The following is a 67,606-nucleotide window of genomic DNA, read 5'->3' on the forward strand; positions in this document are numbered from 1 at the left end:
AAGTTCATATGGTATCCCGGCCTAAGGGGGAAGGCTGCAAGGGAATGATGAAGCAGACCGTCCCCTTGGTCACCCTGTCACAGTCAATGGGAGCTCGAGAGCTGCCCACACTGTCTCACTGGCTAATGAGGGCGGTCCGTCTTGGTTACTCGATCCAGTATGCCAGAGACTCTCCCAAGTTTCGGGGCATCATCTCTCCCTCTGTCAGAGGCAGGGACAACTCCGTACTTCGGGTAGAGGTCACCACCCTTCTGGCAAAACAGGCATTGAGTTCGTCCCTTAAAACCAAGATGTTCAGTGGGTCACGACAAGCACTTCATCGTTCCCAAGAGACGGCAGGTTGCGCCCCATAGGTCTACGTACCCTGAACAAAGTACCTTCACAAGCTGCCGTTCAGGGTGCTCACGCAGAGGCGCATCCTGACATCTACCAGGTGTCAGGTTTGGTTTGTGGCAATCGACCTGAAGGACGCTTACTTTCATGTCTCGATCCCCCTCAACACCGGCCGTTCCCACGGTTCGCGTTCAAGGGGCGGGCATATCAGTACAGAGTCCTCCCTTTCGGTCTGTCCCAGTTTACCAAGTCGTTCTCAACACAACGTGGAGAGACAAACAGAAAGGGAAATAAAGTTATAAATAATTTGGCAATGACGGTGATAGGTAATGGTAAAATATACTAATATTAAGACCAAGAACAAATGTGAGGTGAAGCAAGTGTCAGAGGATACAAACTAGCCGCCGGCAGCGATGCGATAATTAATGCTAAACTTACATCACATGTCAGCAGTTTGAAGTTGATGAGGAAGTTGCACCTGCCTTTGCATTTCCTGTATGTAGCCATATTGGGGAGAAGTGATGTGGCAAGCCAGGTGGGAAGGTAGAGAGTTTTTTTGACCTGCATGAAACAGAAGTAAAGAACAGCATTTGGGGCGAATCTTCTTTTCGTCGCAACAAGTATGTAGTAGCGTCAAATATCGTTTCCCACTAGAAATGGCTTAAACTGAAGGAAATCCATGACAATCTTCTTTAAAACTACCAAATCATGCTCTCATATGCTGGCCCATGCTTTCTTTAATGTTTGTTTTGCCCCGCTGGGCAATGCGTTAATGTTTTGTATACACAAATTAGGTTACCTGGATTTTGATCTTAGTACAGTCAAATCAGAGGAAGAGAGACAGGAGAGAGTGATGTAAACAAAGAGGAGGAGAGACAGGAGAGAGTGATGTAAACAAAGAGGAGGAGAGACAGGAGAGAGTGATGAATACAATGAGGAAGAGAGAAAGGAGAGAGTGATGAATACAATGAGGAAGAGAGACAGGAGAGAGTGATGAAGACAATGAGGAAGAGAGACAGGAGAGAGTGATGTAATCAAAGAGGAAGAGAGACAGGTGAGAGTGATGAAGACAAAGAGGAGGAGAGACAGGAGAGAGTGATGAAGACAATGAGGAAGAGAGACAGGAGAGAGTGATGTAATCAAAGAGGAAGAGAGACAGGTGAGAGTGATGTAATCAAAGAGGAGGAGAGACAGGAGAGAGTGATGAAAACAAAAAGGAAGAGAGACAGGAGAGAGTGATGAAGACAATGAGGAAGAGAGACAGGAGAGAGTGATGAAGACAATGAGGAAGAGAGACAGGAGAGAGTGATGTAATCAAAGAGGAGGAGAGACAGGAGAGAGTGATGTAAACAAAGAGGAGGAGAGACAGGAGAGAGTGATGAAGACAAAGAGGAAGAGAGACAGGAGAGAGTGATGAAGACAAAGAGGAGGAGAGACAGGAGAGAGTGATGAAGACAAAGAGGAGGAGAGACAGGAGAGAGTGATGAAGACAATGAGGAAGAGAGACAGGAGAGAGTGATGAAGACAATGAGGAAGAGAGACAGGAGAGAGTGATGAAGACAATGAGGAAGAGAGACAGGAGAGAGTGATGTAATCAAAGAGGAGGAGAGACAGGAGAGAGTGATGTAATCAAAGAGGAAGAGAGACAGGAGAGAGTGATGAAGACAATGAGGAAGAGAGACAGGAGAGAGTGATGAAGACAATGAGGAAGAGAGACAGGAGAGAGTGATGTAATCAAAGAGGAGGAGAGACAGGAGAGAGTGATGAATACAATGAGGAAGAGAGACAGGAGAGAGTGATGAAGACAATGAGGAAGAGAGACAGGAGAGAGTGATGTAATCAAAGAGGAGGAGAGACAGGAGAGAGTGATGTAAACAAAGAGGAGGAGAGACAGGAGAGAGTGATGAAGACAATGAGGAAGAGAGACAGGAGAGAGTGATGAAGACAAAGAGGAGGAGAGACAGGAGAGAGTGATGAAGACAAAGAGGAGGAGAGACAGGAGAGAGTGATGTAATCAAAGAGGAAGAGAGACAGGAGAGAGTGATGAATACAATGAGGAAGAGAGACAGGAGAGAGTGATGTAATCAAAGAGGAAGAGAGACAGGAGAGAGTGATGAAGACAATGAGGAAGAGAGACAGGAGAGAGTGATGAAGACAAAGAGGAGGAGAGACAGGAGAGAGTGATGAAGACAATGAGGAAGAGAGACAGGAGAGTATGATGTAATCAAAGAGGAAGAGAGAGAGGTGAGAGTGATGAAGACAAAGAGGAAGAGAGAGAGGTGAGAGTGATGAAGACAAAGAGGAGGAGAGACAGGAGAGAGTGATGAAGACAATGAGGAAGAGAGACAGGAGAGAGTGATGAATACAATGAGGAAGAGAGACAGGAGAGAGTGATGAATACAATGAGGAAGAGAGACAGGAGAGAGTGATGAATACAATGAGGAAGAGAGACAGGAGATAGTGATGTAATCAAAGAGGAGGAGAGACAGGAGAGAGTGATGAAAACAAAGAGGAGGAGAGACAGGAGAGAGTGATGTAATCAAAGAGGAGGAGAGACAGGAGAGAGTGATGTAAACAAAGAGGAGGAGAGACAGGAGAGAGTGATGAAGACAATGAGGAAGAGAGACAGGAGAGAGTGATGAATACAATGAGGAAGAGAGACAGGAGAGAGTGATGAAGACAAAGAGGAGGAGAGACAGGAGAGAGTGATGAATACAATGAGGAAGAGAGACAGGAGAGAGTGATGAATACAATGAGGAAGAGAGACAGGAGAGAGTGATGAATACAATGAGGAAGAGAGACAGGAGAGAGTGATGAATACAATGAGGAAGAGAGACAGGAGAGAGTGATGAAGACAATGAGGAAGAGAGACAGGAGAGAGTGATGTAATCAAAGAGGAAGAGAGACAGGAGAGAGTGATGAAGACAATGAGGAAGAGAGACAGGAGAGAGTGATGAAGACAAAGAGGAGGAGAGACAGGAGAGAGTGATGAAGACAATGAGGAAGAGAGACAGGAGAGTATGATGTAATCAAAGAGGAAGAGAGAGAGGTGAGAGTGATGAAGACAAAGAGGAAGAGAGAGAGGTGAGAGTGATGAAGACAAAGAGGAGGAGAGACAGGAGAGAGTGATGAAGACAATGAGGAAGAGAGACAGGAGAGAGTGATGAATACAATGAGGAAGAGAGACAGGAGAGAGTGATGAATACAATGAGGAAGAGAGACAGGAGAGAGTGATGAATACAATGAGGAAGAGAGACAGGAGATAGTGATGTAATCAAAGAGGAGGAGAGACAGGAGAGAGTGATGAAAACAAAGAGGAGGAGAGACAGGAGAGAGTGATGTAATCAAAGAGGAGGAGAGACAGGAGAGAGTGATGTAAACAAAGAGGAGGAGAGACAGGAGAGAGTGATGAAGACAATGAGGAAGAGAGACAGGAGAGAGTGATGAATACAATGAGGAAGAGAGACAGGAGAGAGTGATGAAGACAAAGAGGAGGAGAGACAGGAGAGAGTGATGAATACAATGAGGAAGAGAGACAGGAGAGAGTGATGAATACAATGAGGAAGAGAGACAGGAGAGAGTGATGAATACAATGAGGAAGAGAGACAGGAGAGAGTGATGAATACAATGAGGAAGAGAGACAGGAGAGAGTGATGTAAACAAAGAGGAGGAGAGACAGGAGAGAGTGATGAAGACAATGAGGAAGAGAGACAGGAGAGAGTGATGAATACAATGAGGAAGAGAGACAGGAGAGAGTGATGAATACAATGAGGAAGAGAGACAGGAGAGAGTGATGTAATCAAAGAGGAGGAGAGACAGGAGAGAGTGATGAATACAATGAGGAAGAGAGACAGGAGAGAGTGATGTAATCAAAGAGGAGGAGAGACAGGAGAGAGTGATGTAAACAAAGAGGAGGAGAGACAGGAGAGAGTGATGAAGACAATGAGGAAGAGAGACAGGAGAGAGTGATGAAGACAATGAGGAAGAGAGACAGGAGAGAGTGATGAATACAATGAGGAAGAGAGACAGGAGAGAGTGATGAATACAATGAGGAAGAGAGACAGGAGAGAGTGATGAATACAATGAGGAAGAGAGACAGGAGAGAGTGATGAATACAATGAGGAAGAGAGACAGGAGAGAGTGATGTAATCAAAGAGGAAGAGAGAAAGGTGAGAGTGATGAAGACAAAGAGGAGGAGAGACAGGAGAGAGTGATGAAGACAAAGAGGAGGAGAGACAGGAGAGAGTGATGAAGACAATGAGGGAGAGAGACAGGAGAGAGTGATGTAATCAAAGAGGAAGAGAGACAGGTGAGAGTGATGAAGACAAAGAGGAGGAGAGACAGGAGAGAGTGATGAAGACAATGAGGAAGAGAGACAGGAGAGAGTGATGAATACAATGAGGAAGAGAGACAGGAGAGAGTGATGAATACAATGAGGAAGAGAGACAGGAGAGAGTGATGAATACAATGAGGAAGAGAGACAGGAGAGAGTGATGAATACAATGAGGAAGAGAGACAGGAGAGAGTGATGAAGACAATGAGGAAGAGAGACAGGAGAGAGTGATGAATACAATGAGGAAGAGATACAGGAGAGAGTGATGAAGACAAAGAGGAGGAGAGACAGGAGAGAGTGATGAAGACAAAGATGAAGAGAGACAGGAGAGAGTGATGAATACAATGAGGAAGAGAAACAGGAGAGAGTGATGAAGACAATGAGGAAGAGAGACAGGAGAGAGTGATGTAATCAAAGAGGAAGAGAGACAGGTGAGAGTGATGAAGACAAAGAGGAGGAGAGACAGGAGAGAGTGATGAAGACAATGAGGAAGAGAGACAGGAGAGAGTGATGAATACAATGAGGAAGAGAGACAGGAGAGAGTGATGAATACAATGAGGAAGAGAGACAGGAGAGAGTGATGAATACAATGAGGAAGAGAGACAGGAGAGAGTGATGAAGACAAAGAGGAAGAGAGACAGGAGAGAGTGATGAATACAATGAGGAAGAGAGACAGGAGAGAGTGATGAAGACAATGAGGAAGAGAGACAGGAGAGAGTGATGAAGACAAAGATGAAGAGAGACAGGAGAGAGTGATGAATACAATGAGGAAGAGAGACAGGAGAGAGTGATGTAATCAAAGAGGAGGAGAGACAGGAGAGAGTGATGAAAACAAAAAGGAAGAGAGACAGGAGAGAGTGATGAAGACAATGAGGAAGAGAGACAGGAGAGAGTGATGAAGACAATGAGGAAGAGAGACAGGAGAGAGTGATGTAATCAAAGAGGAGGAGAGACAGGAGAGAGTGATGTAAACAAAGAGGAGGAGAGACAGGAGAGAGTGATGAAGACAAAGAGGAAGAGAGACAGGAGAGAGTGATGAAGACAAAGAGGAGGAGAGACAGGAGAGAGTGATGAAGACAAAGAGGAGGAGAGACAGGAGAGAGTGATGAAGACAATGAGGAAGAGAGACAGGAGAGAGTGATGAAGACAATGAGGAAGAGAGACAGGAGAGAGTGATGAAGACAATGAGGAAGAGAGACAGGAGAGAGTGATGTAATCAAAGAGGAGGAGAGACAGGAGAGAGTGATGTAATCAAAGAGGAAGAGAGACAGGAGAGAGTGATGAAGACAATGAGGAAGAGAGACAGGAGAGAGTGATGAAGACAATGAGGAAGAGAGACAGGAGAGAGTGATGTAATCAAAGAGGAAGAGAGACAGGAGAGAGTGATGAAGACAATGAGGAAGAGAGACAGGAGAGAGTGATGAAGACAATGAGGAAGAGAGACAGGAGAGAGTGATGTAATCAAAGAGGAGGAGAGACAGGAGAGAGTGATGTAATCAAAGAGGAAGAGAGACAGGAGAGAGTGATGAAGACAATGAGGAAGAGAGACAGGAGAGAGTGATGAAGACAATGAGGAAGAGAGACAGGAGAGAGTGATGTAATCAAAGAGGAGGAGAGACAGGAGAGAGTGATGAATACAATGAGGAAGAGAGACAGGAGAGAGTGATGAAGACAATGAGGAAGAGAGACAGGAGAGAGTGATGTAATCAAAGAGGAGGAGAGACAGGAGAGAGTGATGTAAACAAAGAGGAGGAGAGACAGGAGAGAGTGATGAAGACAATGAGGAAGAGAGACAGGAGAGAGTGATGAAGACAAAGAGGAGGAGAGACAGGAGAGAGTGATGAAGACAAAGAGGAGGAGAGACAGGAGAGAGTGATGTAATCAAAGAGGAAGAGAGACAGGAGAGAGTGATGAAGACAATGAGGAAGAGAGACAGGAGAGAGTGATGTAATCAAAGAGGAAGAGAGACAGGAGAGAGTGATGAAGACAATGAGGAAGAGAGACAGGAGAGAGTGATGAAGACAAAGAGGAGGAGAGACAGGAGAGAGTGATGAAGACAATGAGGAAGAGAGACAGGAGAGTATGATGTAATCAAAGAGGAAGAGAGAGAGGTGAGAGTGATGAAGACAAAGAGGAAGAGAGAGAGGTGAGAGTGATGAAGACAAAGAGGAGGAGAGACAGGAGAGAGTGATGAAGACAATGAGGAAGAGAGACAGGAGAGAGTGATGAATACAATGAGGAAGAGAGACAGGAGAGAGTGATGAATACAATGAGGAAGAGAGACAGGAGAGAGTGATGAATACAATGAGGAAGAGAGACAGGAGATAGTGATGTAATCAAAGAGGAGGAGAGACAGGAGAGAGTGATGAAAACAAAGAGGAGGAGAGACAGGAGAGAGTGATGTAATCAAAGAGGAGGAGAGACAGGAGAGAGTGATGTAAACAAAGAGGAGGAGAGACAGGAGAGAGTGATGAAGACAATGAGGAAGAGAGACAGGAGAGAGTGATGAATACAATGAGGAAGAGAGACAGGAGAGAGTGATGAAGACAAAGAGGAGGAGAGACAGGAGAGAGTGATGAATACAATGAGGAAGAGAGACAGGAGAGAGTGATGAATACAATGAGGAAGAGAGACAGGAGAGAGTGATGAATACAATGAGGAAGAGAGACAGGAGAGAGTGATGAATACAATGAGGAAGAGAGACAGGAGAGAGTGATGTAAACAAAGAGGAGGAGAGACAGGAGAGAGTGATGAAGACAATGAGGAAGAGAGACAGGAGAGAGTGATGAATACAATGAGGAAGAGAGACAGGAGAGAGTGATGAATACAATGAGGAAGAGAGACAGGAGAGAGTGATGTAATCAAAGAGGAGGAGAGACAGGAGAGAGTGATGAATACAATGAGGAAGAGAGACAGGAGAGAGTGATGTAATCAAAGAGGAGGAGAGACAGGAGAGAGTGATGTAAACAAAGAGGAGGAGAGACAGGAGAGAGTGATGAAGACAATGAGGAAGAGAGACAGGAGAGAGTGATGAAGACAATGAGGAAGAGAGACAGGAGAGAGTGATGAATACAATGAGGAAGAGAGACAGGAGAGAGTGATGAATACAATGAGGAAGAGAGACAGGAGAGAGTGATGAATACAATGAGGAAGAGAGACAGGAGAGAGTGATGAATACAATGAGGAAGAGAGACAGGAGAGAGTGATGTAATCAAAGAGGAAGAGAGAAAGGTGAGAGTGATGAAGACAAAGAGGAGGAGAGACAGGAGAGAGTGATGAAGACAAAGAGGAGGAGAGACAGGAGAGAGTGATGAAGACAATGAGGGAGAGAGACAGGAGAGAGTGATGTAATCAAAGAGGAAGAGAGACAGGTGAGAGTGATGAAGACAAAGAGGAGGAGAGACAGGAGAGAGTGATGAAGACAATGAGGAAGAGAGACAGGAGAGAGTGATGAATACAATGAGGAAGAGAGACAGGAGAGAGTGATGAATACAATGAGGAAGAGAGACAGGAGAGAGTGATGAATACAATGAGGAAGAGAGACAGGAGAGAGTGATGAAGACAATGAGGAAGAGAGACAGGAGAGAGTGATGAATACAATGAGGAAGAGATACAGGAGAGAGTGATGAAGACAAAGAGGAGGAGAGACAGGAGAGAGTGATGAAGACAAAGATGAAGAGAGACAGGAGAGAGTGATGAATACAATGAGGAAGAGAAACAGGAGAGAGTGATGAAGACAATGAGGAAGAGAGACAGGAGAGAGTGATGTAATCAAAGAGGAAGAGAGACAGGTGAGAGTGATGAAGACAAAGAGGAGGAGAGACAGGAGAGAGTGATGAAGACAATGAGGAAGAGAGACAGGAGAGAGTGATGAATACAATGAGGAAGAGAGACAGGAGAGAGTGATGAATACAATGAGGAAGAGAGACAGGAGAGAGTGATGAATACAATGAGGAAGAGAGACAGGAGAGAGTGATGAAGACAAAGAGGAAGAGAGACAGGAGAGAGTGATGAATACAATGAGGAAGAGAGACAGGAGAGAGTGATGAAGACAATGAGGAAGAGAGACAGGAGAGAGTGATGAAGACAAAGATGAAGAGAGACAGGAGAGAGTGATGAATACAATGAGGAAGAGAGACAGGAGAGAGTGATGTAATCAAAGAGGAGGAGAGACAGGAGAGAGTGATGAAAACAAAAAGGAAGAGAGACAGGAGAGAGTGATGAAGACAATGAGGAAGAGAGACAGGAGAGAGTGATGAAGACAATGAGGAAGAGAGACAGGAGAGAGTGATGTAATCAAAGAGGAGGAGAGACAGGAGAGAGTGATGTAAACAAAGAGGAGGAGAGACAGGAGAGAGTGATGAAGACAAAGAGGAAGAGAGACAGGAGAGAGTGATGAAGACAAAGAGGAGGAGAGACAGGAGAGAGTGATGAAGACAAAGAGGAGGAGAGACAGGAGAGAGTGATGAAGACAATGAGGAAGAGAGACAGGAGAGAGTGATGAAGACAATGAGGAAGAGAGACAGGAGAGAGTGATGAAGACAATGAGGAAGAGAGACAGGAGAGAGTGATGTAATCAAAGAGGAGGAGAGACAGGAGAGAGTGATGTAATCAAAGAGGAAGAGAGACAGGAGAGAGTGATGAAGACAATGAGGAAGAGAGACAGGAGAGAGTGATGAAGACAATGAGGAAGAGAGACAGGAGAGAGTGATGTAATCAAAGAGGAGGAGAGACAGGAGAGAGTGATGAATACAATGAGGAAGAGAGACAGGAGAGAGTGATGAAGACAATGAGGAAGAGAGACAGGAGAGAGTGATGTAATCAAAGAGGAGGAGAGACAGGAGAGAGTGATGTAAACAAAGAGGAGGAGAGACAGGAGAGAGTGATGAAGACAATGAGGAAGAGAGACAGGAGAGAGTGATGAAGACAAAGAGGAGGAGAGACAGGAGAGAGTGATGAAGACAAAGAGGAGGAGAGACAGGAGAGAGTGATGTAATCAAAGAGGAAGAGAGACAGGAGAGAGTGATGAAGACAATGAGGAAGAGAGACAGGAGAGAGTGATGTAATCAAAGAGGAAGAGAGACAGGAGAGAGTGATGAAGACAATGAGGAAGAGAGACAGGAGAGAGTGATGAAGACAAAGAGGAGGAGAGACAGGAGAGAGTGATGAAGACAATGAGGAAGAGAGACAGGAGAGTATGATGTAATCAAAGAGGAAGAGAGACAGGAGAGAGTGATGAATACAATGAGGAAGAGAGACAGGAGAGAGTGATGAAGACAAAGAGGAGGAGAGACAGGAGAGAGTGATGAAGACAATGAGGAAGAGAGACAGGAGAGTATGATGTAATCAAAGAGGAAGAGAGACAGGAGAGAGTGATGAAGACAATGAGGAAGAGAGACAGGAGAGAGTGATGAAGACAAAGAGGAGGAGAGACAGGAGAGAGTGATGAAGACAATGAGGAAGAGAGACAGGAGAGTATGATGTAATCAATGAGGAAGAGAGACAGGTGAGAGTGATGAAGACAAAGAGGAGGAGAGACAGGAGAGAGTGATGAAGACAATGAGGAAGAGAGACAGGAGAGAGTGATGAATACAATGAGGAAGAGAGACAGGAGAGAGTGATGAATACAATGAGGAAGAGAGACAGGAGAGAGTGATGAATACAATGAGGAAGAGAGACAGGAGAGAGTGATGAAGACAAAGAGGAGGAGAGACAGGAGAGAGTGATGAAGACAAAGATGAAGAGAGACAGGAGAGAGTGATGAATACAATGAGGAAGAGAGACAGGAGAGAGTGATGTAATCAAAGAGGAAGAGAGACAGGTGAGAGTGATGAAGACAAAGAGGAGGAGAGACAGGAGAGAGTGATGAAGACAATGAGGAAGAGAGACAGGAGAGAGTGATGAATACAATGAGGAAGAGAGACAGAAGAGAGTGATGAATACAATGAGGAAGAGAGACAGGAGAGAGTGATGAATACAATGAGGAAGAGAGACAGGAGAGAGTGATGAAGACAATGAGGAAGAGAGACAGGAGAGAGTGATGTAATCAAAGAGGAAGAGAGACAGGTGAGAGTGATGAAGACAAAGAGGAGGAGAGACAGGAGAGAGTGATGAAGACAATGAGGAAGAGAGACAGGAGAGAGTGATGAATACAATGAGGAAGAGAGACAGAAGAGAGTGATGAATACAATGAGGAAGAGAGACAGGAGAGAGTGATGAATACAATGAGGAAGAGAGACAGGAGAGAGTGATGAAGACAAAGAGGAGGAGAGACAGGAGAGAGTGATGAAGACAAAGATGAAGAGAGACACGAGAGAGTGATGAATACAATGAGGAAGAGAGACAGGAGAGAGTGATGTAATCAAAGAGGAGGAGAGACAGGAGAGAGTGATGAAAACAAAAAGGAAGAGAGACAGGAGAGAGTGATGAAGACAATGAGGAAGAGAGACAGGAGAGAGTGATGAAGACAATGAGGAAGAGAGACAGGAGAGAGTGATGAAGACAAAGAGGAGGAGAGACAGGAGAGAGTGATGAAAACAAAGAGGAGGAGAGACAGGAGAGAGTGATGTAATCAAAGAGGAGGAGAGACAGGAGAGAGTGATGTAAACAAAGAGGAGGAGAGACAGGAGAGAGTGATGAAGACAATGAGGAAGAGAGACAGGAGATAGTGATGTAATCAAAGAGGAGGAGAGACAGGAGAGAGTGATGAAAACAAAGAGGAGGAGAGACAGGAGAGAGTGATGTAATCAAAGAGGAGGAGAGACAGGAGAGAGTGATGTAAACAAAGAGGAGGAGAGACAGGAGAGAGTGATGAAGACAATGAGGAAGAGAGACAGGAGAGAGTGATGAATACAATGAGGAAGAGAGACAGGAGAGAGTGATGAAGACAAAGAGGAGGAGAGACAGGAGAGAGTGATGAATACAATGAGGAAGAGAGACAGGAGAGAGTGATGAATACAATGAGGAAGAGAGACAGGAGAGAGTGATGAAAACAATGAGGAAGAGAGACAGGAGAGAGTGATGAATACAATGAGGAAGAGAGACAGGAGAGAGTGATGAATACAATGAGGAAGAGAGACAGGAGAGAGTGATGAATACAATGAGGAAGAGAGACAGGAGAGAGTGATGAATACAATGAGGAAGAGAGACAGGAGAGAGTGATGAAGACAATGAGGAAGAGAGACAGGTGAGAGTGATGAAGACAAAGAGGAGGAGAGACAGGAGAGAGTGATGTAATCAAAGAGGAAGAGAGACAGGAGAGAGTGATGAAGACAAAGAGGAGGAGAGACAGGAGAGAGTGATGTAATCAAAGAGGAAGAGAGACAGGAGAGAGTGATGTAATCAAAGAGGAAGAGAGACAGGAGAGAGTGATGTAATCAAAGAGGAGGAGAGACAGGAGAGAGTGATGGATGACAGGGCGGGTCTTCATACTGATATAAGTCACAGTGTTGATGTTACAGACAGACAGATGCAGATTTAATCAGACATGGAGAAGCTTCACAGGTGTCTTCTGCTTTTACTGGGTAAAGGTCAACATCAGCGTTTCATGTTCTGTCTTTAAACTCATATTTTACAACATCTCAATTTATTATCATATTATTTCAATTTTGACACTCTTCTGGTGTTGTTAAGTTATTTCTTTACTCTGTGTTCAAATTTTGTATTATTTAGTTAAATATTGTGAAATGTTGATATATAATATTGCAGAATATTGTTAAAATAAGTTGTTTTGATGTTTTTACACAGGACTTTTATCAGTTCAGGAGAAGGCCAAAGGAACAGAAGGTAAGAAACTTAAACACATTGAACAGAGTAATAAACAGTATTTTGAAGGTTTCTGTAATAGATAACTTGTGTTTTATTCCTGAAACATTGTCAGAGAACTCCGCACGATTGGGTGTAAGCAGTCAGTCATCAGATTTCGACAGTTTTTTCTCCTCATATGCTGTTGATGGTCGGCTTGATTCCTATACCCATACAAATGGAGACACAGACCCGTGGTGGAGAGTCGACCTGTTAAACGTGTACAAGGTCAACAGAGTGCTCATCACTAACAAAAACAGTGATTATTATTATACTCGGATAAATGGGGCTGTGATTCGTGTTGGAAATAATTCTCAAGACTTTTACAGCAACCCCATGTGAGGCTTTTCTTTGACTTTTGATCATTGATTCAGAAGAAATAGAAACAAATATCAACTGTCTATTATCTTCTGTAGATGTGCTGTGATTTCTACCATTCCATCCGGTGCCACTGAGACCTTCTATTGTGGTGGTATGAAGGGACGTTATGTACACATTCATATTCCTGGAGATGGCAAGATTCTGACCGTCAGAGAGATTGAAGTCTATGGGTTCATAGCAGGTAAATGACTCTTGTACAGCACATCAAGCTAAAGCGTTATGTCATGTCAAATCATGTGTTTAAAAGCTCACAACAGTAATCCACTCTGATGCTTTAGATATTAAAATATCATGAAAGGTTTGAATCTGTCATTTAAACATGAAGAAACACTGGACGTGTGTAATCTCAGCAGCTTGTTTTACCTCCTCTCAGCATGCGTTTAGTTTCTCAGTCGAGGGGAAAGTATGTCAGCCCGTTTAAGCCAGGTTTGGGATTTTTATATATTTAAAAGTCAAAATTATGACTTTGTATCTCACAATAATGAGACAGTTATTCAAAAAAAATCTAGACCCTGTTGGAAATGGGCTTCCATAGGAAAGAGAGCGATTCAGTATGTGTAGTGCATTTCTCGATTTAATATCACGTATTGCATTAAGCTGTTTCCTTACAATGGGCTAAATGGGGGAGAAAACGCTTGGTGTAAGATGATTCACAGAATAAGAGCTTGTGTTTGACAGCAGCTAGTGTTTGACAGTAGGCGTGTTTGACAGTAGGCGTGTTTGACAGTAGGAGTGTTTGACAGTAGGAGTGTTTGACAGTAGGAGTGTTTGACAGTAGGAGTGTTTGACAGTAGGAGTGTTTGACAGCAGCTAGTGTTTGACAGTAGGTGTGTTTGACAGTAGGTGTGTTTGACAGTAGGAGTGTTTGACAGTAGGAGTGTTTGACAGTAGGAGTGTTTGACAGTAGGCGTGTTTGACAGTAGGAGTGTTTGACAGTAGGAGTGTTTGACAGCAGCTAGTGTTTGACAGTAGGCGTGTTTGACAGTAGGCGTGTTTGACAGTAGGCGTGTTTGACAGTAGGCCAGTTTGACAGCAGCTAGTGTTTGACAGTAGGCGTGTTTGACAGTAGGCGTGTTTGACAGTAGGAGTGTTTGACAGTAGGAGTGTTTGACAGTAGGCGTGTTTGACAGTAGGCGTGTTTGACAGTAGGAGTGTTTGACAGTAGGCCTGTTTGACAGCAGCTAGTGTTTGACAGTAGGCGTGTTTGACAGTAGGAGTGTTTGACAGTAGGAGTGTTTGACAGTAGGCGTGTTTGACAGTAGGCGTGTTTGACAGTAGGAGTGTTTGACAGTAGGAGTGTTTGACAGTAGGCGTGTTTGACAGTAGGCGTGTTTGACAGTAGGAGTGTTTGACAGTAGGCCTGTTTGACAGCAGCTAGTGTTTGACAGTAGGCGTGTTTGACAGTAGGAGTGTTTGACAGTAGGAGTGTTTGACAGTAGGCGTGTTTGACAGTAGGCGTGTTTGACAGTAGGAGTGTTTGACAGTATGCGTGTTTGACAGTAGGCGTGTTTGACAGTAGGCGTGTTTGACAGTAGGAGTGTTTGACAGTAGGAGTGTTTGACAGTAGGCCTGTTTGACAGCAGCTAGTGTTTGACAGTAGGCGTGTTTGACAGTAGGAGTGTTTGACAGTAGGAGTGTTTGACAGTAGGAGTGTTTGACAGTAGGAGTGTTTGACAGTAGGAGTGTTTGACAGTAGGAGTGTTTGACAGTAGGCGTGTTTGACAGTAGGAGTGTTTGACAGTAGGAGTGTTTGACAGTAGGAGTGTTTGACAGTAGGAGTGTTTGACAGTAGGAGTGTTTGACAGTAGGAGTGTTTGACAGTAGGAGTGTTTGACAGTAGGAGTGTTTGACAGTAGGAGTGTTTGACAGTAGGCGTGTTTGACAGTAGGCGTGTTTGACAGTAGGCGTGTTTGACAGTAGGAGTGTTTGACAGTAGGAGTGTTTGACAGTAGGCGTGTTTGACAGTAGGCGTGTTTGACAGTAGAGGTGTTTGACAGTAGGAGTGTTTGACAGTAGGCGTGTTTGACAGTAGGCGTGTTTGACAGTAGGCGTGTTTGACAGTAGGCGTGTTTGACAGTAGGAGTGTTTGACAGTAGGCGTGTTTGACAGTAGGCGTGTTTGACAGTAGGAGTGTTTGACAGTAGGAGTGTTTGACAGTAGGCCTGTTTGACAGCAGCTAGTGTTTGACAGTAGGCGTGTTTGACAGTAGGAGTGTTTGACAGTAGGAGTGTTTGACAGTAGGCGTGTTTGACAGTAGGCATGTTTGACAGTAGGCGTGTTTGACAGTAGGAGTGTTTGACAGTAGGAGTGTTTGACAGTAGGCGTGTTTGACAGTAGGCGTGTTTGACAGTAGGCGTGTTTGACAGTAGGCCTGTTTGACAGCAGCTAGTGTTTGACAGTAGGCGTGTTTGACAGTAGGAGTGTTTGACAGTAGGAGTGTTTGACAGTAGGAGTGTTTGACAGTAGGAGTGTTTGACAGTAGGCGTGTTTGACAGTAGGCGTGTTTGACAGTAGGAGTGTTTGACAGTAGGAGTGTTTGACAGTAGGCCTGTTTGACAGCAGCTAGTGTTTGACAGTAGGCGTGTTTGACAGTAGGAGTGTTTGACAGTAGGAGTGTTTGACAGTAGGCGTGTTTGACAGTAGGCGTGTTTGACAGTAGGCGTGTTTGACAGTAGGAGTGTTTGACAGTAGGAGTGTTTGACAGTAGGCGTGTTTGACAGTAGGCGTGTTTGACAGTAGGCGTGTTTGACAGTAGGCCTGTTTGACAGCAGCTAGTGTTTGAAAGTAGGCGTGTTTGACAGTAGGAGTGTTTGACAGTAGGAGTGTTTGACAGTAGGAGTGTTTGACAGTAGGAGTGTTTGACAGTAGGCGTGTTTGACAGTAGGCGTGTTTGACAGTAGGAGTGTTTGACAGTAGGAGTGTTTGACAGTAGGCCTGTTTGACACCAGCTAGTGTTTGACAGTAGGCGTGTTTGACAGTAGGAGTGTTTGACAGTAGGAGTGTTTGACAGTAGGCGTGTTTGACAGTAGGCATGTTTGACAGTAGGCATGTTTGACAGTAGGCGTGTTTGACAGTAGGAGTGTTTGACAGTAGGAGTGTTTGACAGTAGGCGTGTTTGACAGTAGGCGTGTTTGACAGTAGGCGTGTTTGACAGTAGGCCTGTTTGACAGCAGCTAGTGTTTGACAGTAGGCGTGTTTGACAGTAGGAGTGTTTGACAGTAGGAGTGTTTGACAGTAGGAGTGTTTGACAGTAGGAGTGTTTGACAGTAGGCGTGTTTGACAGTAGGCGTGTTTGACAGTAGGAGTGTTTGACAGTAGGAGTGTTTGACAGTAGGCCTGTTTGACAGCAGCTAGTGTTTGACAGTAGGCGTGTTTGACAGTAGGAGTGTTTGACAGTAGGAGTGTTTGACAGTAGGCGTGTTTGACAGTAGGCGTGTTTGACAGTAGGCGTGTTTGACAGTAGGAGTGTTTGACAGTAGGAGTGTTTGACAGTAGGCGTGTTTGACAGTAGGCGTGTTTGACAGTAGGCGTGTTTGACAGTAGGCCTGTTTGACAGCAGCTAGTGTTTGAAAGTAGGCGTGTTTGACAGTAGGAGTGTTTGACAGTAGGAGTGTTTGACAGTAGGAGTGTTTGACAGTAGGAGTGTTTGACAGTAGGCGTGTTTGACAGTAGGCGTGTTTGACAGTAGGAGTGTTTGACAGTAGGAGTGTTTGACAGTAGGCCTGTTTGACACCAGCTAGTGTTTGACAGTAGGCGTGTTTGACAGTAGGAGTGTTTGACAGTAGGAGTGTTTGACAGTAGGCGTGTTTGACAGTAGGCGTGTTTGACAGTAGGCGTGTTTGACAGTAGGAGTGTTTGACAGTAGGAGTGTTTGACAGTAGGCCTGTTTGACAGCAGCTAGTGTTTGACAGTAGGCGTGTTTGACAGTAGGAGTGTTTGACAGTAGGAGTGTTTGACAGTAGGCGTGTTTGACAGTAGGCGTGTTTGACAGTAGGCGTGTTTGACAGTAGGAGTGTTTGACAGTAGGAGTGTTTGACAGTAGGCGTGTTTGACAGTAGGAGTGTTTGACAGTAGGAGTGTTTGACAGTAGGAGTGTTTGACAGTAGGAGGTTTTGACAGTAGGAGTGTTTGACAGTAGGAGTGTTTGACAGTAGGAGTGTTTGACAGCAGCTAGTGTTTGACAGTAGGTGTGTTTGACAGTAGGAGTGTTTGACAGTAGGAGTGTTTGACAGTAGGAGTGTTTGACAGTAGGAGTGTTTGACAGTAGGCGTGTTTGACAGTAGGCGTGTTTGACAGTAGGAGTGTTTGACAGTAGGAGTGTTTGACAGTAGGCGTGTTTGACAGTAGGCCTGTTTGACAGTAGGCCTGTTTGACAGCAGCTAGTGTTTGACAGTAGGCGTGTTTGACAGTAGGCCTGTTTGACAGCAGCTAGTGTTTGACAGTAGGCGTGTTTGACAGTAGGAGTGTTTGACAGTAGGAGTGTTTGACAGTAGGCGTGTTTGACAGTAGGAGTGTTTGACAGTAGGAGTGTTTGACAGTAGGCGTGTTTGACAGTAGGCGTGTTTGACAGTAGGAGTGTTTGACAGTAGGAGTGTTTGACAGTAGGCCTGTTTGACAGCAGCTAGTGTTTGACAGTAGGCGTGTTTGACAGTAGGAGTGTTTGACAGTAGGAGTGTTTGACAGTAGGCCTGTTTGACAGCAGCTAGTGTTTGACAGTAGGCGTGTTTGACAGTAGGCGTGTTTGACAGTAGGCGTGTTTGACAGTAGGAGTGTTTGACAGTAGGAGTGTTTGACAGTAGGCGTGTTTGACAGTAGGAGTGTTTGACAGTAGGAGTGTTTGACAGTAGGAGTGTTTGACAGTAGGAGTGTTTGACAGTAGGAGTGTTTGACAGTAGGAGTGTTTGACAGTAGGAGTGTTTGACAGTAGGAGTGTTTGACAGTAGGAGTGTTTGACAGTAGGAGTGTTTGACAGTAGGAGTGTTTGACAGTAGGAGTGTTTGACAGTAGGCGTGTTTGACAGTAGGCGTGTTTGACAGTAGGCGTGTTTGACAGTAGGAGTGTTTGACAGTAGGAGTGTTTGACAGTAGGCGTGTTTGACAGTAGGCGTGTTTGACAGTAGGCGTGTTTGACAGTAGGAGTGTTTGACAGTAGGCGTGTTTGACAGTAGGCGTGTTTGACAGTAGGCGTGTTTGACAGTAGGCGTGTTTGACAGTAGGAGTGTTTGACAGTAGGAGTGTTTGACAGTAGGCGTGTTTGACAGTAGGAGTGTTTGACAGTAGGAGTGTTTGACAGTAGGCCTGTTTGACAGCAGCTAGTGTTTGACAGTAGGCGTGTTTGACAGTAGGCCTGTTTGACAGCAGCTAGTGTTTGACAGTAGGCGTGTTTGACAGTAGGAGTGTTTGACAGTAGGAGTGTTTGACAGTAGGCGTGTTTGACAGTAGGAGTGTTTGACTGTAGGAGTGTGACAGTAGGCGTGTTTGACAGTAGGAGTGTTTGACAGTAGGAGTGTTTGACAGTAGGCCTGTTTGACAGCAGCTAGTGTTTGACAGTAGGCGTGTTTGACAGTAGGAGTGTTTGACAGTAGGAATGTTTGACAGTAGGAGTGTTTGACAGTAGGAGTGTTTGACAGTAGGAGTGTTTGACAGTAGGAGTGTTTGACAGTAGGCCTGTTTGACAGCAGCTAGTGTTTGACAGTAGGAGTGTTTGACAGTAGGAGTGTTTGACAGTAGGAGTGTTTGACAGTAGGCGTGTTTGACAGTAGGAGTGTTTGACAGTAGGAGTGTTTGACAGTAGGCGTGTTTGACAGTAGGCGTGTTTGACAGTAGGCGTGTTTGACAGTAGGAGTGTTTGACAGTAGGAGTGTTTGACAGTAGGAGTGTTTGACAGTAGGCGTGTTTGACAGTAGGAGTGTTTGACAGTAGGAGTGTTTGACAGTAGGCGTGTTTGACAGTAGGCGTGTTTGACAGTAGGCGTGTTTGACAGTAGGCGTGTTTGACAGTAGGAGTGTTTGACAGTAGGAGTGTTTGACAGTAGGCCTGTTTGACAGCAGCTAGTGTTTGACAGTAGGCGTGTTTGACAGTAGGAGTGTTTGACAGTAGGAGTGTTTGACAGTAGGCGTGTTTGACAGTAGGCGTGTTTGACAGTAGGCGTGTTTGACAGTAGGAGTGTTTGACAGTAGGAGTGTTTGACAGTAGGCCTGTTTGACAGCAGCTAGTGTTTGACAGTAGGCGTGTTTGACAGTAGGAGTGTTTGACAGTAGGAGTGTTTGACAGTAGGAGTGTTTGACAGTAGGAGTGTTTGACAGTAGGAGTGTTTGACAGTAGGCGTGTTTGACAGTAGGCGTGTTTGACAGTAGGCGTGTTTGACAGTAGGAGTGTTTGACAGTAGGAGTGTTTGACAGTAGGAGTGTTTGACAGTAGGCGTGTTTGACAGTTGGCGTGTTTGACAGTAGGAGTGTTTGACAGTAGGAGTGTTTGACAGTAGGCCTGTTTGACAGCAGCTAGTGTTTGACAGTAGGCGTGTTTGACAGTAGGAGTGTTTGACAGTAGGAGTGTTTGACAGTAGGCGTGTTTGACAGTAGGCGTGTTTGACAGTAGGCGTGTTTGACAGTAGGAGTGTTTGACAGTAGGAGTGTTTGACAGTAGGCGTGTTTGACAGTAGGAGTGTTTGACAGTAGGAGTGTTTGACAGTAGGAGTGTTTGACAGTAGGAGTGTTTGACAGTAGGAGTGTTTGACAGTAGGAGTGTTTGACAGTAGGAGTGTTTGACAGTAGGAGTGTTTGACAGTAGGAGTGTTTGACAGTAGGAGTGTTTGACAGTAGGAGTGTTTGACAGTAGGCGTGTTTGACAGTAGGCGTGTTTGACAGTAGGAGTGTTTGACAGTAGGAGTGTTTGACAGTAGGAGTGTTTGACAGTAGGCGTGTTTGACAGTAGGCGTGTTTGACAGTAGGCGTGTTTGACAGTAGGAGTGTTTGACAGTAGGCGTGTTTGACAGTAGGCGTGTTTGACAGTAGGCGTGTTTGACAGTAGGAGTGTTTGACAGTAGGAGTGTTTGACAGTAGGCGTGTTTGACAGTAGGCGTGTTTGACAGTAGGAGTGTTTGACAGTAGGAGTGTTTGACAGTAGGCCTGTTTGACAGCAGCTAGTGTTTGACAGTAGGCGTGTTTGACAGTAGGCCTGTTTGACAGCAGCTAGTGTTTGACAGTAGGCGTGTTTGACAGTAGGAGTGTTTGACAGTAGGCGTGTTTGACAGTAGGAGTGTTTGACAGTAGGAGTGTTTGACAGTAGGCGTGTTTGACAGTAGGAGTGTTTGACAGTAGGAGTGTTTGACAGTAGGCCTGTTTGACAGCAGCTAGTGTTTGACAGTAGGCGTGTTTGACAGTAGGAGTGTTTGACAGTAGGAGTGTTTGACAGTAGGAGTGTTTGACAGTAGGAGTGTTTGACAGTAGGAGTGTTTGACAGTAGGCCTGTTTGACAGCAGCTAGTGTTTGACAGTAGGAGTGTTTGACAGTAGGAGTGTTTGACAGTAGGAGTGTTTGACAGTAGGAGTGTTTGACAGTAGGAGTGTTTGACAGTAGGAGTGTTTGACAGTAGGAGTGTTTGACAGTAGGCCTGTTTGACAGCAGCTAGTGTTTGACAGTAGGAGTGTTTGACAGTAGGAGTGTTTGACAGTAGGAGTGTTTGACAGTAGGCGTGTTTGACAGTAGGAGTGTTTGACAGTAGGAGTGTTTGACAGTAGGCGTGTTTGACAGTAGGCGTGTTTGACAGTAGGCGTGTTTGACAGTAGGAGTGTTTGACAGTAGGAGTGTTTGACAGTAGGAGTGTTTGACAGTAGGCGTGTTTGACAGTAGGAGTGTTTGACAGTAGGAGTGTTTGACAGTAGGCGTGTTTGACAGTAGGCGTGTTTGACAGTAGGCGTGTTTGACAGTAGGCGTGTTTGACAGTAGGAGTGTTTGACAGTAGGAGTGTTTGACAGTAGGCCTGTTTGACAGCAGCTAGTGTTTGACAGTAGGCGTGTTTGACAGTAGGAGTGTTTGACAGTAGGAGTGTTTGACAGTAGGCGTGTTTGACAGTAGGCGTGTTTGACAGTAGGCGTGTTTGACAGTAGGAGTGTTTGACAGTAGGAGTGTTTGACAGTAGGCCTGTTTGACAGCAGCTAGTGTTTGACAGTAGGCGTGTTTGACAGTAGGAGTGTTTGACAGTAGGAGTGTTTGACAGTAGGAGTGTTTGACAGTAGGAGTGTTTGACAGTAGGAGTGTTTGACAGTAGGAGTGTTTGACAGTAGGAGTGTTTGACAGTAGGAGTGTTTGGCCGTAGGCCTGTTTGACAGCAGCTAGTGTTTGACAGTAGGCGTGTTTGACAGTAGGAGTGTTTGACAGTAGGAGTGTTTGACAGTAGGAGTGTTTGACAGTAGGAGTGTTTGACAGTAGGCGTGTTTGACAGTAGGCGTGTTTGACAGTAGGCGTGTTTGACAGTAGGAGTGTTTGACAGTAGGAGTGTTTGACAGTAGGAGTGTTTGACAGTAGGCGTGTTTGACAGTAGGCGTGTTTGACAGTAGGAGTGTTTGACAGCAGCTAGTGTTTGACAGCAGCTAGTGTTTGACAGCAGGCGTGTTTGACAGCACGCGTGTTTGACAGCAGGCGTGTTTGACAGCAGCTAGTGTTTGACAGCAGCTAGTGTTTGACAGTAGGCCTGTTTGACAGCAGCTAGTGTTTGACAGCAGCTAGTGTTTGACAGCAGGCGTGTTTGACAGCACGCGTGTTTGACAGCACGCGTGTTTGACAGCACGCGTGTTTGACAGCAGGCGTGTTTGACAGCACGCGTGTTTGACAGCACGCGTGTTTGACAGCACGTGTGTTTGACAGTATAAAAGTATGTAAAGTGTGTAAACAGTTCAATTTGATGTTACGTAGTTGAGGAAATGGCGGCCAACGGCCCCATCAATTGTTTTCTTTGGCTGGTTTCTAGCGGCTCCTGGGCATTTGTGTGAAAAGTAGTTGTGTGTGTGTGTGTAGTACAATGTTTAAAGAGTATTAAATTAATACTAATGTACAGAGTAAGACCAGTTACGGGTGCAGCCATGTTTAAACGCGCACAAGTTAATATTAGATAACAATACAGTTTTCGTTCATAGGATTGGGTGCCTAGTTATAAGGCAGACAGGTTTATTGTGAACGTTGGTGTTTATATGGAGTTGTGTAATACAGCTTAACTGCAAATGAGAAATATTCTGTTATAAAAAGTGAACACTTATAACATGTATGGTGATTACAAAAATATTATATCAATAATAGACAGAAAATATGAGTTAAAATGAAAATGGTTGTTTTGTGGTTCATACAAATTTTCTATGCTTGGAAAATATGGGATGAGACGTTTTTGTGGAAACAGACTTTTGAAGAAAATATGGCTACATGTTATTCATATGTGGATATAACCTGTGCTTCAATGTAAAGCAGACAAAATAACAGAAATAATTCATGATTGCAGATATAATGTTAAAATGATGTTAAAAATAAAAGATAATCTGAGTGATTGGAGAATGAGCTACTCTGCGTCGCTTATTTCTTTGCAATATTTCCAATATTTCCAGACCTCCTATCAGAGGATTATCTATATATCTGCCAGCGGAGACCTAGTCGGGACCCGCTACATATGCAATAAGAAAAAGCCATGACACACATATATATTTTTTTTTAATTCTTGGAGGCGCTTGCCAGCAGAGGCGTCACTAGGCCCTTAAGCCCCCCTAAAAATTATTAGATTAATTAATTTGTGATCGCTTCAGTCCCCTTTAAAAACTCATTTGAAACGGCGGCGCGATGCGTCAAGTTTCGGCTCCTCCCCTGATCTAAGTCTGCATGGATTCAGCGCGTTATTCAATCCGCAGGGGCGCCGAGCGGAGCGAACATCACAAAGTACAAGGTGTGTGTGTGTCCATTTATTGATAGATTGCTATGATATGACACCTGCATCGGTATAGTTCTTGTAATTTCAGTTTACATAATGTTACTGGACCAATACACGGTTAGGTTTCTCATCCAATACCTGTACGTCTTCACTGCGTTTATCCCTTATCACAGCGTGATACTGTTTTTTTCTTCCAACAAAAATGAAGCGATTAAAACCCATGCAAACATACTTTAGAAAACGATCATGATTTATTTTTTGATTTACTTTTTAACATTTAAAACATATTATTGTGTATCTCGGCATTACATTATGCAGCCATGCACAGAAATGGTTAAATACACACATCATTGTCTGAAAGCAACAAATGGCAGAGAGAGAGAAACATCATGTGAAGTTATTTTGTTTTGTTTTAATAGATTTTTTTTGTGTTGAGTAATAATGAGTGTATCGTGATACATTCGAGTAAGAGTAGAGTAAAGGGATTTGTGTTTTATTTTAGGTAATTGATTTATAGAAGTGGCAAATTGATAATTCATGTTGTTACTTTTAATTACATTTTTTACATTTTTACATTTTAGTTGGCAGACGCTTTTATCCAAAGCGACTTACAGTGCACTTATTACATTACATAATTAAACGTTTGTACTTGTGTTTGTACAGTGAATAATGAATCAGGAAGTCTTCTCACATCTAAATGTTTCAAAATTTGTTTACAGTGTTGTATATGGCTCAGTCAGTACTCCTACTACCATATATGAAATACAGGGAATACAATGAAATAGTGAATAGCAATAAGGCTAGTGGTGTACAACCCTACCCTAATAGTCAAATAATTTTTTTTTAATCATACCCTTATTGGGGGCTAAGCCCCCCTAAAATGAAAATCTTAGAATCGCCCCTGCTTGCCAGTATTAAATTAAACTGAACAACCACTGAGACATAATCGTGGCAAAATGTAAAGAGTACAGTCCGGACTAATATATTATTGTAGCAGATGAGAAGGGGAAGGACTAATGCAAACGATGATATCATGTGATTTCTGATTGCTGAACAATGTGAAGGACAACTCAAGATCGCTGTACAAATATTTGAGTCAGATGTATAATTGTTAGAAGAACTCTGAGTGTCTCCCTTTGACTGCACGAGCAAATAAAGATCACATTTCTTGACACCCGGTACCCTGCTTCTGAGATTTCTTTCTGCATTGGAAGGTCGATTCCCCACAACATACACAGCAATTTTTTTCCAGATCTTTAGCAGACATTTTTCAGACGTCCCTGTGCTGTATGAAAAACTATTACGTGGATTAAACGTTAAGCGTGTCTTAACGTACCTAAACACACAGCGATCAGTGACAAGCACACTTCTGTCAAACACGCCTACTGTCAAACACTAGCTGCTGTCAAACACGCCTACTGTCAAACACACCTACTGTCAAACACGCCTACTGTCAAACACGCCTACTGTCAAACACTCCTACTGTCAAACACTCCTACTGTCAAACACTCCTACTGTCAAACACACCTACTGTCAAACACTCCTACTGTCAAACACGCCTACTGTCAAACACTAGCTGCTGTCAAACACTCCTACTGTCAAACACTCCTACTGTCAAACACACCTACTGTCAAACACTCCTACTGTCAAACACACCTACTGTCAAACACACCTACTGTCAAACACTCCTACTGTCAAACACGCCTACTGTCAAACACTAGCTGCTGTCAAACACGCCTACTGTCAAACACTAGCTGCTGTCAAACACGCCTACTGTCAAACACTAGCTGCTGTCAAACACACCTACTGTCAAACACTAGCTGCTGTCAAACACGCCTACTGTCAAACACTAGCTGCTGTCAAACACACCTACTGTCAAACACTCCTACTGTCAAACACACCTACTGTCAAACACTCCTACTGTCAAACACGCCTACTGTCAAACACTAGCTGCTGTCAAACACGCCTACTGTCAAACACTAGCTGCTGTCAAACACGCCTACTGTCAAACACTAGCTGCTGTCAAACTGGCCTACTGTCAAACACGCCTACTGTCAAACACGCCTACTGTCAAACACGCCTACTGTCAAACACTCCTACTGTCAAACACTCCTACTGTCAAACACTCCTACTGTCAAACACTCCTACTGTCAAACACGCCTACTGTCAAACACTCCTACTGTCAAACACTAGCTGCTGTCAAACACTCCTACTGTCAAACACTCCTACTGTCAAACACTCCTACTGTCAAACACTCCTACTGTCAAACACGCCTACTGTCAAACACGCCTACTGTCAAACACTCCTACTGTCAAACACTCCTACTGTCAAACACTCCTACTGTCAAACACGCCTACTGTCAAACACTAGCTGCTGTCAAACAGGCCTACTGTCAAACACTAGCTGCTGTCAAACTGGCCTACTGTCAAACACGCCTACTGTCAAACACACCTACTGTCAAACACACCTACTGTCAAACACACCTACTGTCAAACACTAGCTGCTGTCAAACACTCCTACTGTCAAACACTAGCTGCTGTCAAACAGGCCTACTGTCAAACACTCCTACTGTCAAACACTCCTACTGTCAAACACTCCTACTGTCAAACACTCCTACTGTCAAACACTCCTACTGTCAAACACGCCTACTGTCAAACACTAGCTGCTGTCAAACAGGCCTACTGTCAAACACTAGCTGCTGTCAAACTGGCCTACTGTCAAACACGCCTACTGTCAAACACTCCTACTGTCAAACACACCTACTGTCAAACACACCTACTGTCAAACACTAGCTGCTGTCAAACACTCCTACTGTCAAACACTAGCTGCTGTCAAACACGCCTACTGTCAAACACTCCTACTGTCAAACACTCCTACTGTCAAACACTCCTACTGTCAAACACTCCTACTGTCAAACACGCCTACTGTCAAACACTAGCTGCTGTCAAACAGGCCTACTGTCAAACACTAGCTGCTGTCAAACTGGCCTACTGTCAAACACGCCTACTGTCAAACACTCCTACTGTCAAACACACCTACTGTCAAACACGCCTACTGTCAAACACGCCTACTGTCAAACACTCCTACTGTCAAACACTCCTACTGTCAAACACTCCTACTGTCAAACACGCCTACTGTCAAACACGCCTACTGTCAAACACGCCTACTGTCAAACACTAGCTGCTGTCAAACTGGCCTACTGTCAAACACTAGCTGCTGTCAAACAGGCCTACTGTCAAACACTAGCTGCTGTCAAACTGGCCTACTGTCAAACACGCCTACTGTCAAACACTCCTACTGTCAAACACTAGCTGCTGTCAAACACGCCTACTGTCAAACACTAGCTGCTGTCAAACACTAGCTGCTGTCAAACTGGCCTACTGTCAAACACTAGCTGCTGTCAAACAGGCCTACTGTCAAACACTAGCTGCTGTCAAACTGGCCTACTGTCAAACACGCCTACTGTCAAACACGCCTACTGTCAAACACGCCTACTGTCAAACACTAGCTGCTGTCAAACACAAGCTCTTATTATGTGAATCATCTTACACCAAGCGTTTTCTCCCCCATTTAGCCCATTGTAAGGAAACAGCTTAATGCAATACGTGATATTAAATCGAGAAATGCACTACACATAATTCAAGAAACAAACTAGACTCATAGAAAACTGTGATAAAGAAATGAGTGAAGTGTACTTTATGATTTCTTGTTGAGTGAACCCTCTTCTGGTGACATGAAGTGACTGGACTAATCTCTGAATCGCTCTCTTTCCTATGGAAGCCCATTTCCAACAGGGTCTGGATTTTTTTTGAATAACTGTCTCATTATTGTGAGATACAAAGTCATAATTTTGACTTTTAAATAAATAAAAATCCCAACCCTGGCTTACTGTACATCCTGTACATCTTTTGAAACAATGTACTCGGGAGCCATGCGGAGTTGCCCATGCTCTTAAACACGAGGCCTGTGAGATACTAATACTGTACAATGTATGATATTATAACACAGCGCGTGATATAAAGCACGAGGCACAAGCTGACTTTATGTTTCAATGTTTGACATTAACCGTTTTAATGTTATAATCTAAAACCGTACAATTGATTAAATGTTTTGTATTAATAATCTAATAAATTTACCCTATAATTGATTACATGTTTTATTATACCCTAAAATCTACCAGATGTACAAACATTTTATAAACGTTTGTGAAAGAGCCGTTTACATATGTGACCCTGGACCACAAAACCAGTCTTAACTAGCGGCAGAACATTTAAAGGAATCAGCAAAAATACATTGTATGTCTCAAAATGATTCATTTTTCTTTTATGCCAAAAATCATAAGGATATGAAGTAAATATCATGTCCCATGAAGATCTATTTTACATTTCCGACGGTAAATATATCAAAACTTAATTTTTGAGAGTAATATCCTATGCCATTTTCTCGATATTTAGATTTTTTGAACCCTCAGATTCCAGATTTTCAAATAGTTGTATCTCAATCAAATATTGTCTGCTTATTTATTCAGCTTTTAGATGATGTACAATTCTCAATTTTCGATAAATTGACCCTTAAGACTAGTTTTGTTTTTTGTATGTAAAAAGGTCACTTTTGAATGATATTGGCGCCCTCTATCGGACAGTTTACGCTACTGTGTTTGAATCAATATTCCGGTGAAGCACACGTGACTTATTCTTGTCATTTCATTCATTTGTGCAAAGTCTAAACTAGCTGTCAGTCATGTGTCGTTGGTGTTCAGACATGCGCCAATGCTAATGGCAGAAGTTAAGGTGATCTTCACTTTTATCTGGTCTCATTTCTATAAGTTTTTTGTCCAAACTGTGTTAGAAACTAAAGTAAGTAGCTAAATACTTCATTATTCTCTTAGTTGTTAGATTTGACTCCTTTTGAGTTATTTGTTCATCTTCTGTACGTAGTGTTATTCTGTGCACACAGAATCTCAATTGGATGTTAATATGAACATAAAACACCTTTGATTGCAACTTTTCTAAATGTTGAATTCTAGTTTTCAGAGGTTTGATTTAAAGATAATACTTATTAATCTGTGGTCATTTACACCTGTTGTAATTGTGTAAAGACATTCTTATGGGTCCGTGGACGTTTTAGTCATTTGATATCCTATTTGAAATAAATTAATGGAAAATGAAAAATGACTCGTTCTTTCATTTTTCGTTTGCCGTTTAAAAAACGGATTTCGAAATCAATTTGGCATTCGTACATGTGGGCGGCGCTATAACGCCCCTTTCACCCGATTGGTCAAATCGTACCATTCTGTACGGCCTTAATTCTGCCCGTCAGAAGAATTCACCTCCAGTTGTTCGTATTTTGGTGTATTGTCGCAACGCGAACCAATGCTTATTGTCAACTGTGCGTGATATTTACGCAGAAATCGTAAATCGTGTTGTACTGTACGACATTTAAGAGATTACAAGCCATGCAGTGTGCTGTATGCTATTACTTCGACATCTAACACCCCTTTCATAGACGTTGATCGCAGAAAAGTGCTGTATAATTCCATGAGAGTGCTGCTGTCAGTGGGATTGATCTAGAAATGTTCCTATTTGTTGTAGTAGAAGTATTAATAAAGTTCCCTGCATCACAAAGCGCCCTGTGTAAACAAAAGGCAGGAACAATGCCATAAGGGGTCTGATGACAAGTAAAGTGGCTATAAAGACAAGCGAGCAATTTATGTTCCTCAATTATTTAAAAAAAATAGGATATTAACTTTGTCTGAGGCTAAAAGTCTGCCTGGTTCCATCACCGGACAACACTCCCCATAATCCTTTGCACCACTCTCACCTGATCCCCATCATCTGGACACTATTCCCATCGCCTGTCTACCCCTTGTTATCTGTCTTATTTAAATTCTTCCTTTGGTCTTGTTATTTGTCCGGTGTTGAATGTGTTTATGGTGTTGTGCTTTTTCCTGTGTTTCTGTGGATTAAATTATACCAGTTTGGAGTATCTGATTGTCTTGAGTGTTTGCTTCACAAACCGTGACATCTGTATGTAAGTGTCTCTGTCCACACATAGACTACTGTACAGACTCGACTTTCACCTGAAAATTTAGATGTGCTTGTTTTTCTCAACAAAACTAATCTGCTTAATTAATGGGTTTTTCATTTTGTTTATTCAGAAATTGTTACAAAATCTAAACGATAAAACTAAAACTGTATTGATGATGGGAGAGTCTACCCGCTACGCAAAGTCTTCTTCAGCTCATCCCAAAGATTCTCAATAGGGTCAAGGTGTGGGCTCTGTGGTGGCCAATGAGTGAAAATGATGAATATGTTTCCTTAACCACTCTTTCACAATTTGAGCCCGATTAATCCTGGCATTGTCATGTTGAAATATGCCCGTGCCATCAGGAAGGAAAGAATCCATTGATGGCCTAACTTGATCATTCAGTCAACTGACCTCATTCTCTGGGCACATAACGTTGTTGAACCTAAACCTCAAATCCAATGGGAGGCTCTTACCTATTTGCTTAGTTGAATTCATGCTGTTGTTGACTGTTTTTGAACGGGCAGTGTATATAACTCTGCTTTATAATTGGGTTTCTCATTCGGTCTGCATGAGCTTATTCAGAAATTGTTACAAAACCAAAATGATAGAAATATATATTTACATTAACATTTAGTCATTTAGTAGACGCTTTTATCGAAAGAGATTTACAGAGAGTTCAGGGAGCAATAAGCGACATGTCAAACAGGAGCAATCACACAATAGGTACTGATACAAATAAGCCAAAGATAATTTAGATAATATCTACAGTACACATGGATGTCCAGTTCACAGCATATCTTCAATACTGTAAGACAACAGAAGCCCTAGTTTAGGCACAACACGGTTAGCATATCTATAAATCTGGTCACCTACAGATAGTCATTCCACCACCAAACACACACACACACACACACAAACACACACACACACTGCACCCTCAAGCTTAATCTCAAACATTTCCAAAACATAGTGATATGTACATTCTCACAACCTAAAGCTGTTATTTTATACTGGTAACAAAGAGTCAATGTCTAAACTAAAAACTAAAACAAAAGACAAATGCTAAAACTATTGTTAATCATACATACAGTGAGGGAAATAATTATTTGATCCCCTGATGATTTAAGTTTGCCTGCTTACAAAGAAATGAAGGGTCCATCATTTTTATGGTAGGTGTATTTTAACTGATAGAGACAGAATATCAACAACAAAAAATCAGGGGGAAATGTTATATAAAGGTTATAAATTGATTTGCATTTCAGTCAGTGAAATAAGAATTTGATCCCCAAGCAAAACATAACTTTGTACTTTGTTGAGAAACCCTTGTTGGCCAGCACAGAGGTCAGACATTTCTGATAGTTGGTCACCAGGTTTGCACATGTGTCAGGATATATTTGAGTCCACTCCTCTGTCAATCTTTAAGGTTTCTTGGCTGCCGCTCAGTAAATTGGAGTTTTAGCCTCCTTCACAGATTTTCTATAGGACTAGGGTCTAGAGACTGGCTATGACATTTAATGTTCGTCTCCTTAAGCCACTCTTTGGTTGACCATAGTGGTGGAGAGGTTGAAATGGGAGATACAGATTCTGTTGGCAGGCATCTTTTATATATATATATACATAACAAGATGATTTAGGAGTACTGTCTTAAAGTGACAGGACTAATCTGTGGGCCATGTAGGCACATTACCAATCTTTGGGGACAGAATTCTTGCTTGTTGGAAGGGGATCAAATACTTTTTTCACTGACTGAAATGCAAATCAATTCATAACCTTTATTTCCACTGATATTTTGGTTGATTTTCAGGTTCTATCAGTTAAAATAAACCTAAACATTATAGATGCTGCATTTATTTGTGAGCAGGCAAACTTACAAAATCAGTGTTGGGATCTAATAATTATTTCCCTCACTGTACAAACATACATGCATACTGGACATATAATTTACTCAGATCACAATAATTATTGGGCAGAAGAATATTGATTGAATTATTTATTATTGGAATATACTGTAACTGATCAATAATTTATTTATTTATAATAACTACACCAAAGGATGTAATTGAAGATATCTAGTTGGAGCTAAGGAATCCACCCCTTCACATGTTTTTATAGATGACATGAACTATTTCTCCTTAAAGAATGTTCACAATCATCATTACACAATGCTGTTTTAAGTTCAGCAATGTTCATAAACGTGCACTATAAAATTGTTGCTGTTGAAAGAAAATTATTTGTGATAAATTGACTCAAATTTCTAAAACATTTCAGGTCACATTTCGTTTGGTTCCATGTGATGTTGTGAGAATAAAATAAACGTTTTTGCAGAATTAAATTTTGTGTTTTACAAACTAACATACACATCTGCATGCAGGCTCCCAACTGTGCAGATTCATGATGTTCCTTATGTGTGATGTTTGTTCTCAGAAATACAGCTACAACATATTCATACTTTATCTGTATGGAGAGTGGATAAATTAGATTGAAAGAGGCTGACACCCCCTCTTGTGGACAGCATTAAGAATTATGGTCATCATGGAATTTTTGGAGTTTGATCTAAATGATCTGTATCAAAGTTCGTGATATAGAGCCTATTCATCCACTTTTTTATAACAATAAACATTAATATAAGTGAAACTTGGCCAAACTTGGATCAGGAGTAGACTTTGAACTTATAGCGCATTAAGAGAGAGCGCATTAGGCCACGCCCACACCGGGGAAACAATCCAACAGACTTTCTATTGCGGGAAAATGCATCCTTGTCATTTCTGATTTATAACAAAAAACATAACAATGCCTAAACTGCTGTGTGACGGGTTCACAGTAAACAAGAGAAAGTCCAGTGAGCACGTCCCTCTTAACCTAGCGGGTCTAAGATATGCGAGGCTGTCTGATGGTTCAAGTAAACATATTTTAAAGTGCAAACACTTGTCAGTATCGCACTCGTACAGACTCTTAATCTGCTGGGTAGAATTAAGGCCGTACAGAATGGTGAGCGATTTGACCAATCGGGTGAAAGGGGCGTGACAGCACCGCCCACATGTACGAATCCCATATTGAGTCCGAAATCCGTTTTTTAAACGACAAACGAAAAATGAAAAATCGGGGCGAAATCTAATTTTTCGTTTGTTGAACTAAACGAAAAATGAAAAAACGAGTCATCTTTCAGTTTCCGTTAATTTATTTAATATAGGATATCAAATGAATAAAACGTACACGGACCGTGGTTTATTGTTCTGCATCAACATTCTGCAGCGGCTGCCACACTTTAAACGCCACCTTTACACTTTCACACAACATAGACTCTTAATGATAAACATCTATGTGCTTTCTTCTATAAAACATTTTAAATCTCATGGCTGTACTACAGGAGCAAACAATAAAACAAGTCTTTCTCTCTCTCATTTATTAGGAAACGTGGCATTAGATGGAGTGGCAACACAATCCTCAACGTATGAAGACTGGTCTGCTGACAGAGGAATTGATGGTAATCGAGGTCTTGTGGAGCAGAACACCAGCTGTACTGAAACCGCTCCTGGGAATAATGACCCGTGGTGGAGACTGGATCTGCATGACGTGTACTGTGTGAACAGAGTCGTCATCACAAACAGATTTGACTGTTGTTCAGAACGACTAAACGGAGCAGAGATTCACATCGGAAACTCTCTGGAGAACAACGGCAACAACAATCCCCTGTGAGAATCACAACAGAAACATTCACCATCACATCTCACGTCTCTCTATGTCTCTCTCTCTCTCTCTCTCTCTCTCTCTCTCTATCTCTCTCTCTTTCTCTCTCTCTCTCTCTTATTTTTCCTGTTTTTTCCTTGCATAGACAGTGTTGTAAAGTGGGTTTTCCTTTTTTTTCATGGCACATGAAAGAGTTGGCTTTGACAACATCGTCTGAACAAAGCCGTGGTTGTATTTTTAAACTCCGACACTCTGGTTAATGGTTCTCAGTCGGAAAAGGGTGGCTTGCCCACTTCAGGTAGATGGAGAGTTCCTGCATCTAGTGGAGGAGTTCCAGTATCTGGGGGTCTTGTTCACGAGTGAGGGAAGGATGGAACGGGAGATTGACAGACGGATCGGTGAAGCTTCTGCAGTAATGCAGTCGCTGTACCGTTCTGTCGTGGTGAAGAAGGAGCTGAGCCGCAAGGCGAAGCTCTCGATTTACCGGTCAATCTACGTTCCAACACTCACCTATGGTCATGAGCTGTGGGTCATGAACTAAAGAACAAGATCCCGGATACAGGCGGCCGAAATGAGCTTTCTCCAGAGGGTGGCCGGGCGATCCCTTAGAGATAGGGTGAGAAGCTCTGTCACTCGGGAGGAGCTCAGAGTAGATCCGCTCCTCCTCCACATCGAGAGGGGCCAGCTGAGGTGGCTCGGGCATCTTTTCCGGATGCCCCCTGGACGCCTTCCCGGGAAGGTGTTCCAGGCATGTCCCACTGGGAGAAGACCCGGGAAAGACCTAGGACACGCTGGAGGGACTATGTCTCCCGGCTGGCCTGGGAACGCCTCGGTGTCCCCCCGGAAGAGCTGGAGGAAGTGTCTAGGGAGAGGGAAGTCTGGGCATCCCTGCTTAGACTGCTGCCCCCGCGACCCGGCCACGGATAAGCGGAAGAAAATGGATGGATGGATGGATGGTTAATGAGTTGACTGTGAGCGGAATATATGTGAAAGAAACGTCGTACTAAAGTGACCGTCTCTTATGTGCCACGTAAAGTTTGCAATAAAGTCATCCTCAAGGAGCTTCAGAGGTTAAGTAAGATCTCAAGCCCAGTAAAAACGATTCCCCTCTTTTGTAAATATGCTGCGCTAAAACACGTTCTTTCTTTAAGGCGGCAGGTTTACATGTTTTTGAATTCCCCTGAATGAACATGGGAAGTTTCTTTCCGTGTCATTCACGCTGAGTGTGTTCATGGTGTACCATAGTACTGATAGCATGAGGTGCTTCGATTGAGGAGAATTGGGCCATAAACGCTTTGCATGTCCGCACAAAGATAAACAACAAGAATTGTTGAAGAATTCCATTAAGGACAAAAGCTTAGGCCGCGCCACAGGGGCCTATTGTGCACTACCCACCTCCTCAAAAACACATTTTTTAAGTCCATAATGACTATAATGGTATATTAAAATGTTACTGTTGTAATATTTGGGATGCACTAGACTACCTGTTTCAGCCGCATATGAAAATGAACGCATTTTAAAACGATGCAAATACAATAAAGAACCCTGTGTGTGTGTTCTACTGAGCATTAACATGTGTTTCATCAGGCATGTGATCAGCCCACGACAAAAGAGAAGGAAGACCGCACACACCCTCCCCAACTCCAATCCCCCAAAATAGTCTTTAATGTTACTAATTTAATGTCACATGATTGAAAACTGGCAAATGTTTGCCAACAATAGATATTTTTCACTTAGCAACACAAAATCAAACTATTATAATTAGCAATTTTGGAAATATCAGTTCAAATGTTTATTAGTTTAACAGTCACCTAAACAATATTGATTAAAACAGGTTGATGCGTTGAGCAAATATCTTATGCTAATGTCAAATAAAATGGTATTAAAAATGGCACCTCTTGAGTAGTTTATGTTAGACATACTTAACATTTTATTGTAATCAGAAATAATTCATCAAACAACAATTGAACACAAAGCGCCCTCAAGAGACTTCCATACACAGACACTAGATGGCGCATTACGTCATTCATACAGAGTTTGTCCGCATTAATCTGCATCTAATAAAAGGTGCAAACGCTTCATGTTGCATTTTTTATTCATTTAAATGTTTGCATGCAGTAGAGTCTTCAACGCGTTTATATTAAACAGTGACTTGATCGGCCATGTGTATAGTTTTAAGCCATTAAATCGAGGAATGGACTATTTTAGTGTATAGATAATATTAAGTATATCACATTGCGTCTCAACTTCTTGACTCGGGATACATTACAAAACTTGTTCAGTTCTTCACTTAATTAAAAACGACACGACAGACTTTAGAGTACTAAAACAGCTGAGTTTGGCGTTGAGTTTTCACGGACTCTTTTTGTGGTAGGGCTGATACGTCTTTATGGCGCCGATTGGTGGATCTGATCATTAGCTCTCCTATCAGCTGATATGGGGGTGTATATATATCCCGTGTTAAAGGGGTTTTGATTCTACTAGTCCCGCCCCTTTCTTTTGCTTCGGCGTTACATCCGGTCGTCTAACAGGTATGTAGAGATGTTGACTGTGTTATGGATAGCATTTTGTAGCTTATGTTAGCGATTCCTTGCAGAACGGCACGTTAAGAGAAACCTTGTGACTGACATTTGGTTGGCGTCGCCCCTCTACAGGTAAATGCACTGGCGGTGGTGGGGTGATGTAAGATTGTGCCAGAGTTGATACCATACTGGCTTTGTGTTTACAGGCGAAAGCTTGAGTGAGCTGGAATTGAGCTTGGGTATCCGTTGCGAATATTTTGGGGGTTGGCTGTGTGTGTACCATATAAACTGAACAAGTTGTCCCTCGCACATTTGCACGATTACCTGACCCACGGAGTCACGAGATCGGATGTGTACGGTACGTGGGTTAAAACCTCTTCCCTGTTAGCCAGTGGAAGGTGTCACTAACACATTCTATTTAGAGTTGATGACGATCTTGCGGCTTTTGGCGACTTGCGTGAACTCCGCCTACAGATTGTTGCACGAGCCGCAGCCGTCCCGACATTCATCTCTTGTTGCTTATCAGGGGTGGGGAGATTATTCATGGTATGTACTGGGATAGTTTTGTCAGGATTGTAAGTTAGTTTAATCGATCTAACTATTTATTGTATTACCAACAGATTGGCCGTGCCTCTACCAACGAGTAGTTTTTACGTTTTGGAGCTACCTGAGAGTTATCCGGAGGCGCTGTTGCTTTACCATATATTATTGTTAATTTTCTTTTGTTTCATTTGAATTGTTGGTTACGTTTGCTGTTTATTTTATTTTATTATTTTTGTTTTGCTTTTATTCTTACCTTACCTGGTTGGCATTACTGTTTTTATGGTTTGCTTTCTTATGGTTAAATTCTGTAGTGGCATATTCCATTTAATTTGATTCTATCATATTGTTTCCTTCATATTTGTATTTTTTTTTGTATTTTGTGAAACTGCATTGTGGTGGGCAAGTAGAGCGCCTACTGCTATATCTCACTGTAGTGCTCCGTACCCGTAGGGTGCCTGTACCCTCGAAGTTTGTGCCAAACCTGTCTCTATTTTATCCCTTCACAGGGGCTGAGGGCCGAAGGCGGGCCGAGCTTGGTGTGGTGGTGTTCTCCACTAGTGCTGTGGTGTGTGTGTGCGCGTGAGCGTGTGTACCCCGGTGTAACCAGTGTGAGGTGTGGTGTGACCTAGTGTGTCCCTAAACCCCGCTGTCGGATCTCAGCTCCTGTTCTTTCTTTGGCCTATTTTGAGGGGCTTGTTGTCTCAGGTTGCTTCGGGTGGTACTCTTCCATCATAGTCTTTTCTTTGTTTATATTTTATATTTCTTTATTTCCAAGTGATTGTGTGTCCGAATCTTTTTAATAAAAGTATATATATATTTCTACGCTCACGTCTCCTGCCGCTTCCTGAAGTGAACCTGTGTGCTTTAAATTATAAGAAGCTTTATTTTGGTCCCTGGCAAGTATCCAGGGTGGCGTAGTCGCTCCCTTTTTTTTGTCGATTGGCGTCAGGTCACATTTTCAAGGAGACAGTTGGCCGCCTTTACGGAGACTCCACGACCCCCAACCCCCCTAATCCCGTCACGAATGAAAATGAATCTTATTTATGCAATTTCCGGGGGGTCCCAGCGAGGTCAAAAAATACCGAAATCCGTATTTACACGGAAAAATCTCATCCCTGCTCATGGAGCGGAAGATATGATGACTGAGTTTGCAACGTGTCATTTGTGTATGTAACCAGCTCTCATCCTTTCTCGCCCAGAACAACCTCCTAGACAGCAACCAGTCTGGGTTCAAGAGCGGTCATTCCACCGAAACTGCGCTGCTCTCTGTCATTGAAGCCCTGAGACTGGAAAGAGCCTCCTCTAACTCATCTGTTCTCATCCTACTGGATCTATCTGCAGCCTTTGACACTGTTAACCATCACATTCTCCTGTCCACTCTCAAGGCTATGGGGGTCTCCGGAAAGGTGCTACGATGGTTCAGGTTTTAGCTCTCGGATAGGTCCTTTAGAGTATGTATTTAGAGGTGAGGTGTCTGAGTCCCAACATCTGGACACAGGTGTGCCTCAGGGCTCAGTGCTTGGTCCGTTGCTATTCTCTGTATACATGACATCCTTTGGCTCTGTCATTAGGAAACATGGCTTTTCCTATCACTGCTATGCGGATGATACACAACTCTACCTGTCTTTTCTACCAGACGATCCGACAGTTTCTGCACGCATCTCAGCTTGCCTCGCCGATATCTCGCTCTGGATGAATGACCATCACCTGCAGCTGAACCTTTCGAAAACATAACTGCTTGTAATCCCGGCCGATACAATAATGTGATATATAATGATGCAATATGTTCAGTTGTTGATTATTTTTTTCTATGCTATTGTTGTAGTATAAGCGTTTTTGTGATTGTGTATAAGGTTTGTGTTGATTTGATGTTAATTGTAAAATAAATTTCTCTCTCTAGATGTGCTGCTATTCCTGGTATTCCAGTGGGTCAATCCTGGACCTTCCCATGTGGTGGAATGGTGGGACGTTACGTGAATGTGTTCCTTCCTGGAAATCAAAAGATTCTTAACCTGTGTGAGGTGGAGGTCTATGTTGAAGGTATGTATGTTGTATGCTTTCCAACCTGTAGAGGGTATGCATTGACGTCTCTTTCCCACGTGAACATGTCGGGAGACACACTTGAACACGCTACCCTGGGTGACAAAACACCAATGGCTGAGGAGAATATGAGAAACAAAGAAACCAGGACTAAATCACGCGATCAATTGTTGAAATTACCATCAGTTGGTCTGGAGGGTGATCCTTACGACTTCCTTACGAATTCTTACATACACTGTGAATCCTTGCTGTAGTTTTTCCAGCAGGTTTGCCAGTAACTTACTGTAGATTTAATTACTACTTAATATACTTTACAATTAGTACTGTTTTCAATTACTTTAATCAAAATTGAAACACTTTGACTTTTGAGATTCAAAATGAGCAAGAAGAGACAAGAAGAAAGTATTTTTTTGCAGAGTTGCTGTTTTAATGCCTAACCATTTTTCTCTTTTTTTGTGTAAAAATATTAAAAACTTCTGAAATTACGGTACATTTTCATAACAACAAAAGTGACCCAAGATATTTATTGTTGTTTTATGAAAGAAAAATATATAAACTATGTACGTTTATGCTTAAAACCAAATTATACATTAAATCTACAGTAAGTTACTGGAAAACCTGCTACCAAAGTACAGCAAAGGGAATTGTGTTTCCTGATACCGTGAGCAGTTTGGATGTAACAATATTATGGAGATCATGTTATCGCAAAAGCAAAATTGTCTCAATCTTACAGTGGTCACATGACTGTATGAAACGCCAGGTCTTCCGGTCATAACATAGAGAATGTCAGAAAATACAATAGATGACCTTTGTGAAGCTCCATCTGGTGCAATGATTATATTTGATCAAAGGGATTTTAGGTCATCTGACACATCTCGCACTATAACTCACACCTCTAGGCAACGGTTATGATGAGAGGATGAAGAAAAGATGCTTATGGCACGTTTACATCATTTGCCATCATTTGTCATTTTAAATATGCCAATAAATATCACACCATGAACTTCACACTGAGGTATAATCGTACAGGGAGATTTTGATATTGTTAAATTCCTATTGTTTTATTACCCATGGGGTCGCACTGTGTGCTCAGGTGGTAAAGTTACAACACGTCCGTACCCTTTATAATGAAGTCTTCACATTATATATTTTTCTCAACAAGAGTCAGGGAGGAGTGCTTATCATTTTTGTTTCAGACATCTGTAAACAGAAAACGGCAGTAAAGATGCGGTTCAGCTCCAAAGAGGATTTGACTGACTCCACAGTAAGAGAAAACATCCTTCAACAGGTGAAAACAGAAGCAAATAACAAACTTATTTCAAAGAATTAGTAATAAAATACATCTGAAGAACAGGGTAAGAGATAGTTGTCTGAAAGTGCCGCAGTTTCTTGTTAAAACAGGGTAAGATTCTACAAAAGAAAATATTATATAATCAAACAAAGTGCTTTTAGTTAATCTGATGTTAAATGTTAATTGTCAAAAATATATAATGTTTAAATTTATTTGAGAAAGTTTATTTTCATTAGTTTAGCTTTTCTTGTGCTGCAGGGCAGAAAACAGCTCATTCACACAAATCAAACACTCTACTTGCCATTAACAGTTACAGCAGTAAAATATATATCGTTCAATATAATACAAATAATACACTACTGCAATAAAAATGATGGGAAATTTAACAATGTACCTAGAGATTTGCTTAAAAATGTACCATTATAAATAACGCTTTTTTTTATAGTTTCCTGTTGATAATTCATAATTTTACAAGTCTCAAGATTAAACACTTTTTTACTTCACAAATTTCCACTGGTATGCTAACAGGGCAGTCTTTAATTCTAAATATGTGTAGATGTCATATTAGGAGGATTACCCTAACATAATGCTTCTCAAACGGGGGGCCCAAGATGGTTCCAGGGGCGGCACTGATTTTGTGGCAATTTTTGAAATTTAGAAATTGATCATAAATTTTATGCGAAAAAATAAGGCCACCAACCAAAATAAGGAATGTTTCAGAATATTGTATAACTGAATATTTTTTGGTTTAAAAAAAAATGGTAGTTTAAGATTTTACGTTTTTATTTGGGGGGGCCACAAAGCGATGCAATCCACACAAAGGGGCCTTACAGCTAAAATGTTGAGAACCACTGCAGCCCTAACATACTGTAAGAATATTACTTTTTGTCCCCTTGTCTAAGTATTATTATTCTAAGGTTGAAGAGTCGAGTCGATGGAACACACAGAGTTTCGGGATCCCGGAGACCAAAAATTGACGCAGAGACAGAAGTGCAGTTCAATCAAATCAAAGTCCAAAGTTTATTGAAAATAGTTCCCATATTTGTGTTCATAAAAGAGGAAGTAAATATGTCATTGAAACAATTAATATTATTCACGTGGTTAGTTCTTTGTTCTTAGAGCTCCTTATAAGTTCATTAGATGTTCTTCATTAGTACATTAGTATTGAGAACTTCTTATAAGTACATTAGTATTTTTAGCAGAAGGCAGCACGCTGTTCTGAACATTCTGTTAACTTGGTCAGCGCTTGAACTCAAGTAAGGTTAGACATAATTCAAGAACAATATTCATTGAAATACATTTCTCACAATATATGTGGGACACAGACAAAACCCAAATGCCCCTTCAGTCGGTCTCTCGACGTTGTGTTGAGAAACAGACTGGGGTTTGATCTTGAGAACCTATCATCTCCGAGAGGAATTTCTAAACGCCATTAGGATTGGCGAATGGTCCGCCCACGCCAGTCTCCACCCCGTACATACGGGTATAAAAGGAAGATGGCGGCGGTCATTCACTTACCTTTTGTTCTTCGGAACCTCGCATTTCATGTTGCAGAATATCTTTCTTCAAGAGAGGCTTTCTTTTCCTGCCAGCGCGACCCTGGTGTGAAGACGGTCTTCCCTTCGACCTCCCGGCAAACTTCCACAGAGCCTTTCTAAAAGAGCATATTTCCTACAGCTGTGAGCATGTCTCGCAGCTGTGTCCTTGGGTGCGGCAGACTCGTTCCCGAGTCACCTCGGTGCCGTTCTTCCCGGAGGTGCATGAGGAGCTCACAAAGTCGTGGAATGCACCCTTCTCGGCACGTTCCACACTCGTGAGCTCGGTGGCTGTGACTTCCCTGGATGGCGGAGCGACCCGAGGCTATGTACAGCGTGCTGTAGCGGTGCACCTATGCCCGTAGACGGCTGCCGCCTGGAGAGGTCGACCTAGACTCCCGTCCAGAGCGTGTAGGCTCTCTTCGACCCTGGTGTCGTAGGCTTACAACGCTGCTGGACAGGCTACTTCCCCCCTCAATGCCATGGCAATCCTCCAGGTCTTTCAGACTAAAGTCCTGAAGGACCAGGATGAGGGGAAGCCCGACCCCACTCGCATGAGTGAACTGCGCACTGCCACTGACCTCGCGCTCCGAGCGACGAAGGCCATGGCAGGGGCGTTGGGTTGGTCGATGTCCACTATGATGGCCCAAGAGAGGCATCTGTGGTTAAACCTTGCGCAGATGAGCGAAGTCCAGAAGGCCCGCCTTCCCATGACCACCCACAGGTCGTCACGTCCCCAAGAGCCGCCTGCTTTCCAATAGCCTCGCCCCTCTGCAGTGGTTCCTCCAGCTCCTGGGCCCTCCCAACGGACAGCCCGCCCGGGGCGCAGACCCACACGGAGGAGAGCGACCCCCCGCCATTAGTCCACGAGGAAGGATTCCCAGCGGCCCTGACGGGAGGAACCTGGGGCAAACATCAGGCCCGACGTCAGCCATTCCATCGCCGAGTCGGAACGAGACACTGCCTGCCTCGTCTCAACTAAGTCCTTTTCAGGGCCCGGCGCCCACCTCCTCATTAAGTGAGTTGTTTTCCCTGGGTATCCCTCGTCCGCAGCACCTCCAGGCGCGCAGTGGCAAGGAAGTACGGCGCGGACGACAACAATCTCCATGCGATGTTGCGTCGGCCAGCGCTGCAAGACAGGTAAGTCAACAGAGCCGTCAACCTCCCAGGGACCCTTCCCGGTGCGAGGTGACCGATTTGCCAGCCACCGAACTGGCCCTCCCAGGCGCGATAAAGGAGATCGTTCCTCTGACACCGTTGATACGGTTCTTGGATGCGTGGCAGACGCATACCAGCCCGTCGCGGTGGTTAGACCGGACGATCCGTCTCGGTTATGCGATCCAGTTCGCCAAGCGCCCCCCGAAGTTCCGGGGCATTCTGTTCTCCTCACTTTGGGGAGAGAATGCCCCCGTGCTTCGGAGAGAGGTCGCCGCCCTGCTGGCAAAGAACGCAATCGAATCCGTCCCAATAGCCGAGATGCCCATACTTCATTGTGCCCAAAAAAGGAGGAGGGCTGCGCCATCTTCCTTTTATACCCGTATGTACGGGGCGGAGACTGGCGTGGGCAGACCATTCGCCAATCCTATTGGCGTTTAGAAATTCCTCTCGGAGATGATAGGTTCTCAAGATCAAACCCCAGTCTGTTTCTCAACACAACGTCTCGTTCCCTCACATTCTCACACATACAATTTTGGAAAGTTGGAAAGGTGCATTGGCTCCTCATTTTATTTATGATGTTTAAAGTTTTTGTAAAACGAAAACATTTTTTTATTATCATCATTATTATTAACAGCTGGGATCTATTCTGGCTAGCAGAGGATTTAAAGACGTGACAGTGCGGTGGTCTCAACCCCCTCAACAGGAGGTGATCGAAGTGGAAGAAGAACGTGAGTCTGACATACATTTGCAAATGAAAATGAGTCTAAAAATCATGAACTTGTATTAAGCGTGTCTCATTTACAGGTCCTTGCAGTAAATGAAATTAATCCAATGGAAATGTTTTTGTGTTTGAAGAGACACAGAGAGTTCTTTCAGCTGAAATTCTTTTGGATTAATATTACACACATTTCCAGACAAATAAATTAAATGTTGTAAATGTGTTCCAGATTGAATTCACAGTGAAGAATAAACGGATAAGATTTTGCGTTATGATATTTCTGTTAAACATCTTTATGATTTATTTTATGAAGACTTTCACTCACTTTTATTGTTCATTCGGAACTGCTACATGTGCACTGATGTAAAAGTTTTAATGTTAATTTTATGCTGTTTGATATTAAATGGACCAATTTCACTATATTAGGAAACTGCTTCGCAGCATCAAAACATTTATTATGCTTATTATGCAGATTAGAGCCTATTTTAATAGAATGCTTTATTCATTTTAATATATTAAACACTAAGATACATCTTTGTATGTTTATTTTTTTTTCTGAACACTGACTTCTAACTCATTAAAGTCTTTTGAATAACACACCACCGGTTGCTTTATTTTACTCAAATGTAAAAGCTTCACTGTATAATGAGAAATAACAATAAAAACTTGAAGATTTATGATTTGACCTGAAATTATTTGAACATGTTTTCCCAATAATTTTGTCAACAAAAGTGATGCATTTACTAAAACATTTTTGGCCCCAGAGTCAGTGGTGTTATGAGCATGTGTGTTATGTCAGGATTCCATCACCATCTCACTCCACTCATTCCCTCACTCCGCCCACTCAGTCATTCATTGTCACCCGATTACTAATCACTATCACCTGAACCTCATCAGCAGTGCACCCATTTATACCACAGACCAACATTCACTCATTGTCTGATCTCGTCTACACATGACACAGACTCTATACCATACGTTCCTACCTGCGATCCCGATCTTCTCAGCCTATCTTCATTCCGTCTTCCAAGGAATTTCATCATCTGCAAGATAAAGAGAGAGAGACTTGGTTATACTACTGATAAGTTATCATCTGTTATTTCATCTTACTGGTCACTCGCCTGTTTTGCTGTAACTATCCATTCTGCAAATTAAAACATCTGTACTTACCATTCTGTCTGCTTCGTCTCTGCCAGACCTGACTTGTTATATGTGACTATAAAACATGTGGGGCTGATGCACTGCACGGATGGCATATCTGAGTGTATAACTGCCAAAAGACTAAAGTATACGAATAATCACCTCTTTAATCAATTATTCTTAATCATTTCTTTAGTTTTCGGTTTTGACAGATATATACAGTATATGTGCTAAAGATCTCAAGATATATAAAACATCTGCATCAGTAAAAACATCTAATAAATGTCCCAGCTATACATTTTTATTCCCAGAATGCTCCCCTAACACTCGTTTTTGGTTCCCACAATGTTATTTTCTAAGGTTTGTTTTTGGTTCTCCAGGAAAGTTTTCTTTAAGGAAATAGAACATTAGTATCTGCTTCTGATTACGTTCTGGGAACGTTCCGCTAACATTATAGAAACCATGAAACTAACGTTTTGTTTTCATAAGGAAAAACAAAAACAAACCTTAAAAAAAATTATTGGAACCAGAAACGGATGTTAAGGGAACGTTCCAACAACAATAGCCTAAAATCTTTCTGTCGGGTCGTTCAATTCAAGTTTATTTATATAGCGCTTTTCACAATGTGTATTGTTTCAAAGCAGCTTTACAGGGGCAAACAGGAAAAACAGAAAAGTTAAAACACAGCACAGTCCATGGTATTTATACAACGAGTAAGTTCATTCTAATAAATAACATCTAATTTCTAAATAAATAAATAAATGAATGAATGCAGTCTCCCGGTGAGCAGGCCAACACTGCCCTGCTGTCGCGAGGAACCCAAACTCCAATGATTGATTAATGGAGAAAAAAACCTCGGGAGAAACCAGGCTCAACCGGGAGGGCCAGATCCCCTCTGACGTGTCATAGCTGCACTCAGACTGCTGACGTGTGGTTTAGCATTTAATACCAAATATTGTAACTTCAGCATTAATAAGACAAATAGTCCGTCTTTGCTCTTGGTTGGGGATGTAGTGGTCTGAGCTGGGATGGTCCGATGGTCATATTTCTCTTGGCTGGTGGTGGAATTGCCTTAGATGGAGCTGGGATGGTCAGTCTGCAGCTGTATCTGGTGTAATCTCAAATTGGGGATGGGCATCTGTCGATCGTCTGGACATGGTGGAACTTCTTCCTACCTCGGGATGGGCATCCCGACGCAGAGGCGGAAAGAGAATAAAGAGAATAATTAGCGTAGCTGCTGTTCATTAACTATGCATTAAGTGAAAGCTTGGCTGAAAAGATGTGTCTTTAATCTAGATTTAAATTGGGAGAGTGTGTCTGACCCTCGAATAGTATCAGGAAGGCTATTCCAGAGTTTAGGTGCTACGTATGAGAAAGCTTGTCCCCCTTTGGTGGATTTTGTTATTCTAGGTGTTGTCAAAAGTCCTAAGTATTGAGATCTTAGAGAGCGTGATGGGTTGTAATGTGATAAAAGCTCGGTTAAGTAAGTAGGTGCTAAACCGTTCAGGGCTTTGTAAGTAATTAAAATAATTTTAAAATCAATGCGATACTTAATGGGTAGCCAGTGAAGCGATGATAAAACTGGGGTTATGTGATCGTATTTTCTTGACCTGGTAAGAACTCTGGCAGCTGCATTCTGAACTAACTGTAGTTTGTTTATTGATGATACAGGACAAACACTAAGTAGAGCATTACAATAGTCAAGCCGTGAGGTCACAAATGCATGAATAAGCTTTTCTTCGTCTGCAACACAAACTATTTCGTAATTTGGCAACATTTCTAAGGTGGAAGAAGGCTGTTTTTGTGATATTTGAGATGTGATTTTTAAATGACAGGTTGCCGTCTTATATAACGCCTAGGTCTTAAACTGTATTTGTTGGAGTAACAGTGCAGCTTTCAATTTGCAGGCTGTAATCGGAGATATTCTGTTTACTTAATTTTGGTGCTATAAGTAATATTTCTGTTTTGCTAGAGTTTAAAAGGAGGAAATTACTAGTCATCCAATGTTTTATGTCCTCGATGCACTCTGCCAGTTTGGATAGCTTAAAGGAATCATCTGGTCTTGATGAGATATATAGCTGAGTATCACCTGCATAACAGTGGAAGCTAATTCCATGTTTTCTAATAATGTTGCCGAGGGGCAGCTTGTATATGGAGAAAAGCAAGGGTCCTAAAACCGATCCCTGAGGTAATCCATAATTGACTTGCGTAAGATTTGACGATTTCCCATTTAAATGGACATATTGATATCGGTCTGTTAAGTAAGATCTGAACTATTGCAGTGCCTGTCCCTGAATACCGATATAATGGTGTAAACGATCTAGTAGTATTTTATGGTCTACAGTATCGAAAGCAGCACTAAGGTCAAGCAGGACTAATAGTGAGATGTTACCTTTATCTGATGCAATAAGAAGGTCATTTGTAATTCTAACGAGCACAGTTTCAGTGCTGTGATGCGGTCTAAAGCCAGACTGAAACTTTTCGTGCATGTCATTATTTTGTAGGAAGGTACACAGTTGAGTTGACACTACTTTTTCTAGTATTTTAGATAAGTAAGGGAGATTTGAAATCGGTCTATAGCTTCCAAGGTCATTTGGGTCTAAATTTGGTTTTTTGATAAGAGGCTTAATTAGAGCCATCTTAAAGGGTCCTGTGACATGTCCTAGATTAATAGACGAGTTGATTATGTTACAAATGGGCTCAATTACAGCAGGTAGTAACTCTTTTAATAAAGTAGTCGGAATGGGGTCTAATAAGCATGTCGTCGGTTTGGATGTTGCAATAATTTTAATGAAATCTTCCTGATTTATGGGAGAAAAACACTCTAGCTTTTCTTTTTGGGTGACGGTTGAAACTAATTCTTCCGACAAACTTGGAGGTTTGGTTTTAGCTATGTTGTCTCGTATTATTTCGATCTTCTCAGTAAAAAATTTCATGAATTCATTGCTACCAAGGTGCGGCGGAATACCCAGGTCAGGTGGAGTCTGTTTGTTTGTTAATTTAGCAATTGTACTAAATAAAAACCTTGGATTGTTTTTGTTATTTTCTATGAGGTTACGGAAGTGCTCGGCTTTTGCCGCTTTTAGTGCCTTTTTGTAACAGTTTGCACTCTCTTTCCATGCAATTTTAAAGACCTCTAATTGGGTTTGTTTCCATTTTCGCTCCAGTTTACGCGTTTCTCTTTTTAAGGCGCGAGTGGTGTTATTATACCATGGTGCTATGTTCTTTTCATTTATCCTTTTTGACTTCATAGGTGCGACCGCTTCTAATGTATTAGAGAAAATAGTGCCCATGTTGCTGGTCATGTCGTCGAGCGATTCTATATTAGTTGGAAATGTTATTAGAGGAGTCAGATCTGGCAGGTTCTTTATGAAACTATCTTTAGTAGTTGAGGTGATTGTTCTACCCTGTCGATAACGAGATATACAACTGATTTCTGCAGTGCGCAGTGTACATGTTATAAGATGGTGATCGGAAACATCGTCGCTTTGAGGTATAATATAGATATTGGTTAGATCGGCTCCGTGAGATATAATCAAGTCTAGTGTATGTTTAAGGCGATGAGTAGGTCTATTGATGTATTGTGTTACAACACAAGAGTCTAGTAGTTCTTTAAACGCCACAGCTAATGGATCGTTAGCACTGTCTACGTGGATATTAAAATCTCCAACAATCAGTACTTTATCGACGTTAACCAATAGATCCGATAAGTCTGCGAACTCTATCAGAAAATTAGTGTAAGGCACAGGGGGTCTATACACAGTAACCAATGTAAGAGAGACCAATGGTTTTTTACTTTTGTTTGGAACTGTTATGTTCAATGCAAGCATTTCAAATGATTTAAATGTATGCATTGTTCTCCGAGTAACGGTAAGAAAGTCTCTAAAGATTGTTGCGACACCACCACCTCGACCAACCGGACGTGGCTCATGAATATAACCGTAGCTTGGAGGAGTAGACTCATTTAGACCAAAATAATCATTTGGCTTAAGCCAGGTTTCAGTGAGGCAAAGTATATCAAAACTGTTGTCTGTGATCATTTCATTTACAATAACTGCCTCTGGATTTAGTGATCTAATATTAAGTAGCCCAAACTTTAGGCGTTGGTTTTGCTCATTAAATATATTGTCTTTTGGTTTAATCATGATAAGATTTTTTCTCTGACTGTTAAATAAATGATTATTTGGTTGTATTATTCGGGGGACAGACACAGTCTCTATGCATTTGAAAGCAGTAACATTCTTAACAGTTGGGTGAGAGGAACATAGACTATGGTTAAAATTTGTACTTACTAGTCAAATGGTGCGTAGCGTCTTTGAGATGTTGTCAGACAGAATTTCCGCTCCAATGCTGCTGGGGTGCAGCCCGTCGGGGCGGAAAAGCCTAGGTCGCTCCCAGAACAGATCAAAATTATTTACAAAGAGCAGCTTCTGTTCAATACACCATGACATCAACCAATTATTAAGCGTAAATAGTCTACTGAACTTTTCGTTTCCTCGTCGGTAAGTAGGAAGCGGCCCTGATACGATGATCCTCGCCATGGGCGATGCGTTGCGAACAGTATCGACCAGACTCCTGAAGTCCCTCTTCAGGATCTCCGACTGCCGCATTCTCACATCATTCACCCCCGCGTGCAGAACTACGGCTCCCACTCCTGCATCCTCCTTCAGAATCGCAGTTACCTGCGCAGACACATCGAGAACACGGGCGCCAGGAAAACAGTGAGTGCGCACCTTACCTTCATTGAAGGAGGCGGGTACGTTCCGGACGACTGAGTCTCCGATGACCACAGCGTTGGATTTCGTCTCGCAGAGGGCCGCACAGCGATTTCTCGAAGAAATCTCGAAGACCGGTGGCGGCGGTGGGGGAGAGGTCATGGCTCCGGTCCTGGATTCCAGTTCATTTCGGCTCGTCGTGTTCTTGAAGCCTGGGCTCTGTGCATAGAAACACACGGAGTAGAAGTGATAGGAGTATTACAATCACGTCGAACACTTACCGCAGCTTTGCGAGCGTCAGCCCGGGATGTTTCCATCGCCGTTTTACGTTCTCGCAGACGTGTTTGCCTCTCGAGTAGATCGTGGATCTGCTTCTCCAATACTTCCAGTTCTGACTGAAGTGCGAAGAAAGATTCATCATCTGCACTCAAAGGTAACGTTAAACACATATCTGAATCATTAGCCATTAGTGGTGTCATAGTGAGAACAGTGAGTTAAGCAGTAGAGGCAATATTCACAAACTAAAGGCTGGGAAAGCTAACAGCCTGTGGGCTAATAGCGAATGATCGTATAAAACAAATCTATCTGTGCGTTATATGACGATATTTGGTATGGGATACACTTAAGGATAGGTTTAACCCTCTGTGAGTTATCAATTTAGAACATAAATATTAAGAAATAACAGGAATAAACGATATATTTAGAAAAAGTTTGACGGAGCTCTGTCTCAAACCACGCTCTCTAAGCAAACAGGAAGTGATGAGGTCCAGGTGTGTCCAATCAATCTCCTGATTAGACTGAAATCCTTGAGTGGCCCAGCCAGACAATAGTGTCTGATTGCAGAGTGCAAGACAGAGGTGTAACTGGTAATGGGCGGAACTTGTAATGGGCGGAACCTGTAATTGTCCAAATCACACGGGACAACGCGAGACATCAAACGTGAGATGTTGGCAAGATCACCTTCTTATTGTATGCCTTAATAGTATGTAGCCTACTGGTTTGTGACGGAAAAAGTAGATATTTTTGACTCCGGAGCAAATGTGTGCACTGGTACAAACGCGAAACTAAAGTCACAACTGTTTCCTTAGGACAATATAATTATTAACAAAGACAAACAGCAACTTGTTTTTACATTTAAGCATTTCATTATTAACCATTTATTATGTATTATTAACTGTTTAGTTTTATTAATTAAGCGACGCATCATTTGGCCTATTTATTAATTTTGTGCAGCGCAAGTACACTCCAACACGCTCCGTACCGGTATTGATTTTTAATTGCTTGTCTTCTCAAGATGTATGCGTGATATCCTTTGTGACACACCGTTACGAGACAGGAAGGAAATATTAACTCTGGGTTTATTTACATGTGGAACATCTGTGACGTCTAACACCCGACTTCCAACGGGAACACTCTTCAAGGTTGCACAGGAAAACAGAACGACACGATAGTAAGATACGTCCTCTACTGGCCAACTCCACCCTACAACACTACATTACGTCACAGTTAATATGTGACACAAATTTAGTTTAATAAATGAAAAATGTTGCGTTTGTTATGCACAATTTCTGAAGATGTTAGAGTTCTAAATATTTCAGCATACTTTAACAAATCTGCATTTAAGAAACACACAATGCTTTCATTTATTAATTGTTTATTATTAATTTATACATTTCTTTATTCTTTTTCACTCATTCACTCCCCCAGCCATTCACTCTTTACTCCTTTTTGACTATGGCATTGACTCTAAAGCCGTATTCGTAAACACAGGTTGAAAAAAATGTTTCCATGTCTTTGAGATGTTGAAACACAAACAAAAAGTTATCTCTGTCTTCTGGGAAATGACCCTCCAGGACCTTCTTGAGTGCATCTTCTTGTTCGTTGGAACTCATCCGCAAAAAGGCAGGCTCCGTCACCCCCTCAATGAACAGGTCTTTGTGGCTCTAATCATTAAAGTAAACATTATACTAAAATGGTTTGCACATTTTACAAGATTTGTAAATGACACATACCTCCATGTTTAATAGCAGTCTTTTCGTGGGTTTGCATATGTGTCACCATATATGCAAATTCTCCCACTTTGCTGTAGAACTGGCATTTGTAATTTCTGCCTTCCGCAATTGGACTTTTTAAGATACCTTCTCTACAAACTGTTGAATGAAGCTGGACGAAAAATAACAACTTACAAAATACAATTTACAAAGGTAATATAACCCCATTATTTGCAAAAAAAAAACGTATTCAGAAAAACTGATCTGATCTGAACTGCAGACAGACTAGAAATCTGGGGAAAAGATTTTATCAAAAACACTTCACAACACAAACAACATTATGAAATTCCTGTATTTGCTGGCTACGTGACACTACAGCAAAACCCCTTCTTTATTAAATTTAACCTTATTTACCTGCAGTTTATTAAAATTGACAAGCTAGTTTATTTTGTTCTGTTTACCCCCAATAGTTATAAGCCCACCAGAACATACAAATATTGCTCACTTAACTATGAAAACGAGTAAAGGTATGTTTTAATTAGTGCTATGAATCATTTAAAAAAAATGGATTAATCATCATTTTTTTCTGTGATTAATCACGATTAATTGCACATAACAGTAATATTTTACAATATACTTTTAAATTTTTATAATTTCACTTTTAATCATAAAATTGATGCAGAAACAACATATTTCTTTAACATTTTATGAGTGAAAGCAAACATTCCGATATTAGTACTGTAACTGATGTCTCTGTTAAATTGATAATTTTAACATTAATTAAAGCCATCACGTAGGAAATATACAGAAATTGAAGGAAGTTCTCAAACACTTTACAGTCTTTAATGACAAATTATGAATTGAAATTTAGAATAATTATCGTTAAAGCTACAAAATCACATTGATTTCTGATTTTCTTTTGTTCTCTGGTGAACATTAGTGACAGGAGTCACAAGAGCACGTTTAAGAGCGGTCTCAGGAGACACCGCACTCCCATTTTCACAACTCTTTGCATTCATTTAAGATTTGATTTTACACTTTGAAGTCTGTGCTTAATAAAATGCTTGACAAAACGGCTTTCTGGCATGATCTTGTGAGGTTTTATTAATTCAAGCACGAAAGAGAACTTTCAGAAAGAGAAAAAGGATGCACTGTCTGACAGAGATTCACCGACGCAACCTTTAGCCCGTTACTGTACACACCAGACTGGAGCTCGCGTTGCGTTTTGCCGCGTGTCACAGTTTAAAAGTGATCTATCTTCATTGAACATGTCAAAGCAACTGTTTCAAATAGCGCTTACGTGGTTTAAAAGCCTGTACACGAATAAGAGCTTGATTTCAATATGTAAGACAAGACAAAGGATGAGAAAAAATCTAACGGATGCTGCGATAAATATTTTTTCACAGGTTCATTTGAAAAAAATGAATCGCTTGCGTTAACGTTGACAGCCCTAGTTTTAATATATTGTCGACGAAACGATACCAATATGTGCGTTACCCTACTATTGAATGAAAATTACTTAACGAATTAAATTTAAAAGTTTTATCTCGGTAAAATATCCTTGCTGCTTTATCTATACGACCCGCCATCTTGCCGTCAATGTGACGTTTTTGATGTCTCGCGTTGTTCCGTGTGATTTGGACAATTACAGGTTACGCCTATTACAAGTTCCGCCCATTACCAGTTACGCCTCTGTCTTGCAGTCCGCAATCAGACCCCACTCCAGCCAGAGCCCAGACTTGAACCCGATTGAATATCTCCGGAGGGATGGCCTCACTAAACGTCAGTAACGAGTAATCTACTGTACATCCAAGCTATGTTTCTATCCATCGCTGATCTAATCTCATTAAAATAAATTAAATAAATCATCCCACACAGTATGAAGGATGAAATCAATGTTTTACATTCTTCTTTTAGCCTTATAATTCCTTTTTCATTACTGAAGTAATTTTTGATATAAACAGCACCATTTCTGATAAAACCACACTATGTTTAACTCAACATAAGACATTATAGATTACCAATGACTTCAACACAATATACAGGATTCAAAGCAGATACTTATTGAAAGAAGAATAAACATTTAATTATCATCACAGAAGTAGAGCAGCTCCATTTTTAGATATAACAATCGTTAGGCATGAGTTTCAGTCCTGACATAATGGTCAGTTGACAGTGGTGGAGTAAGGGGGTGGCCGGGGTGGTCGTTCTCACCATGGATATGTTCTTGGTCATCACACTGACCCCCACACACATGATAGCATTTTTACATGAAAAAAAATAATTGATCAGATATTGGTCTACAGTAGGTATGAGAACTTTGATCCTGTCTAAATGATAATATTCTGACTGTTTCTAGCATTTATAAACAATGAGGAGAGAGACAGGAGTGAATTCATTGTGACCTCTCCTCTGTGCCTGGATCATCACCGAGTGATCGAGCAGTGAGCAATGAAACACATTCAAATCAGAAAATAATTTAACTTTGATTAATTTCAGTGCTTTTAAAGATTGTATCAAAGTCCTGTGTGACAGAAGTCGGAAACAATGCTAATCCCGTGCTAACTAAGCCCTATTTGCACTGGATTAGTATTAGCTGCCGACCTCTATTCATTTGTAATAATTGCACAGGTTGTCTGTGATCGTAATCTCGTGTGAACCTGTCATGTCTGTAATTTGTAAAGTAAAAATACTAATTCTAAATGATAATATTAGTCTGTGATTGGCACCTTTTTCAAAGTTTAACCCCCGTTTGTGAATAATGGAGGCTGTGTTTAAGTGTTTGAAAAATATTTCGGGTGCTGGGTCGTATCCATACCTTCCAGCTTTGGCTTTTTGGCCTTGAGTCTCTCGTTCTGTTATTTCTCATGGAAACTCCCTTAACATGTGAAACCCATTCTGTGATCTTCTGTCGGGCACCACTATGAAGAATCCCTGGATCCGCCACTGTCTGTTGTGTCAAACCAATCGAAAATCACGATCATTTAAGTTTTCTCTCAAATCTGTTTTTAAATAAACCATTAAAATAAATAAACTGCTAATCTCATGTGTTAGTGAGTGAGATAAAGTGAAATAATCGTTCATTTTTAAATGATGGGAATTATTGGCAAAGCTGAGATAGCACGTGATCAAGCACACACATACAGTAACAGACAACCCATGGATATATATATGATTGTATTTTCATTTATCTTAGTTTATTATTTTCAGCCATTAAAGGACACATTTATTCATTTCATTTGGTCAGCATAACATGTGTTAGTATGATCTAAATTTCTGTATTCCACATGTTACTGAAGTTTACCAGTTTTGACAATTGTTTAGCATTAAAAATAATCCATCAAGGAACATTATTTTTAGTGTTCTGGAAACCATGTTTTCTGGTTGCAAAAAAAATTTAACCTGAAAAGATGATGACCTGTATGATCTCTGGATTCATTAGTATCAAACACACGATATCTGTACATTACAATCATCTTTAATAAAACCTTCAATCGTGGTTTCCCTGAGGTCCTCTCCTCTAGTGAACAGCACCATGGTGTACATTCTGGATTTGTCACTTAAAATCTTCTGGATGATCTTCACCACGTCTTTCTCCTCTTGAGTGAATCAACGCAGATGAAGCACCAGTAGAAACACATGTGCGTAACATCTTCCACTCTTGTCTCATATGCTGAACGTCCTGAAGAAGTGATCTGTTAGCTTGAGACTTTTGGTAAAGTGGAAGACTCGACAATGACTTGAACATTTCTGGTTACCAACATTTTTAAAAACATCTTCTTTTGGGTTTTGCACAAGAAAGAAAATCCCACAGGTTTAAAATGATAAATATGGCGAGTAAATGATGACAGATGTTTAATGTTGTAGGTGAAATATTCCTTTTGACGAACGGCGGGTAACACTCACTTGTGATTGGTTGAATCATTGTTTTATGTTCAGATCAGAGAATGTGGGAGGAATGGTGGTGGAAGTGTGTGGAATAGTGCAGGGAACTGAATCATCTTTATCTGATGTGTGGGGGACATGTTTTATATATTATATTCTACGCTCATGTTTATAAGCATAATTGTGTCTTCAAGCTTTCACAGAATGACACAGATTGACTTGTTTCTCAGTTCTTCAACTTGTTTTTGTAGCTCTTCTGTTTCTTCTCTTTTCTGTTGTTGTAAGTGTTGATAGAGTTCTTTCAGTTCTTGAACATGTCGCTCATTCTTCTCTCTGAACTCATTAAACTCTTCTGCTTGTTTTCTGGCTTCATCTTCATGTTTCTTCTTCATCTCTTTTATTCTCAGCTCATGCTCCTCCATCATGTCTTTTCTCTCTTTCTCTTCTCTTTCTTTCCTCTTTCTTTCTATGGTTTCTCTCCACTTGATGTCTTCTTCTTTCTCTTTTCTAATATCATCAGATTTTTTCTCCCATCTCGTTCTCTCTTCTTCTCTTCTCTCATCATCTTCTCGTTGTTTTCTTCTCTCCCACGTCTCTTTTCTCTCTCTGAACTCATTAAACTCTTCTGCTTGTTTTCTGGCTTCATCTTCATGTTTCTTCTTCATCTCTTTTATTCTCCGCTCATGTTCTTCCTTCCTTTTTTCTTGCTCTTCCTCTTCTCTTTCTTTTCTCTTTCTCTCTTCTGTTCCTCTTCTCTTGATCTCTTCTTCTTGCTCTCTTTTAATATCATCAATTCTTTTCTCCCATCTCGTTCTCTCTTCTTCTCTTCTTTCATCATCTTCTCTGTGTTTTCTCTCCCACATCTCCGTTCTCTCTCTCTCCAGCTGCTCATACTGTTCCATCATTTCAGTTTTCTTCTCTTGATATTCTCTCTCTTTCTTTTCTCTCTCTCGTCTCAGTTTCTCGCTCTCTTCATCTCTTTGTCGTCTCTCTTCTTCTCTCTCTTTCTCAAATGTCTTTCTCATTTTCTCCAGATCTTCTTGTTTATCTCTCAGATGTTCTTTATGTCTCTCTCTTCGCTTTCTTTCATCTTCCTCTCGTTCTCTCATCTGTCGTTTCTTGTCTTCCTCCCATTCTCTCTCTTGTTGTTTCATTTTCTCTTGAGTCTCTTTTCTGTCATTTTCAGCTTCTTTTATTCTTTTCTTCCACTCTTTTCTCTCTCTCTCTTCTTCTTCACGTCTCTTTTTCTCCTCAGATTCTCTCTTTCTTATCTCTTCTTCTTGTCTCTTCTTTAATAGTGTTATAATCTCTTCTTGTTCATGTTTCATCTTCTCTTGATCTTGTCTGTATTTCTCTTCTCTCTTTCTATACTCCTCTTCTCTCTCTTTCTCTCTCTTTTCATAAAGTGATCTCTGATGTTCAGCCTCGTTTTTCATCTCTTCTATCTTCTGATCATATTTATCTCGTAGTTGTTTTTCTTCCTCTAATCGTTTCTTTTTCGCGTTTTCTTGTTTCAGTTGTTCTGTTTTCTTTTGCTCTTCAAACTCTTTTCTAAGATCTTCCTCTTTTAATCTGAACTTGTTCTCAGTTTTCTCTTGATCCTTTTCTATCCTTTTTCTGTCATACTCCAGGTTGATCTTGAGCCGTTCCATTTCTGCTTCATAGCTAGCTTTACATTTTTCATTTTGAGTCATAAAATCTCTCTCTGTCTCTTTCAGTATTTCCTCCATTCTCTTCTTAATGCTGATCTCTGCCTCTTCAAACATGCTGTTAGTGAAATATCGACCGTGATTTGTTGTTTTCATATCTTCTATCATGTTCATCAGTCGAGTCACTTGACTACTGTCTTGTGTTTCATTGTTATTAAACACCAGGAATCTGTTTCCAAATTCTCTGATCAATTTCTTCAGTTCTTCAGAACCGTCCCTCATAAAATCTTCTATAGATTCACACTCAAGATCATCTCCTTTAGTGAACAGAACGATAGTGAACTGTAGAGCTTTAGGACCAAATATCTTCTTTATCAGATCTATAGTGTCTGACTCTTCTTTAGTGAATCTTCCAACACTCAACACAATGATGAAGACATGAGGTCCAGGTGATGACAGTGACACACATTTCACGAGTTCTTCCATCACTTTATCATTTGTCAGTTTTGTGTCAAACAGTCCTGGAGTATCAACAACAGATACTGATACACCATCAACTTCACTAACTCCTTTCTCACAAACACTCGTCACTGAATCTGAGTTGAATAGACTTTTAAACTGTTTTCTTCCCAGAATTGTGTTTCCTGTTGCACTCTTTCCACTTCCTGTCCGCCCTATCAACACAATCCTCAAACACTTCAGATCTTCTGAGTCATCAGCACCTGAAAATAATGTTTGTGTTAAACTTGAAATTGGCTTTATATTTAAATAGTTTTTGTATTTTTTTCCAGTAATCTTAATTCTTGTATTTATATCATTACTTTAAGATAACAGTTATTAATGTTTATAAAATATAAATTTACCCTCTGGCTGAATCTTCTGCTGCAACTTTTCATTCTCCATTCTCTTGAGTTTTTCTTCATATTTCTCTTCTGTTTCTCGTCTGACTCTTCTCTCGTGAGCTCTGACAAACATCTGAAGTGAATATGGTTCAGTCTTCATGTTCTCTATGTACTCCAGCAGCTCTATTGATGCTGGTTTATATCTCTTATGTTCTTGTAACCCCATGACTTTGTATCGTCCTCCACAGAGACGGATCAATCTCTGACTTTCAGCGTCTGAATCTACAAAATCTGTCACACTTCTGTCTACAGTGACATCAGACATGAAAATCATCATGAAGTGATCAGTGGAGTTAAATATCTTCTGGGTCTTCTCAATGTCTTCTTTCTCTTCATCAGTCAATGGACCAACAGGAATGATGATGAGAAACACATGAGCTCCAGGACCACAGAGAAACACACTGTTGAGAGTCTGACACATCATCTCTTCATGTGAGAGTCCAGTCAGAGCTGGAAGCTCAACAACACAGATCTGACGTCCATGTATCTTCTCTTCTCTCTTCACACACACTGAGGAGATGGAGACTTTCTGATTTGAAGGTTGATTTATTTTTCCTCTCATGAGTTCAGACATGAAGACCTTCAGTGTTGCATCAGCTCCACACAACACCACATTCAGCTTTGAGTTTACACTCACTGATGATGAAAAACACATTTAAAACTATAACAAACATATGGCTGTATGACAGTAATATTAAAATTAAGTTTCATTTGTAGGAGATATTGTACCGTCCACTGGTTATGATCACTACAATTATTACATGTTTTTTGCGATAAAAGTCATTTGTGATTATTTGTTGTTTTTATAAAGCTATTTGTCACAATAAGAAGAACAAATATTAACATCATATTACCTAATATCTATACACTCATTAATAAAACAGTCTGATTTTTGCTTCCCTGAATCATAACAGTTAAATGTGGATGAAATTGTAGTTATATTTATATAAGCGTTTTCTTAAATACTTACAAGAAATAGTTCCATCATCGCTTCTGGTTTTATGGCTCTCTTCAGGTCTTCCATCATCAAAATAAGAGTCTTCTTCCTTTGGCTCTAGATCAACAGATGATCCTTCTGCATCTTCAAAGATCTCACATATGAGATATTCATCAGGTTCTTTCTTAACTATCTCATCTATTCTTCTGATCATCTCAGAGAGCCATGCTGCTTGACCTTTATTGAACTGAAGATGTCCTCCTCCACACTTCTGTATTAAATGTTTGATTTGTTCATTCATTACTAGAGAAGGTTGTTTGGTTCTGTATATTTCTTTATCAGTAGTCAGAACTATTGTGTGTTTCATGGCCTCTTCACTGAATTCTTTCAGCACATGTTTGACTCTGTTTCTATCGTCTTGACTGAAGTTGTGATGCTGCAGTACGAGTATGAACACATGAGGTCCTGGAGAACACAGACTGATACACTCCTTCATTCTTTCTGTGATCTGAGAGTATGAGAGGTTCCGTTGGAGCAGATTAACACTGTTGATGACTGTGATGTGTCTGTTCTCCACTGGTCCACTGACTCTCACACTGTGATTCTGTAAATCCTCTGAAGGACCTTCACTTGGTCTCAGATCTGCTCCCAGAATAGACTTCATCACACTGATGTTTTCTGATGAACTCTTCCCCATCAGAACAATCCTCAGATCGCTCACTGAAACACAATAATGTTTGTTATGGAATATGGAATATTTACTGTAATGTTTAAACACCGTGAGCAATCGTAGTCAAACACTGTAGTAATTCTACAAATCAACAGAACCTTTTGATATCACCAAGAATCAAAGAAAACACGGTTACTGCACTTTACTTACTGCACAATCCATAAGGTGTTATGTCTTAATACTCTAGGTGTATCCTATTTTAAACTGAATGCTTCAAGTCCTCTATTAATTAATGTTGGACGCTGCTGTTTTTAAAGTTGAGAAAGGGTGTCTCTGACATCTGCCATCAGCATTTAAAAAAAAAAAAACACACGGGTTAACATACAGTATGACCCAGTTGATAAATCTGGATAGAAACATACACTTGTTTCTTGTTTTATTTAATTTTATTATTCTATTTCAATATTAATTTATAATATGTATTCATGTATTTATTTTATTATTCACTTCTATGCATATTATTTGTTCCTTACTTTCAAGTTGTTTAACCTCGTTGAGTGTTGTATTGTGTCTTATGCTGATATGAGTATCCGTTGGTCTCCATCTCAAGGTTCATAATAATGTCATGAGACAATGTTTTGATACTGTAATCTTAAATGGTTAAAAACAGATATTGAATCTGTTTCTAGTCAGATGAAGTTTGGCAGAGCTTGACTGAGCATCAACACACAACTGAGATTATTCAATAAATCATCTCTCTGTTTATTTAACATCACTTCATCTGCTGTTCTTCCCTTCAGCTCTATATCTCCCTGTTGTTTGGGTTAAAGGATTGACTCACAACGGAGTTGATATCTCCAGGTGTCATTTGTTCCTGACGGAGAGAGATCTAGTGAAACTGGACTCAAAGTTTAGATCTATAAGATCTACAAGCCATATCTCATAGTTGGATCTATCATACTGTTTTCTTTTAGGAGGCAGAATAAGGGGCTGTGTTCACAGGAGCAGTTTATGCCTGCGGCAGACGTGTTTTTTCAATTGTTTTCAATGGAAAAATATTTGAGAACATTACAAGTATTTATTGCCATTGAAAGCATAAGGGTCTCGCTGTAGATGGGGCGAGTGGAGCTCCACTCATAAGCAGAAATACGTCACCTGCAGATGCTGAGGTAAAATGACCAGAGTTAACGTTCGAACTTCGGAGAGCTCAGCGACGCCATTTTTCCTCTTCTTTATTAATGAGTGGAGGTGATGTATTTCCTGTCCGAGAGTGGCGCTCCATCAACATCTTTTACATGAAGTGCTTGCTATGCTAGTATGTATATGAGGCTATAGGTAGTGAAATCAAACAAATCTCCTTCTTACTGTTTTAGTTAGCTTATGTATGAACTAGCATAGCATAAAACTATATGGTTAGATAGCGCTTGCGAAAAATTTGAATTTTTGTACCTTCAGGGTCCTAAAGGGACCGAATTCGAGGGGGGACCAGATACCTTATGACACTGTTTCATAAATTACTTTCGGGTTGAGGTAAGAATTTTATTTTCATGAACAGTCAACAATAAGTCATTGCTTGTAATCGAACACGCTTATCCTTTTTCTAGTCGCTTTTTGGCGTTCATACCCAATTTTCACAGTCAATGAGCCGAGTAAAGGGACATCTGACATAGATTATGCTTTGTGTATTTTTCATTTCTTAACAACAGAACAATTCTGAGAAACTAATATTTTTAACAAAAGTATAACAAATAACAGAAAACTGTCTTCTATCTGAAATATCTAACAAATGTGTATTTGTATAAATCATCTGTATTTTTACTTTTCACTGCTTTATTTTGAGGTGTTTACTCTCACAGTAATGCCGATCAAGTAAGTTACACGTTTTAAAACTGATGAAAGAGAGTCACTCACTGTTCGGTCGATCCACATCTGGACTGTGTCTTCCAGTCGGATTCTTCTTCTCTTTATCTGTTTAACACAATACAAAACGTGGACAACAACACATCTACACACGTTTTTACGTTATTTAAAAATGACCATGTGATTAAATGACATGTAAACTGGAATAGACTGAAGATCAAAGATGTTTTCAGTTTTCTTCTGAATTAAAGCAGATATCTACTAAAATTTACTTTTCGTTTTGGTTTATATTGGATTCTTGTATGTAGTTTAGACATTTTGGCTCTGCGTGAGAAAATGAAAGTAAAATCAAACATGTCTGCGGCAGCTATGAAACATCTGTTTTTAAACGCAGACTTACCGTGTTTTTCGGCTGAAATAGACATTTTAAGAGAACAGTATAGAGATCATAGCTGTATTTATTCACATTAAACACAACACGAATATTCTTCAGCTGCATTAAACGTAAACACATCCGCTTCTAAAGCAAACTCGTCTTCAGATGCTCTGCCATCCAGAGGACAGAATGAAACATCACATTTTCATTCAAGTAAGATGGAGTCTGTGCACAAGCATAGTGTCGAACGGATCGATAAATTGAAGTTGTTTTAATTTTCTTCTCACTGACATTTGAATATTAAAATAGAATAAAACGGCAAAAACTGTTCAAAGTTAGGTTAGGTGTTGACTTCATAAATCCATTGTGCTGTTACGTTTTTCTGAATAGCTAAAACACATTTCTTGAAATCATCAGTCATCTTCTCAAAGCCTTAAACACAAATCCAAACACTGAAACTAAATTCACAAAACCTCGCAAAATCTGACTTTACGAAAATTTACCTTGTTTTTAATACATTTAAAACCCCAAAAACATGGTTACTAAAACCAAAAGTTTGGAGAATTACAAATATTTGTTTTCAAAAAGTTTGCTGCTAAACTGCTTTAAGATCTTTGTTTCAGTTGTTTCTGTGATGTACTGACATATAATTACAAGCACTTCATACGTTTCAAAGGCTTTTATCGACAATTACATGACATTTATTCAAAGAGTCAGTATTTGCAGTGTTGGCCCTTCTTTTTCAGGACCTGGGCATGCTCTCAATCAACTTCTGGGCCAAATCCTGACTGATAGCAACCCATTCTTTCATAATAACTTCTTGGAGTTTGTCAGAATTAGTGGGTTTTTGTTTGTCCACCCGCCTCTTGAGGATTGACCACAAGTTCTCAATGGGATTAAGATCTGGGGAGTTTCCAGGCCATGGACCCAAAATTTCGACATTCTGGTCCCCGAGCCACTTAGTTATCACTTTTGCCTTATGGCACGGTGCTCCATCGTGCTGGAAAATGCATCGTTCTTCACCAAACTGTTGTTGGATTGTTGGAAGAAGTTGGTGTTGGAGGGTGTTTTGGTACCATTCTTTATTCATGGCTGTGTTTTTGGGCAGAATTGTGAGTGCGCCCACACCCTTGGATGAGAAGCAACCCCACACATGAATAATGTTAAGATGCTTTACTGTTGGCATGACACAGGACTGATGGTAGCGCTCACCTTTTCTTCTCCGGACAAGCCTTTTTCCAGATGCCCCAAACAATCGGAAAGGGGCTTCATCTGAGAATATGACTTTGCCCCAGTCCTCAGCAGTCCATTCACTATACTTTCTGCAGAAGATCAATCTGTCCCTGATGTTTTTTTTGGAGAGAAGTGGCTTCTTTGCTGCCCTTCTTGAGCAAGCTCTGCACTGGTGGCACTCCGATCCCGCAGCTGAATCCTCTTTAGGAGACGATCCTGGCGCTTGCTGGACTTTCTTGGATGCCCTGAAGCCTTCTTAACAAGAATTGAACCTCTTCCTTGAACTTCTTGATGAACCTATAAATTGTTGATTTATGTGCAATCTTAGTAGCCAGAATATTCTTGCCTGTGAAGCCATTTTTATGCAACGCAATGATGGCTGCACGCGTTTCTTTGCAGGTCACCATGGTTAACAATGGAAGAACAATGATTTCAAGCATCACCCTCCTTTTAACATGTCAAGTCTGCCATTCTAACCCAATCAGCCTGACATAATGATCTCCAGCCTTGTGCTTGTCAACATTCTCACCTGAGTCAACAAGACGATGACTGAAATGATCTCAGCAGGTCCTTTAATGACAGCAATGAAATGCAGTGGAAAGGTTTTTTGGGATTAAGTTAATTTTCATGGCAAAGAAGGACTATGCAATTCATCTAATCACTCTTCATAACATTCTGGAGTATATGCAAATTGCTGTTATAAAAACTTAAGCAGCAACTTTTCCAATTTCCAATATTTATGTAATTCTCAAAACTTTTGGCCACGACTGTATGTCTCTTGTGTGTGCCATGTGGGTGAGTTCTTGTTTCCTGGAGTTATGTTAGTCTACTTTATTGTAGTTTAATGTCAACTGCTGTTATGAGTCTAGTCCAGTTAGTCCATGTTCCTTTTGTCATGTTTTGTTATGTTACCCCATTGTGGTTGTTTGTTTTGTATTTTATTATTTATTAAAGTCTTGCCCTTACCTCCCTGTCGGCACTTGGGTCCTCTGTCTCTCACCTCACCCACCCTGTGGGTTCATGACAATTATTTGTAACCGTAAATGTGTTGAGTCCTATTATATTTCATGATAGATTTTGTTAAAATAAAAGACAAGATGTGAAAAGACCTGTCCCTTCCAAGTTGGTAGCTAGAATCACAGCACAGGTACTATAAGTATTAGTCCTTAGACTTTGTTGTTCTTGCTCTGTTATTTAAAAAAATGAAGAAAAAAGAATACATATAGATATGTCACATATACAGTACGGTATGCACAGGAAGTGTAACAACAGCCAGTGCTCCACACTGAGATCTGGCCGTGTCTATTATCACATTAAGAAAGAGAAAAACTGACTAAATCCAGAAAAACTGTGGCTGTCTCCAAGACATTTTAAGAAACTTACCTGCAAAGCTCCCTGAAAACTGTGTGCATGTGTAGAATAGCTGCTTCAAACCAATTGAGTGGTTACAATAAAAATATAGATTTGATTTATTTAGTAAAGCTTAGCATTATTTTTGAAAGCATCCCAACTTTAAAGAATGCCTGTAACTTTTCACAGTTCTTTAGGGTTGAGTATAGTTTTAATTTTAGCGATTCCAATTCTGCATATGAAATCTGGTTCTGATCGATTCTCTTTTCAGTTTCCAATATATTCTGGAAAGAGCAATAAATAGCATTGCCACATGAAATATATGTGGAAATGCCATTATCTTTTTTCACAAAGTTTAACCACAATTTTGAACGTTTTCTGCATTCATAGTACCGGTGGTGTTGAAATGCACATGTGCGTGAGATAAGTTCCTTGTCACGGGTCCTTGAAGACAGTTGAAACTGCCGTTCACGAGTGGCTGAAAAAAGGAATCGATAAAAAGAAACGGAATGCGCGCATCCTATCGGTTCCCCGTTTCTTTGAAATTGGAACCGGTTCTTGATACCCAAGCCTAACTGTAACTTCGCAGGTAACCATCTTGAACACACTGCCACATATCTGATGGATTTAGTCTGTCTGTTTTGTCTCTTTTTATCCATGTAATAATAGATGGACTAGATGATAGTGATAGATCTGGATAGAAACATACACTTGTTTCTCGTTTTATTTCATTCTATTTCATTGATCCCATTTATTACAAAATTCCACTATCATATGTATTCATTCATATATTTTATTATTCACTTCTATTCATATTATTTGTTCCTTACTTTCCTGTTGTTTAACCTCATTGAGTGTTGTATTGTGTCTTATGCTGATATGAGTATCCGTTGGTCTCCATCTCAAGGTTCATAATAATGTCATGAGACAATGTTTTGATACTGTAATCTTGAATGTTAAAAACACATATTGAATCTGTTTCTAGTCAGATGAAGTTTGGCAGAGCTTGACTGAGCATCAACACACAACTGAGATTATTCAATAAATCATCTCTCTGTTTATTGGGTTTATTGGGTCTCTCTTGTTTGGGTTAAAGGATTGACTCACAACGGAGTTGATATCTCCAGGTGTCATTTGTTCATGACGGAGAGAGATTTAATGAAACTGGACTCAAAGTTTAGATCTATAAGATCTACAAGCCATATCTCATAGTTGGATCTATCATGATAGTGACCAGATCTCTATGTTGAGCACAATCTCTCGTCACACGTATGGAATAATGGCAAATTATATAATTTTAACTATTTCATTTAATTTACCAAAATGTATTCACATTGGTTACATTGGTTATATAATTAACATTGACTTTAAGAGCACATTCTCATCTTTATTTAGAGTGTTTTCACATCTTAATTGGCTACATATAGCTCCCTCTTGTTCGAATGATGAAAAGTAATGTGACAATTGAATCAAAAGCTGTTTTACGGACTGGTTTGAGCTTCTTGTTAAATAATTTCTTCACAAATGAATCGTGTTGAAGGTCTGGAATTGATTCTAGGTTTGGTGTTTGCATTTGGAAGCTGTTAAGAGTGGCCAAATCAATAATTTAGTACATCCTGAGAAAAAAATAATAAAATGGCGGGTTCAAGAAAAAGAAAAATCTGAATGTCAATTTAACGTGGTGGATGATGGCATATTTCACCATAATGAGACAAGTGAAGATTAACTCAGGATGCTTCAGTCTTCAATTACAATGAGCAGAAAACACCAGTGAACCAGTGCCTTAGGACTCCATGCATGAAAACTGAATCCCACTGCCTGAACACAAGTTTAATTAAGATGTTGCTTATATCATGATATATTCAAAGCCTTCTCCATCATTTGTTTTCCATTAGTCTTATGCAGTTTGATATAGGGTCTATTTCTTTACAGGTAGCTTCATTTGCATGGAGATCTTCCTGAACCTGGGCTCACACCAACATTTTTCAAATGCAAAATTATCCCTATTATTAATTTCGGTACATTTAACATGTTTAATTTATGAGGAATTTAATTAAATTAACAGACAATCCTTTTACTGTTGGTCACTTAAAAAAGGAAGAGCTATATAGAGTTTTAAACAACTGCAATCCCTAAAACTTAAAGGCCAATTTGGATATGAATACTAAATAAAGCCAAGAGTGTGCACTTTAAGCCATTATAACTTATATCACTCTAACCTGAATACATATAAGAACCTAAAATAACAAAAAATTTGCCTCTGTCCGAATATATATATATATATATATATGTGTGTGTGTGTGTGTATACACAGTATATACATATTTAAATGTTTAGTTCATAATTTTCCATTCCATTCCATTCCGTTTTTCTACCGCTTATCCGAACTACCTCGGGTCACGGGGAGCCTGCGCCTATCTCAGGAGTCATCGGGCATCAAGGCAGGATACACCCTGGATGGAGTGCCAACCCATCGCGGGGAACACACACTCACTCACGCACTCACACCCTACGGACAATTTTTTCCAGAGATGCCAATCAACCTACCATGCATGTCTTTGGACCAGGGGAGGAAACCCCCGAGGCACGGGGAGAACATGCAAACTCCACACACACACACACACACACACACACACACAAGTCGAAAGCGGGAATCGAACCCCCAAACCTGGAGGTGTGAGGCGAACGTGCTAACCACTAAGCCACCGTGCCCCCCTGTTAGTTCATCATTTAATTATATATAAATATATTTTAAGCAAATATCACAAAGCCATGAAATACCTGAGGAGTGCTGAGAAGTTGTCAAATGTCGAAACTCATGGAGACAGATTTACAAGAAAAGACCTCGCAAGAGATCAAGCCGCTTTGAAAGTGAAACAGTAAATAAATTAAATACATTGTTAATATAACCAGCTTCAACAGGCTATTTAATAATAATACAATTATTGATGCTAAAACTTAAACCATTTGAGTACAGTTGACTCTTAAAATGTTTCTGGGTGTATACAATCAAACATAAAGGTGGTCAAATTGTGAAAAACTTCAAGGGAAGGTGGTGTGATCAAATATTTGAAGATTTACAGAAGATTATAAATTGGATGGGAAGGGGGGGGGGGTTAAAGAGGGGATGTTTTTTCTCATTTTCTTCTACAAGGTGGATGCCATCCATTAACAACCCCCCTCAGATCAAGCCCTTCATATAGTTATGTTACATTATGGGTTACATGTTTCACTTACATGACTTGCATGATGTGTTTTACACATGATGCATTTAGTGCTTTCCTGTACCTTAGTGGAAAGAGCATTACGTTAACAATGCAAGGTTGTGGGTTCGATTAAAGGGCAAATACCTTTGTAAAATGTATAGCATAAAGCAATGTAAGTCGCTTTGGATAAAACATCTGCCAAATGCATGAATGTAAATGTAGTTCCAATTCTCCTCAAAAGGGTTCACAAGGAAGGGAAAAAGTGAATATTCAGAATTATTCAGAATCATACAATCAGCACTGATGTGATATGATACAAACCTTATCAATATTTATGGTCTCCATTTCAGAATTAGTCTCCCCAGCAAAGCAACCTAAGATCAAAAGTGTGTCTGGAAATAAACCTCAAGCTCATGTCTTCGTGGCAAACAGACATCATGAGCCATTGTCTCAAGACAGTAAGTAGCCTCCTAAAACGAATAAATAAACAATAAATACACAACTACAAAACACTTTTCACAATTTCAAATCAACTGACAGAAAAGCTCCACCCATTGTCCATCAAGCAAGTCTAAAATAATATTGTTTCACTACAGCAGCAATGAATAAAAAAGCAATCTTTGCCAATGAAAAACATCATAGCAATGATTAACCAAATGCCAATGAATGTGAAATTCACATATTAACTATAGTCACATATTTGTAAACATAAAGTAGGTTTTACCGTTGAGAAAATCATTATTTGATCCCTGCTGATTTTGTTTTCCCACTTAGAAAAAAATAAAAGGTCAATCATATTTATGGTCATTTATTTTAATATAAAGAAACATAATATAATTTACATTTAGTCATTAAGCAGACGCTTTTGTGATATGTCATACAGGACCCATAATACATTAAGTGCCAATACAAAGTTACTGGTTTCAGCAAAAGCTAGACCACTACCTGTTGAGATAAAAGGTTAGTGTTTTTTTTTGTCTGTCAAGTATTCACAGAAGAGATGGTTTGAAAGTAGTTTTTTGAATGTTGTGAGAGATGTGGTTGACCGGACAGAGTTAGGAATAATGTTCCACCAGGAAAGAATTGTGAAGCAGAAAGAGCGGGAGAGCGATTTACTGCCCTTATGAGAAGGCAATACAAGACACTGCTGGTTTGCTGAACGCAGGGATCTTGATGGGGTGTAGGAGTGCAGGAGGGTGTGAAAGTAAGCCGGTGCAGATCCAGTGATAGTTGTGCTGGCAAGCGTTAGTGACTTTAATCTGATGCAGGCTTCAACCGGTAGCCAGTGGAGAGAGATGAAAAGGGGAGTCACGTGAGCCCTTCTGGGCTGTTGAGAGACGAGGCGTGCTGCTGCGTTCTGAACCAGCTGAAGTGGTTTGATAGCCTTTGCAGGAAGACCAGCAAAGAGAGCAT

General features: G+C 41.0%; 2 protein-coding genes across 2 annotated transcripts; one reads left to right on the forward strand and one right to left on the reverse strand.

Annotated features, from left to right (window-relative positions):
• Positions 1–12,152: 12,152 nt before the first annotated feature.
• LOC130425714 (uncharacterized) lies at positions 12,153–42,818 on the forward strand. Its single transcript, XM_056752086.1, has 9 exons — positions 12,153–12,189; positions 12,413–12,451; positions 12,546–12,807; positions 12,886–13,031; positions 32,195–32,477; positions 37,438–37,577; positions 38,774–38,865; positions 42,196–42,289; positions 42,376–42,818. The coding sequence occupies exons 1-9, from the start codon at positions 12,153–12,155 to the stop codon at positions 42,486–42,488; spliced, it is 1,206 nt and encodes a 401-aa protein (XP_056608064.1). The 3' UTR covers positions 42,489–42,818.
• Positions 42,819–53,297: 10,479 nt separating this feature from the next.
• On the reverse strand, positions 53,298–60,567 carry LOC130426991 (calponin homology domain-containing protein DDB_G0272472-like). The gene is made up of 5 exons (XM_056754029.1): positions 60,429–60,567; positions 60,080–60,136; positions 57,532–58,218; positions 56,523–57,197; positions 53,298–56,381 (listed from the first exon to the last, which is right to left on the reverse strand). The coding sequence occupies exons 1-5, from the start codon at positions 60,451–60,453 to the stop codon at positions 54,208–54,210; spliced, it is 3,618 nt and encodes a 1,205-aa protein (XP_056610007.1). The 5' UTR covers positions 60,454–60,567; the 3' UTR covers positions 53,298–54,207.
• Positions 60,568–67,606: the final 7,039 nt, after the last annotated feature.

This window comes from Triplophysa dalaica, chromosome 7 (genome assembly GCF_015846415.1).
Source record: "Triplophysa dalaica isolate WHDGS20190420 chromosome 7, ASM1584641v1, whole genome shotgun sequence".
Classification (NCBI taxonomy): domain Eukaryota; kingdom Metazoa; phylum Chordata; class Actinopteri; order Cypriniformes; family Nemacheilidae; genus Triplophysa; species Triplophysa dalaica.

What these genes read in the sequence shown, in the direction of transcription:
- LOC130426991 (XM_056754029.1), bottom strand. Translation starts at nt 60,453, where the DNA reads ATGTCTATTTCAGCCGAAAAACACG. An exon ending in AGATGTGGATCGACCGAACA is followed by an intron (nt 58,219 to 60,079) that starts GTGAGTGACTCT and finishes ATTGTGTTTCAG; the next exon opens with TGAGCGATCTGAGGATTGTT. An exon ending in CGATGATGGAACTATTTCTT is followed by an intron (nt 57,198 to 57,531) that starts GTAAGTATTTAA and finishes TTTCATCATCAG; the next exon opens with TGAGTGTAAACTCAAAGCTG.
- LOC130425714 (XM_056752086.1), top strand. Translation starts at nt 12,153, where the DNA reads ATGGAGAAGCTTCACAGGTGTCTTCTGCTTTTACTGG. An exon ending in GAAGGCCAAAGGAACAGAAG is followed by an intron (nt 12,452 to 12,545) that starts GTAAGAAACTTA and finishes AAACATTGTCAG; the next exon opens with AGAACTCCGCACGATTGGGT. An exon ending in GGTGGAGGTCTATGTTGAAG is followed by an intron (nt 37,578 to 38,773) that starts GTATGTATGTTG and finishes TTTTTGTTTCAG; the next exon opens with ACATCTGTAAACAGAAAACG.